Source organism: Jaculus jaculus, chromosome 2 (assembly GCF_020740685.1).
Source record: "Jaculus jaculus isolate mJacJac1 chromosome 2, mJacJac1.mat.Y.cur, whole genome shotgun sequence".
Taxonomy (NCBI): domain Eukaryota; kingdom Metazoa; phylum Chordata; class Mammalia; order Rodentia; family Dipodidae; genus Jaculus; species Jaculus jaculus.
This window is the reverse complement of record NC_059103.1, coordinates 8,760,837-8,830,724: the sequence shown is the minus strand read 5'-3', so window position 1 is coordinate 8,830,724 and position 69,888 is coordinate 8,760,837. Positions and strand designations below refer to the sequence as shown.

Sequence of the window (69,888 nt, the reverse complement as noted above, 5' to 3'; positions counted from 1 at the left end):
AAGACATCTCTTAGGCCAAGATCTCAGATTCTTCTACATTCCTCCTACAAATCAGTTCCAAAAGGCCAAAAGCCACACATTCAGGTTTCTAGCAGCAGTGACCATACTTCTCAGTACATAGTATTCAGAACACCTACGTTTATGGGGGACACCTGATTCAAACCACCACACCTGGGGAGATAGCTCAGTTAGTAAAACACCTGCCTCACAGTTGCCAGGGTGTGAGTTTGATCCTCAGAATCACATAAGATGTCAGGAGATGTAATATATGCCTGTAGGCCAGTGCTGGGAAGACAGAGGCAGGAGGAACCCTGCAGCTCACAGGCCAGCCAGTCAAGCCTGTGTGGTGAATTCCAAGCCAGCGAGAAATCCTATCTCAAAAAGAAGTGGATGGGGCTGGAGAGATGGGTTAATGGTTAAGGCCTTTGCCTGCAAAACCAAAAGGCCCAGGTTCAATTCCCCAGGACCCACGTTAGCCAGATGCACAAGGAGGTACATGTGTCTGAGTTTATTTGCAGTGGCTGGAGGCCCTGGCACACCCATTCACTCTCTCTCTTTCTCCCTCTCCCTCTTTCTCTGTAAAATAAATGAATAAATAAATAAAAATATTAAAAAAAGAAGTGGCCGGTGTGGTGGTGCATGCCTTTAATCCCAGCACTTGGGATGCAGAGGTAGGAGGATTGCCATGAGTTTGAGGCCACCCTGAGACTACAGAGCAATTTCCATGTCAGCCTGAACTAGAGTGTAACCCTTCCTTGAAAAACAAAAACAAAAAAAACAAAAATAAAAACAAACAAACAAAAGAAGTGGATGGCATCTCTGGGGAATGACAGCCAAGGCTTTCCTCTGGCTTTCACATGCATGTGCACTCATACCCATGCACATGTGTGTGTACACACACACACACACACACACCATACACATACACAGAGAACAAGATGAGATCAATGGGAATTTTCTACTTATTCACAGCATCTCCTCTGATTGTTCAAACAGATCAGGGACACAGAGGCCTTCTTAGCAACCCAGTTCCTGGGTTACAGAGTTTTGGAGTCTGGAAAATTACAGATAAGAGGAGGAGCAGGCTGGTATCTAGGAGCACCCAGGTTCCATGGAAAACTTTGGGCTGCACTCTATGACCACGATACTCCTGAAGCTCCCTTCTCTGAGTTTCCTTCAGGGTGTGTGTGCTGACATTACAGGTCTGTGTGTGGGGAGCTCCCCCGCCTTGTCCAGGGGTCAGTTGTGAGCATGCTTGAAGAGGAGGTGGAGCCAGGGTGGCAACCAGTTGAAGTGCCACCTGTGTGGCCCTTATAATGAAAAGAGGTCAAATGTACTCTTCAACTTGGCTTTGGTAAACAATCATGGATATTCTCACTTTTTAGCCCAGATTTTGTGCAAGGATACACCTGACATTTCGCTCTCTCATATTGCCATATTTCCCAAGTGATGTCCTTGGGTGAGACTGCTGTACTTGAGCTGGCAAGTTGCTAGGCTCACTGGCAGGTAGGGCTGTAGGAGAGCTGGTCCCACCGGTCTCTCCCTGGGGCTGAGCCGGATGGTGAGTGTCGACGACTCAGAACCTCTCCTAGTCACCGGAGAAAATCCGCACTGAGTCGGGAGACTTGTCGAAGCAGGATCTCACTTTATTGTTACAGGCAGTTGCCTATATGATGTTGAGAACGAAGGCAGGGATCTCAGGAAAAGATGAGGTGTAAGGGCCAATAGCATACTGCAACTTTTGAAATGATTGGTTCTAAGTGCACATGGGAACTCTAACTTTTTTTGCAGAAGTAGCAGGCCAGAGGCAATTTGGTGCCCTGCTGAGTCATAGCTGGCCAGAGACAGGTCGCCAAACTTTAGGTAGGGTCAGGAAGTTCCACTAGGCCTCGCATCTGGGCCTCTCAAGGCCCAACATCTCCCCCTTTTGTTTTTGTAAGCACGGAGGAAAACATGGCTCCTGTCTTAGGTTGTCCCCCTCTGGGGATCTTACCCATCACTGGGTACCATGTATCCAGCTGGTTGAGAATCCACTCCATGACCTGTCTTAGGTTGTCCCAGCCTGTCTGAGATCTTACCCATCATTGGTCAGATGGAGGGCAGAGGAGGGACACTCTTATGAGGACAGCCAGTCATATGAGGAGCTTGACTCCTGAGTAGCGAGCCTATGTTAATGTATTTCCACCTGGTGAAGTTTTATTGCCTCTAGCCATTTGTGAATAAATTGTGTAATCTTATTAATTACACAAGGCCTGACAGCGAGGAGAAGGAGAAGGAGGGGCCCAAGAAGAGGGAGAAGGTAGTGAGGAGCCGTGTAACCCTGTCCACAGCGGGTTGTCCTGGAGGTTTCGCCGCCTCCTCTCCAAATCTTCCTGGAGCCTCTTAATCTTGTCCTGGACGATTCCTGATTTATTGGCGTAAAAGCAGAATTTTTCCTGTAAGAACAAGCATATGCCTCCCTTTTCAGCCATTAGTAGGTCTAGTCCCCTCCTGTTTTGTAGGACTACCTCAGTCAGGCAATCTAGCTGTTGTTGGAGATCAAGGATAGTGTTGGACATGGATTTTATGTCACTGATCAACCTGAGAGAGAGCTTTCAGTGGAGATGGACTGCCATAACCATCCCAGATGTCCCAGTGGCCATGCCTGCGGTTATTCCCAACCCAATGAGTAAAGGTGTCATTTGTACAGCTCTCTTAGGTCTCCCTCTGATATAATCAAAAGAGGGCATAGGGAGGGCCTCATTCCAGGAATGATATCTACATCTGGGATTAAGGTGGCTGGGGCACAAAGGCCCGTCCAATTGGTGGGCAGAAAGTCATAGGCCATCCTGCCTCCACAAACACAAACCATTCCAGAAGGTGGGCAGCGTTGAGCACTGGGCTCAGTTGTGTTGAAAGTACAGAAGGAAAGATGAATGTATCCCACATCTATACTGGAATTATTAGGGGAAGGCGGGGCCCAAATGCAAGTTCCAGAAGGAGACATTGGGAAAAGCTGGATGGGGATGGGGAAGGGGAAGGTGGCTGAACAATTTTTTAGGGTTGTATGGGCAACTGTACTGCAAGCAGCCATGGAGGCCCAGATTGGAGGCAAAGCCAGAGCAGGGTGAAGACTATTTTAGGAACAGTCCTCCCTGGAGAAGTGATTGTCAGTGTCCCCTTGTTGGGACAAATATTTTAGGTCTCTCGCTGGTACCCAAATGGGTCTTTTTTCATCTTGAGGGAGACACATCCAAACCATCTCCCTGCTGTGAGGAGTAGGTCTGGTCCTCTCCAGGCCCAGGTTAATAGGTCCCTCCATCTTACCCAGATAGAACTGTAGGTAACGGATGAGGGGATGAGAACCAATGTTTTTAAAAAAAGGATAATTGTTTATCTTCTTTAGAAAAATTTAAATATTTAGGGTAAATAATGCCTTTTTTGGTTGGTCGTGTGGGGGTAAGGATTTCCCCTTTTGTTTTTGTAATTGAGACTTGAGAGTCTGATTATATCTTTCAATGATAGCCTGGCCCCAGGGGTTGTATGGGATGCCTGTGGAATGTGAGATTTTCCAGGTCTGGAGAAAATCTACAAAGGCCTTGCTTACAAGGCAGGGGCCATTATCTGTTTTAATTTGGTCAGGTAGTCCAAGGGTGGCAAAGCATTGAAGCATATGGCTAATAGCATGTATAGATTTTTCCCTGGCATGTGCCAATGCCCAGCAGGCGCGGGAAATGGTATCGACTGAAAGAAAAATACATTTAAGCTTTCCAAATGGAGAATAGTGTGTGACATCAATTTGCCAAAGATGATTAGGGCGGAGCCCTCGAGGATTGCTTCCTGTAGTTTGAAGGGGGGGGGGTACTTGGAGGAAAGGCTGACAGACTTACAAGTCCGGACAATTTTTTTAAGGTTCTTGACTGGTACCTGTGGAAAACTGTGCTTGAGACCTCTCCAGTTGACATGGGTCAATAAGTGGAAGCGTGTAGCTTCTGTAATAGTATTACATTGAGGCATAGAAGCCATTTTATCAGCTAAATTGTTTCCTCGAGAGAGAAATCCTGGTAAGTTTTGATGACCCCTGAGATGTTGAAGAAAAATGGGGTTAATTCTTTGTTTGAGTAGGGAACAAGTTTGAATCATCAGAGGAGATATAGGGTTGGAGTCCAGTCTAATATGGGCCTCAACCAGGTTGGGTAATAAATTAACAATATAAAGGTTGTCAGACAACAAGCTAAATGGCTCTTGAATAGTGTCCAAAGCTAGAATGACAGCAAATATTTCTTTGAATTGTGCTGACATCTCAACCTCATGGGAGACTGAATTTATGGGCATAGGCTCTTTTTCCTGTTTTAAGAGAGGGTAAAGGACTAGGGAAGCCTTCAGGGTCCTCCATCAGTAAACACTGTAAGAAAGTCAGGGTTAGGTTGAGACAGAAAAAGTCTGGGGGGCTTCCATTCTAACCTGGAGAAAGACCTCATCCATTTGTGGGGTTATAATGGCAATCAATTTTACCTAGAAACCCCTCAAGAGGTGTAGCAACTCTGTTATTATTTCTCTGAAGCCAAGTGAAATCTGTTATCTTAAAAGAAGTGACAATAAGGTGAAGTTCTGTGCCAAACAACCAGATAGAGGTGTCTCTGCCCTTGATAATGCATTCAGCAACCTGGTTGGCTATAGAATAAACTCTGGGGACCCCACCAATTGAGAGGTGAACCCGTTGGATGGGCTCACCTTCCTGGGCCAACAGTGTACTGCATAATGTTTCCCCAGAGAAAATGTAGAGGGAGATGGGCAAATCAGGATTGAACCTCTTTAGGGTCACAGTATTTATAGCCTGTTGTACCTTATGAAAAATTTGTTGATGACAAGAGGACAAAATTACCTGAGAGGAGAAGTTAAGATCCTTTAGGAGGTCAAACAAAGGGGACAGCTCTTCAGTAGTTATGGGTATCCAAGGCCTCATCCAATTAATTCTTCCCAATTCCTTTTGGAACTGGGGCAGAGTATAAGAATCCTGAATATGAAGTTGGGGTTTGACAGGAGAAACAGTATCAAGGGATAGTACAGAGCCCCAAATCTTAAAGGGCGGGACAGTATGAATCTTTTCAGGGGCTACCTTAAAGTCATTGGCCTGTAAAATGGCAAGGCATTTGGCAGTAAGGTCTTGGAGATCAGATGGGTTGGAGCAACCTATGATTATATCATCCATATAAATATAGAATAGAATATCAGAATGGCCAATCAAAGAAGAAAAGATATATAACATATAGTACTGACAGATGGGGGGCTATTGGCCATGCCTTGGGGCAGGACAGTCCATTCAAACCTCAAGTCTAGCCCACAAAAATTAGTTGAGGGTATGGAAAATGCAATGTTTTCAACATCGTCTGGATATAATGGGATAGAAAAGAAACAATCTTTAATATCAATAATAGTTAGATAGTAAGTGTTGAGGATGGCTGGAATCCAAGGGAGTCCTCTCTGGAGGGGTCCCAGAAGGTATCATCCTCTCATTCATTTTTCTTAATTCATGTAAAAGTCTCCAAGAGCCATTAGTGTTTTTTTTTTTTTTTTTTAATAACAAAAACGGGAATTCCAAGGAGTTACTGAAGGCCGTATATGTCCCAAAGCTAGCTGTTGCTTACCTGAAGATGTTGGAGTTTAGGGGTAGGTATAGGCCACTGCTTAACCTACACGGGGTCCCCAGGTACCCACTGAATTTTTGGCACTGGGGGGTGAGCAGTGGCCATTAGAATTGGGGGTGGACCCGAGAGTGTTTTTGTCTAATCTTTTCAAAATGAGGGTCATTTCTGTGGTTAGGGAAGCCGGCCCATCCTTGTTCAAACTGTTGTTCATATTCTTCCTGGTCTAGTATCCCCTCATAGAAGCTCTTGTGATCAGTGGCGATATAAGCCTCAGCTTCTCCAAGCATATCCTGACCTAGGAGGTTGGTCATTAGGCCAGACACCACCAGAGGGCGTGCCTCCCCACGGTTACTGTCAAGATCAGTCCAGGGCTGCCTGATGGCTGTTTCCCAGGATGTTGACTGTCCACCCACACCAAGTAAAGGTGGACCAGGGACTAACTGCCATGAAGGAGGGACTTCCTCCTTTCTAATTACAGTGTGGTCGGTCCCGCTGTCAATGAGGAACTTGAAAGGTTTTCCACCAACCGTCAGGGTCATTTTTGGCCTTAGTCCCAGAATCAGGGGTATGGTCCAGTGTATCCTAACCACCTTCTTCCCCTTGTTTAACGGGGTTTGGGATAGCCTCTGGGGGAGTTTAAAGGCTCACCCTGAAGGCTGAACTTGGATTTGCAATCCTTGGCCCAGTGGAACCCCTTCTTGCACCTGGGGCAAGGGGTACGAGGCATGTTAGGGGCCACAGGGACTATTGGGGTATTTTTTGCCCAATTGGGGCACTCCCTTTTAAAGTGACCCTCTTTGTCACACCCAAAACAAGACCTCCCCTTTCCTCCTGAGGCCTGTTGAAAGGCACACACTAATGCGGCCATGTCTTCATGGCAAGCAGCCTGCAAGGCTGACGCCATGGCCCTTGCCTGATGGGAGCTGGATCCCACGTCTTTGGTGGCTATAATCCATTTACTCATAGAGTGATCTTTTAGTCCAGCGCAGGCCAACTTATGGTCACTCGTCATACCTTCCCAGACCAGCATTTTAATGAACTGGTCATGTAGGAGACCAGGGGGGATCTTTCTCTTTATGCTCTTTTCAACCCTCTCTATGAAGGTGGCCAAGTCTTCACTAGCCTTTTGTGTGATTCCTGTGATGGGGGGCTCAGATGGGCCTTCCTCTAGTTTCTTCCATGTGGCCATTCCCAGAGCCTGCACCTGATCCAGGTATGGATCAGGGATGGCAGCTTGCTGGAGGCCCATGGAAAACGCATCAGCAGTGCCTGAGAGCATGCCGAAGGTGATTGGGACTGGGGGCTGAGCGGCCTGATTCTGCTCAGCCCGAGTACGGCACTCATCCTGAAAGAAGGCACACCACTTTATGTACAGGGGGCCAGAAAGAATTGCTTTAGCAAGGTTTTTCCAGTCTTGGGTAGTAACTGATGATGAGCCAAACCCTGGAGGATGGTCTCCATCCAGGGGGAATTAGGTCTATCCTCTGAGACAGCCTTTTTAAGGCCTAGGTCAACAGCAACACACAGACACAGGAGTACAACACAAACACAAAGGACCCCCAAAATAGCTAAATGTGCTGCAGAATTAAGTTCAGATTTAGATCCGTGTTGGACAGATGAGTCTGTGTCCTGAGGGGATGGCTCGATGATGCCAAACACGGTGCGGATGGGAGCAGATCTCCCCAGCAGGCTTTCTCCGTCTTCCAGGACAGAGTCCCCACTCAAATGAGACCTGGAGTCTCCTCCAGGTGTGCCCACATGGTGTGTCCACCAGCGACATATGACCTGTTCAGAAATACAGACGCTGCAGATGCAGCTTGCCAGCAAACCGAAAGTGAAAGGAAAGAGAAAAGGAACGAAGAGATGTTGGCAAGAAAGCACAGGTTACAGAAGCAAAAGTCGGCACCTTAGATATGAGGACTGCCTCATAATTTATGAGGGTACACTTACCCGCACACCGATTGTCTCACATGGGGCACCAGTCTGCCAGGTTCCTGTAGCCCCATGTTGGGTGCCAGTCTGCCGGGCTCACCAGCGGGTAGGGCTGTAGGAGACCTGGTCCCGCTGGTCTCTTTCTGTGGCTGAGTGGGGTGGTAAGTGTCAAGGACTCAGAACCTCTCCTAGTCACTGGAGAAAACCCACACTGAGTCGGGAGATGTAGGGAGCTAATGCAGACGCCATTACAAGATGGCGCTGGCTTCCTGCCAGTCTTGAGGTAAACAATTCCTTATTTAGGCAGCGCCTTGGCGCCAACCTCGCTTGAGGTTGCGCATGCGCTTGACGCACCTTGTCCCGAGCCTATCCCGTGGCTCCTGTGGGCGGGTGAGCCTATGGCAGCCAATCAGCAGGCGCCCCATAGTATTCTGCCCTATAAAAGCAGCTACACTCCTGCGCCCCTCGCCATCAGCTTTCCTGTTAACCAAGAGGCTCTCCAATAAAGTGTGATCAAGAAGGATCTTCGTCTGGTGGTCGTTCTTCTCCTGCAGGACAGGGGGCTCGCCCCAGGGAGACTTGTCGAAGCAGGATCTCACTTTATTGTTACAGGCAGTTGCCTATATAATGTTGAGAATGAAGGCGGGGATCTCAGGAAAGGATGAGGTGTAAAGGCCAATAGCATACTGCAAATTTTGAAATGATTGGTTCTAAGCGCGTGTGGGAACTCTAACTTTTTTTGCAGAAGTAGCAGGCCAGAGGCAATTTGGTGCCCTGCTGAGTCAAAGCTGGCCAGAGACAGGTCGCCAAACTTTAGCTAGGCTCAAGAAGTTCCACTAGGCCTCGCATCTAGGCCTCTCAAGGCCTAACAGCAAGTGACCTGTTTGCAGGATAAGGACACAGCATTTTTCTGTAATGAATTGCATTTTAGATTCATTTAAACAAGGCACAAGTTTATGTACTCAGAAAAAAGAAAGAGAAAAGAAATCGAGAGGAGGGGCTGGATAGATGGCTTAGCAGTTAAGCGGCTTGCCTGTGAAACCCAAAGGTCCAGGTCTGATTCTCCAGGTCCCAGATAAGCCAGATGTACATGGTGGTACATGTGTCTGGAGTTAGTTTACAATGGCTAGATGTCCTGGCGTGCCTGTTCTCTCCCATTCCTCCTTCTCTCCCCCTCTGTTTCTAATAAATAAACAACTTCTCTCACCTCATGATTTTTTGTTTGTTTCTTTCAAGGCAGGGTCTAACTCTTGGCCAGGCTGACCTGTAACTCACTCTGCAGTCCCAGTCTGATCTTGAACTCATGGTGGTACTTTTACCTCTGCCTCCAGAGTGCTGAGATTAAAGGCATGTGCCATCATGCCTGGCTGTCCTCATGATTTACTTCATACCTATCAAAGAAGGAGAAGCTTAAGGGACAAGAGTTGTATTGACTGTGTCAAATACTGCTACTGCTTGGAAAGCTGTGTGTGGTGGCTTACATCTGCAATCCCAACACTTGGGAAGCCCAGACAGGAGAAGGATTGTGTGTTTAAGGCCAGTCTGGGCTATGTAGTGATTTTTTTTTTTTAGACCAGCTTGAGCTATGTAGTGAGACTTGTGTCCCCCAAATAAAGAGGATACCATAGTAAAGGGCATTTTACTTAATATCCCTCCATTGTAATTCAATGTTCATCGCATGATTATTGTTTAGTATCTGATGCCTGTTAAAGGTTAAACTTGAAGATGAAAAACCTGACTGTTATTCTTGGTGTTTGGCGCATGCCCCAGATATAGCAAGGATACAGCCCACACAACATACAGTGGTTTACGAATGACCCTGGGCCTCATCCTCTGCACACCAGCCCCATCCATGAGGCACAGATGAGTTGGCCTCTCCTGGGCTCCAGTCCCAGTCATAAAGACTACCTAGTTTCACACACTTTCAGGTTAAACACAAGTATTGTTTTGTTCCATAGTCAAGAAGGTCAATTGGTAAGATGCACAGTAAGAAATCATTCCAGAAGAATTCTGCTTGCCCACACAGGGGCCTCTCACTTGGCCAGTGAAGCTTGGGGCCGACTTCCCATGAGAGCATCCATCGGGACTGTCTACCCCAAAGGATCAATCTGTGATTCTTGTAACACTGAATCCATGTATAAGTTGTCCACATAAACTGGTACTTGAGCCTTCTGCTTCTTTGAATGCTATTTGAAAATTAACTGCGATACATTTTAAGAAGTACCAGAAAGGAGATAGACCATTTACTTCTTAAGAACTATGTATTTCTGATAGCAGAATGAATAATTCTATCCAACTGTACTGCAATGCTCTGCTTATGTGGTTCTCTTTTACATAAGAACAGTAGTATCTGGATGTTAGTTTTTGGTGCACTCTAATCACTTAGATCTCTAAAGACACCAGTGACTGCTTCTATAAATGCAAGAGTAGACTGGGTGCCAGAGGTCTAGGGTGTCCTGTTGCATCATTGTGGATTCATGAAATTCATCTTTGAGAGTTCATATCCCTTCCTATTTAAACTTGTTGCCTTCTGTGGAGTTAAGAGTACAGCGTGCTTCCTTTCATAGAGAAAGACCTTTGTAATGCTTAGCATGGAGTCTACATTTTAAACCAGGAAGAACCAAAATCTATCAACATGAAGATAGCTGACTCCCTAGCATGAGATGAGCATTAGCTAGGGTCCAGGGAACACTGTGGAAGAGGGTATGGAAAGACAGCAAGAGCCACAGGGTGCGAGGGAGAATTCAGAGGCATTGCCCTCCCCCAGTAATTGCTGACTGTTACTCTCACAACTCATAATCCATAACCCCGTGGGGAATACCAGTAACCCCACTGAGGAGGGCTGTCAGTGGAAAGGGGACAGGGAAATGATGGTACCAACACATGATTTGCCCATACAAAGTTTCTGATGAATAAAAAAAGAACATAAAAAAATGACTTGATGGTTAGGGAGATGGCTCATTTGTAGCACACTTGCTGTGCAAACATGAGAACCCAAGTTCAGATCCCCAGCATCCACGTAAAGGCTCACGCCATCACTTCCCCCTGCCGTCATGGAGCTTCCCCTTGAGTATGTAAGCCAAAATAAATCTTTTTTCCTCCCACAGGCTGCTTTTGGCCAGGTGTTTTCTGCCAGCAATGTGGACCTGACTGCAACACTCCCTAAACCTCATGTTGGTTATACTGGTTCTGCTCATTTAAGATGAAACAGTGATTGAGAACATGGGCTCTGAGGCTGGAACTCCTGGGTTTTAAAATATTTTATTTATTTATGAGAGAGAGAGGGGGGGAGGGAGAGGAAGAGGGAGATAGAGAGAGAATGGGCACATGAGGGCCTCCAGCCACTGCAAACAAACTCCAGATGCATGTGCCACCTTGTGCATTTGGCTTATGTAGGTACTGGAGAATCAAACCCAGTCCTTAGGCTTCACAGGCAAGTGCCTTAATTGCTAAACCATCTCTCCAGCCCTCTGCTGGGTTTTAAAATCAGACCCAGCCTTCCTTGCTTTTAGAATCCATCAGCTGGTCCCTCATGTTTTAAGAAGACTGTTGGTTTGTGTGTAGGCTGCACAGTATCCAAGATACAATGAGAAGCTATGATTAGACAAGTTTATTACTTCAGGGTCAAAGACTGCCAGGGAAAAACACATGTTCAGTCAACACCATGAGGCCGACTGGCTGAGATCTTCCACAGAAAGTTCATTTGGGGTAATTATTGACAGGCTGACCTGCCCTGAGTTAATGGTGTAAACTTTATAGATATTTCTTATGGGTAAGAGTAGCCAACTCCATGATCTCCTGTCTGAAAATTTGAAAGTTCCTTAAAAGTGTGGCATTTTTGTCTTTCTACCTGTCTGTCTATTATCTCTTAATCTATCATCTATTATCTGTGTACCAATCAACCCATCAGCTATCATGTTGAAAAGCATTGGTTTCCCCTAACACATTCCATCCCAATCTTGCATCTCAGGTGCATTTCATCCTGAATCAGTCATTCTCCTCACCAACAGCTAAAAACCCGGCTTCCTTTGTCCTTGATAAACAGACTTACTTGATTCACCTCTCACTATGTAGTCATCTTCTCCTCATCCATTTACAGCCACACCTTTCCCTCATGCAAACGCTGATTATGGTATTCAAAGGAATAGGTCTCCACTGCGTTCTATGGATCCCCTAATGTTCATGAAAACATGAGACCATATTTTATTCGAGGGGTGTTTATTGACTTCCTCAATTTAGAATACTGCAAATAAGATGAGATGAATTTGGTAGAAATTTTATGATTAAAGCTACCACAGTAATTTTCATTTTTCATGAATAATTGCTTATGACACTTATGATCAGTATTTATTCTCTCATCAGGGATCAGAGGAGCTGACGTGACAGTGATGTGGGCTGAGATAGAGACCACAGCCACTGAGTCAGCTCAGTGGGTGTCCAGAATCCCCCGTGAGCACAAGATGAATCCCACGTTCAGTTCTGAATTTCCCTCACAAAATAAATTGGTTTCTGGTGCTCCGGGCCATAGCTTCGCAGCCAAAGTCTTCATCAAGCTGCACTTATCAGCCCATCTCTTGACACAATCTTTAGAACGATGGGTTTTTCGGCCTGGAGAAGTCCTTGCTTGCCTATTTTCAAAGGAATCTGTGACAGAAATACAATGAGAAGAAGTCAGTGAAATACCACCCACCTGAGACACAAAGCACAGACCACGAAGGACAGAAATGCTTCCTAAACACATGGGCAGTGCTCTCAGCCCAGTCATCTTGAATTCCTCATGCCCTTCTGCTAAGCTCTGTCAAGGCTGGCTTGTGAAAGTGGGTACTCGCCTTCTAATTTAAAAAAAAAAGAGAGAGACTAAGCATTTCATCTGGTATTGTGGCACATGCCTGAAAACCCAGCACTTGGAAGGCTGAGACAGGAGGATCATGAGTTCTAAGCTAGCATAGGCTACTCAGCAAGACCTTGTGTGAAAGAAAATCCACGAAAGCAAAACAAACAGATAAACCACCCAAACCACAAACACCTATTTCTGTTTTTTTTTTTTTAATTTTTTTGAGGTAGGGTCTCACTCTAGCCCAGGCTGATCTGGAATTAACTATGTAGTCTCAGGGTGGCCTCAAACTCACGGTGATCCTCCTACCTCTGCCTCCCGAGTGCTGGGATTAAAGGCGTGCGCCACCACGCCCGGCTTAACAAACACCTATTTCTAGTTCAGGCTTAAGAAAACAAATCATGTTAGTTGTTTGTTTAATTTTTCTAATTTTAGTAAAAAGGGGCAGGTTTTAAAAATTTAAATTGGGGGTTTGGGATATGGCTAAATGGTTAAAGGTGCTTGTTTGGAAAGCCTGCCAGCTCATGTTCAAGTTCTCAGCCACTCATGTAAAGCCTGGATGTTCACCTGTAATGACAAGAGATGTTGGCATACTTACGTACATGCATACATATGTAAACACACATGTGCAGATCACAGAATAATTAAAAATTAAATCAGATTCTTGAAAATTACGGCAATTTAAAAATTTTTTTATGAGAAAGAGAAAGCAAGAGTAAGGGCAAACAAGAGAGAGAGAGAGAGAGAGAGAGAGGGAGAGAGAATTGGCACTCCAGGGTCTCCAGCCACCAAAATCAAACTCTAGACACATGTGACACCTTGTGCCCATATGTGCTCTTGCACATGTGTGATTTTGTGTGTCTGGTTTATGTGGGATCTGGGGAGTTGAACATGGGTCCTTAGGCTTCACAGGCAAGCGCCTCAACCACTAAGCCATCTCTCCAGCCTAGCAACATTCTTTGTTGGAAACGATATAAAAGTTAACTTCGTGTTGCAACTTAACAATGGCCCTATGCAAGTATTATACATCTCAAATTCTGAAGGGACTAGTCCTCTCTCCCAACTCAATACTGATGAGCGCTTTAGAAAGAACTATGCTTTCCTTTGTTTCTGGGCATGTGCATGCGTGCATGGTATGTGTGCTTGTCTGTCTGTCTGTTTATATGTCCGTTGGTGCTTGGGTGTGTGCAGGTATGCTTGCATGTGCATGTATACATATGTGTGACAGTCAGAGATCAATACTGGGTGTCTTCCTCAGTTGCTATCCACCTTCTTTTTGAGACAGGGTGTCTCACAGAACTTGGGGTACACTGATTTCAGTAAAGCAGCTGGATGGCAAGCCCTAGGGTTCCTGTTGTCTCCACTTTCCCAAGCTGGAGTTCCAAGGCATGTGCCACTGCAGCCAGTTTGAGGTGGTGCTGGAGATCGGAACTCAGATCCTTCTGCTTGCACAGCAAACACTTTATCAACTGGGACTTCTCCCCTGTTCCCACCTTTTCTTGGCTGTTATAGCATCCCTGGGAGTCTAAGGATAGTAAAAAAGGTAACTTCTGAGCTCTACACAGTGTTTTTAAAATTTTTTAAAAATGATTTTTAATTCTTATTTATGTATTAGAGAGAGGGAGCAAAAGAAAGAGGCGGGGGGAGAGAGAATGGGTGCACCAGGACCTCTAGCCACTGCAAACAGACTCTAGGTATATGCACCACCATATGCATCTGGCTTATGTGGGACCTGGAGAACTGAATCCGGGTCCTTAGCTTTCACAGGCACGTTCCTTAACTACTAAGCCATCTCTCCAGCCCTCTACACAGTTTTGGCTGAATCTTTGCCCCATCTTCAAAGCTCTCCTTCAACACTGGGGAGGCCTGCAAGACCTTCTGATCTCATCAGAGAGAAAGGCAAGAAAAGAGGTTGAGAAGAGTCAGCCTGGAAAGGACCTGGAAGCTCACAGGGAGCATCCACCCCACCCCAGCTGTATACCCTGAAGCCACAACTGTGGGGTCCTGTCTCTATCTCCCTCTCGCCAGGGTAGGAAACCTACTGCCAGGGCTGGGATGTGGATTAAATGCAGGAATCCTGGAACAAACCACTAGCATGCAGGTGATTCTGTCAGCTCTGACCGGGAAGGCACGGCTGCCATGAAGCTGAATTTAACGTTTGCCCAAGTTCAGAGAGACGACATGTAGCCAGACCTTGCCGATCTGCATTGACTGTACACCATCTTTATGCTTTTGTTTTTAAAATCAAAAGGTGAGAATGGAATATGTGTCATTACATAGAGCACTTCCTAGTTCCTATGAGAATGTGAGGAGCTGGGTTCAGCTCTCCTGTGCCCACATAAGGATGGATGCTGTGATGTGAGTGTCTGAAGTCCTAGCGTGTCTTTAAGGCGGGGTGGGAGGTAGAGACTGGAGAATCCCAGGAAGCACTTGGGTTAGCCAGCCTGGCCACTGTGCCCCTAAACAATCAGAGACCCTGCGTCACACCAGGCGGAAGGCAAGGGACCAGGACCAACATCTGACGTTGTCCTCTGACCTCCACATGTGTGCCCTCCCTTACATCACACACACACACACACACACACACACACACCATACATAAAAACAGACAAAAAAATGATAGAACTCCCAAACTGAAGGACCCCTAACTGTAACAGATATCGCAGAAGGGATGACTTGGCTCATAGAACAAGTCAAAAAATGAGTAAGCAGACACTTTTCTCCATATAAATCCCTCAGTCCACAAGAAACGTGCATAAAATAACTTTTTTTTCTCCAGAAAGTGCACTGACCTGAGTTTCCTTGCAAGGTTGGAAGGAGAAGTTCTGTAGGATTTTGACAAGAGCGAGTTTCATGTTCATGAGCGCAAACCTCATGCCGATGCAGTTCCTGGGTCCATTTCCAAAGGGCATGTAGATGTAAGGATTGATGTTGTCCTTGTTCTTCTTGCTGAACCTGGTGTCACAATAGCAGAGAGAAAGAAGTCAGTGAAGCATGAAAATCACAAGCTAGTTGCTTTCCATGGCCACCAGGATATCCACAAGCGGCCGGACAGGGCTCTTTCCAGGGCTGGTTGCTAAAATCCTACTATGGTTTGGAGTTGTAAGTTACAGATCGATCTTTCTTCTTACCATAAGGGAATATTCAGCTTTAAGGAAGTGAGGTCAGTGCTCTTTAGAAGAAAATATCTCTACACACTAAAATTACATTCAAGGTGACGATATGTTCATACTCAGGAACATGAGAAATGAGACCAGCAGAAGGGAAGTGTGATCGTCTCTACACATCGCCTTTATGCACTGTAGGAGGAGGATAAACGTCCCTCCCGCTATGGAAATGGTTGTTTTCTCTTCCCTTCATCATTCTCTTTCCCCCTCTCTGTCTCCCTTCCTTCCTTTCTTCCTTTTTGTCTCTTTCTCCTCCTTCCTTTTTTCTGCTTCTATATTCCTGTCTCCAGTCCTCCCTTCTCCCCATAATGAATTCTCCCTTTCTTTCTTCTTCTCTCCCTCATCTTCCTAACTCATCCTCTCTTCTTCCCCTCTTTTCTCCTCTTCTTCTACTTCTCTTCCTTCTTCTGTTTTTCTTCCCCCTCCCTCTTTCCTCAAGTCTGACAATTTACAAAACATAAATGATTTTATTCTAATGTAGTATTCATAATTAATTTCTTTTTATGTTCCTTTAGGGTATAAAATCCTGGAAGGCTAGACACATTGTATTCAGATCTGATGCCATTTAAATGACAAGAGAAAAGCAGTTATTTACGAAAGTGATAGTGACAATGTGGTTATAGATTTTCGTTACAGGCGGCGTGTTTCACAAAGCATGAGACAGTGAGGGCTGTGGGTGAGTGGATGTTGGGTACATGGAGATGCATTGAGAGTATGGTGTACATTGACTTTTTTAGAACAGAATTGTGGATTTGTCAAACATTCCTTATAGTAGACATTTACTAACATTTATACTTGTTTTGGATACACAGTGCCCCTGATACACAGTCACCGAATTTTACCTGTGTCATGTGCTTGAATCAACCGGAACTACAGGAAGTGGTCTGAGTTTATAGTCATGGAGCGACAGGGGGTGACAGTGTTGAGATGGAGGCGAGCACAGAAAGAGAGAAACCCGCCAACTGCATTGAGCTTCTCCAGCAAGTACCACACGGAACCTCAACGGTGAGAGCAGGCACGCCACAGCCAGCAAGTCCAGGTAACTGGCGCCAGGAGGTGCGTCCTTACAGACCCACACGTGCAGATTCCAGACATCCTCTGCTAAAACATCCGTTCTGTGCTTTGCTTGCCAATGTAACAACAGAGAAAGTGCCGTTTTCAGACTCAAGCCTGACCTTGACTCTAACTTCCCAGAAGAGCCTGGTCAAGCCACCTCCAAGAAGAAATGGTTCAATGTGTAAGGAGCAGACGACTCGGCTTTGGAAGAGTCACCACCCACAGGGAGCATGGGGAGCTGGCTTCACACCGCAGCCAGAGACCCGACAGGGATGACCAGTGTCTCTTCTGTTCAGCCAGACTGTTCAACCATCAGGCAAAAGGACTTTCCAGCCCCTCCCCCATCCTGTACACATACAGCTGCAATAGAGGCTGCAGGAGGCAACTCCTAATAAATGGAAGATGAAAATTCTTCCTAAAGCTAATGGAAACAAGTGATGGGAACAGACAGAAAACTGGGAAGGAACAGAAAGCCCAAATATGTAAAGCTAGATAATCGTGAAGAAGATATGGCAGATGTTACAAAAGTTCTGAAAGTCTACACAGTTATATAGATAGATGACAGAGAGCTGGAGAGATGATAGGCAGATGGTCATTGCCACATGTTCCTCTCCTGTACTAAGGAGCAACCTGTCACGATTGAACCAAGTGGTCTCCTATGCCCATGGCCCCTGTACCTTTCAGGGCGGAACTCCTCTGGTTCTGGCCAGCACATTGGGTCTCGGTGAAGGGCATAGCTTGGTATCATCACCACAGTCCCTTTGGGAATGAACACTCCATTGATTTCAACATCCGCCTTAGAAACTCTCTCAAGTCTTCCAGCAATTGGGTATAATCTGAGAGTTTCATTCACCACCATGTCCAGGTACTCCATATGTACCAGGGCATCATAGGTGGCAGGTGTCTGGGAAGAAACAAAGTGGTTTTTATGAATAAAGACTTGGGATTGACTTTCATCTCTGCAGCGCTAGTTAGGTCTTAGGAGCACCACAGGACAATTCATGTTGACAGAGGATCTTATTAGTGGTCAAATGCTTCAGCCTGCTGAGTGGTCCAGTGAGAAGGAAATGTAGAATAATTATGAATATGGGAGGTCTTTGGGACAATCCCAAACCTGAGCCTAAAATTCTCAGCATTTCCATGCACTGCTTTTTCTTTCTTTTCTTTTCTGTGCTTTTTTTTCTTTTCCTTCCTCCTTCTCATTCCTTCCTTCCTTCCTCCCTCCCCTCTCTTTCTTTCTTTCTTTCTTTCTTTCTTTCTTTCTTTCTTCTCTTCCTTCTTTCATTTTTTGTTCATGTATGTATGCATGCATATGTATTCTTATGTATGCTTGGGGTGCATGCACACATGTGTGCATGTGGATGTCAGAGGACGACCTTGGGGGTCATCCTTTGGAATGCCATTTACCTCTCTTTTAACAAATATTTTATAGGCTGGAGAGATGGCTTAGCAGTTAGGGCACTTGCCTGCAAAGACTAAGAACTCATGTTTGAATCTCCAGGTCCCACATAAGCCAGATGCACAGTGACACAAGCTAGCAATGCTGCACATGTACACAAGGGAGTGCACACATCTGGAGTTCATTAGCAGTGGCTGCAGGCCCTGGAGTGCCCATTCTCTCTGCCTCTCTCTCATAGCTCACACCTCAACCCATGGGGATGACCTGCATCCCCAGTAAGGAGGGCCCCTTCGGAAAAGGGGCAGGGATGAGGGAAAGCATGGTACCAATATGTGTTGTTTATGTACTAAGTATGTCCATAGTAATAAAAATAAATTACAAAAAAGCCTGCATGGTCACTTTTGGTTATATGCACATATAATTTAGAAACAGTATGGCAAATAAAAATGCAAATATTTTGAGGAGAAAGATAGTCCCTTCTATCCCAGATATGACAAAAGACAGATCCAGGTATTTGATACTTTTGTACTTAATCTTTTTCTAGTAAGACTTTCATTGAGGAGAGGAATATACACACACACAGCCTTATGGCCAGATGCTGAACCAATTTTCAGGTTGTTTCTTCAGGATGTAATGAACAGCACCAAAGGGGATAATAAATCAGCTATGCCATCCCACAGGCTAGGTAAATTAGCACCACATAGTCTCCTAATTTGGGCAGAATTGTGAAGTGTAGGCTATGATGTCATAGACATTAGGAAGGCTGTAATATAGAAATCAAGAATGCGACTTGGGGCCTGGAGAAATGGCATAGCCGTTAAGGCGCTTGCCTACAAAGCCAAAGGACCAAGGTTAGATTCCCCAGGACTCACGTAAGATGCACAAGGTGGCGCATGCATATGCAGTTTGTTTGCAGCGCCTGGAGACCTTGACGTGCCCATTCTCTCTCTCGGTCTTTCCATCTCTCTACCTTTCTCTCTCTCTCTCAAATAAATAAATAAAAGTTTAAGAATGTGACTCAGGGGCCAGACATCATAGCTCACTCCTCAACCTCTTCACCTTAAGCTCTTTGACAGCCGTGTGAGGGTGTGGAGGGCAGGTCTGAGTTCGCCTGTCCAGTCCGACCTGAACCAGCTCCGCTCAGGGGACAGCCAGGCCAGCTCGCACGCAGGAACATCAGCACAGATTACTAACCAAGCCGGATGAGTGCGTATGCCTCCACGCCCCTGGGATTTTGTGCGTGTTTCTGATTGCTATTATCTTGGTGACAGAGAGTGGGTAAAGCTGCACCCGTGTTCTTCTATGAGGACCTCATCTTCATGCAAGCAGTATCCAGTATCTACGGTTTCCCATTCATTTATCTTCGGGTCCTTCCTCAGTACCACTGGTAATCGATGCTCACACTTGGGTGTGAAAGCTCTTACTGGTGTGGGGGGAGTCATTATGTTAATGCCTCACTTCTTCCCTTCCACTCTAGTCACCATCTCACCTTATTGGGCAGAGCAGCATCAATTTCATCCTGTAGCTTCTTCTGGACGTCGGGGTGAGTGGCTAATAAATACAAGACGAAGGACAGAGCGCTGCTTGTGGTCTCGTAGCCGGCAAAAATGAAGATCACGGATTGAGCTACAATCTCCAGGTCAGACAGAGCTAATGGGAAAGGAAAATAAATAGATTTTAGAGAAAGGAGGTCATAGTTTGAGGGGAGAGAGGCCCAGGTAAAGATCCTGGCTTCCTACAGAGAAATGAGAAAAAGCAATTCAGGGCACACTTGGAGTGGTTTTCATTGTCATCTGGCAAAGGGGTGAGCTGAGGGAATAATTCTCGTCCAGCCTCTTTAAGGTCTGTACTTCTCTTTTTAAAAAAATATTTTTATTTATTTATTTATTTGAGAGAGAGAGAGAGAGAGAGAGAATGGGGGCACCAGGGTCTCCAGCCACTGCAAACAAACTCCAGATGTGTGTGCCCCCTTGTGCATCTGGCTTATATGGGTCCTGGGGAATCAAACCTGGGTCCTTTGGCTTTTCAGGCAAACACCTTAACCACTAAGCAACCCCTCCAGCCCTATACTTCTCTTTTCTACCTGCTCCTTAATCTTCCATCCTCAGCACCATCATAATTTGGATAATCTCATGAGAAACAACTTGTAACATGCACATACATGTGGAGGTCAGAGAGCTTTGGGTGCCCTGATAACTAATCCTTGGATTTACTTAAGTCAACCTCTGTCCCTCAACCCAGATCTAATGTTGGTCAATGACCCCAGTGGTCCTCCAGTCTCTGCCCCCTGCGGACTGGGGCTATGGATGTATGTGGCCGTGCAGAGCTCTGTACATGGGCTCTGAGGTGTCTAGCTCAGCAGCCTCAGGACCAGGAGGCGCCCATGTTTGTGTGATAGGTGCTCTTACCACTGAGATTTCTCTCCAGCTCTTCTTTTTTTTTTATTTTTTTTTGTTGTTACTTTATTTATTTTAGAGCGACAGACAGAGAGAAAGAGGTAGAGATAGAGAGAATGGGCACGCCAGGGCCTCCAGCCACTGCAAACAAACTCCAGACGCATCTGGCTAACGTGGGTCCTAGGGAATCGAGCCTCGAACCAGGGTCCTTAGGCTTCACAGGCAAGCGCTTAACCGCTAAGCCATCTTTCCAGCCCCAGCTCTCCTCTTTTACATAAGCCAAGCACGGGCACAGGCCTCATCAGTTAGGGAATGGGTGAGGACTTTTACTTGGTAGCCATGCATAGCTGCCTTCTCTTTCTGTGAGTGCCTGTGCTCTGAACGCAGGTCCACAGATTTGCACGGCAAACACTTCACCCACCCAGTCATGTCTCCAGCCCTGAAACCAGTTCTTCCATGTCACTGGCAGCATGTCATACGTTCAGTAGGACACATGGCCAGGGTTACTGTACTGATGGCAAGCTTATAGACTGGTTCTTGAATCCCACAAACTTGCACAAGGGTAGACACTTGGCAGACACAAGACAGTTACAAGGAAGTACACATATAGATTTGCAGCACATTCCTCTTATCTGACATGTAAATCAAACAATCTAGAATGTTCTCAGATGACTGGCCAACACTTGCAGCTTGGCATTGAGCACAATAGAAGTTTTTATGCCATAGATATATGTGGAGGTAAGACCACTAGTCAGAAACTAGAAAATGAGTGTTGGAGAGATGGCTTAGCAATTAAGGCACTTGCCTGTGAAGGCTAAGGTCCCAGGTTTGATTCTCCAGGTCCCACATAAGCCAGATGCACATGGTGGCACATGCATGTTGTGCTTGCAGTGGCTAGTGGCCCTGGCGCACCCATTCTCTCTCTCTCTCTCTGTCCTTCTCTCTGCCTCTAATAAATAAATAAAAATAATATAATAATAAAAAAAGAAACTAGAAAATGGAAGGAATTCTCATTAGGGAATTTCTACAAGTTTGCTCCAGAAATCCTGAAGGGGGAAAAAAAGACCTCACCTCCAGCTAAGCTAGTATTGGTGAAGTGTGGTGTCCTGATATCCCAGGGCTGTCCTCGGCCCCTTGTGTGTGACATTAGCCTCTGACAAGGACTGAACTTTGGTCAATCAGGAAGGCCCTTGTTTACATGGCTGAGATTGTTTTACTGCAATCGACACACTCAGTGGCTTATTCCAAACCCTACACTGGCCAAATAAACTTTAACTAAACAAGTTCTTCTCCAGCGTGGCGACTCCCCCAGCTTTATGCTGCACGCTGTGAACTGCTTACTGCCCAGCATGCTGCCCCTTGCAGCGCACCAGATAAAGTGTCCTAGTCTGGTTTTCAAGGATGAATGCGCTCACTACATCTCTGTAAATCTCTTTCCTCCTGTAGGGAGGAAACAATGCAAGGAGAGGGGAGAGAGGGTACACAGAAGAGAGAAAGGAGAGGCTACGAGACTAAACTTGGCTACAGAAATCTTTCTCTTCCCTCTTCCACATGCTCATACTTCATTTGCAGACTTTATCCACTGGACGAACTCAAGGACCAACAATCCACAGGGCCATGGTTACATCTGAGTTTCAGAATTTTCATTCAAAATTCCCTTTTGTATTACAAACTGGGATCTTTGGACAAATTGCTGATACGAGAGCGGTTTGGAGAAATTGAGCAGAGGCCAGAAATGGTTGCATCAGAATGCAGGCAGATACTTAGGAAAGTGGATGGGAAAAAGAGACAGAATGCTCCACAAGGCCGATGCATGTCCATATACACTTATCACATCCCGCTGATTGCACAACACCAAGAATCCCATAAAGCTGTACGCTTTCACTGGTAATAATGTGTACGTGTGGGTTCAGTGTCTGCACCAAGCATACGACTCTACTGTTCAGCGAGAAGAGCAGGAGGCTATGTCTATGGGATGATGAGGAATACAGGAAAACCTCATTATATTCAGCTCAGGTTTGTGATGCAGCTACAGTTCCTTTACATAATACAACCTGCTTTTTAAAGTAGGCAATAAAAATGGAGATGAAAGAAAAATTTCAGGAGGCCACATGAAGGAACTTCTCCAGTGGACAAACATGAGAGAATCTGAGTGTTACGACAAGTAATGACAGGGCTGGAGAGATGGCTTAGTGGTTAAGCGCTTGCCTGTGAAGCCTAAGGACCCCGGTTTGAGGCTCAGTTCCCCAGGTCCCACGTTAGCCAGATGCACAAGGGGGCGCACGCATCTGGAGTTCGTTTGCAGTGGCTGGAGGCCCTGGAGCACCCATTCTCTCTCTCTCTCTCTCTCTCTCTCTCTATGCCTCTTTCTCTCTGTCTGTTGCTCTCAAATAAATAAATAAAAATAAACAAAAAAATTAAAAAAATAAGTAATGACAGTAAGAGATTTTAGTACATAAAAAGAAAGAAGGAAGGAAGAAAATGAAGAAGGGACGGAGGGAATAAGTAGAATAAAAATAGTGATTACTCCCTCTATCTCTCCTTCCTTCTCCATTTCCTTCCTTCCTCTCTCCTTTTTCTTTCATCTCCAGCATAATCTTATCTCTTAACTTCCTTATCGCCTGACAAGCAGCTTCCTTGGTTACCTTTATGAGACTCCGTGTCTGGGGATTTCTGCGAGTTTATCATCAGCTGAAGAAAATCCACTCGGGGCTGAAAGGAGAGAAATTTTACAGAGAAAAAAGAACGTTAAAAGAATTTAAAAGAGGAGTCCTGAGAGGCTGGAGAGATCTCTCAGTGGTTCAGGCGCTTGTCTTTAGAGCCTAAAGACTGGAGCTCGATTCCCCAGTACCCAGTTAAGCTAGATGCACAAAGTGGTGCATGTGTCTGGAGTCAGTTTGCAGTGGCTGGAGGCCCTTGAGTGCCCATTCTCCCTGTTTCTCTTTCATCTCTCTCTGCTTGTAAATAAATAAATAAATTTAAAAAATATTTAATTAGGGCTGGAGAGATGGCTTAGCGGTTAAGCGCTTGCCTGTGAAGCCTAAGGACCCCGGTTCGAGGCTCGGTTCCCGAGGTCCCACGTTAGCCAGATGCACAAGGGGGCGCACGCGTCTGGAGTTCGTTTGCAGAGGCTGGAAGCCCTGGTGCGCCCATTCTCTCTCTCTCCCTCTATCTGTCTTTCTCTCTGTGTCTGTCGCTCTCAAATAAATAAATAAAAAATTTAAAAAATATTTAATTAATTTATTTGTGAAATAGAGAGGGAGAAAGAGGGAGATAGAGAGAGAATGGGTGTGCCAGGGCCTCTAGCCATTGCAAACAAACTCCATATGCATGTGTCAACATGTGCATCTGGCTTACGTTGGTACTGGGGAATTGAACCTAAGTCCTTAGGCTTCATAGGCAAGCATCTTAACCACTAAGCCATGTCTCTACCCCAAATATATAATTGTTTTCAAAGATGAGTTCCGGGGGCAGAGCTGAGCCACCCTTATAAGAATATGGCTTATTTAACTTAAGTCTGGCTGAGGTTGCAAACGTCGCTGGCAAACAAAATTATCCATGTATTAACTTTGGAGAACCAAATGTTTCCTTGAGTTGGAATTGGCTACTCTGTCTGATGGCTTTGGACTCTGCTCTGCCCCACCCTGAGCGTCTCTGGCCTCTGAACACAGACTCCAGCCAGACAGTGGCCGGCTCTGTTGCTTTCCCCACTGCTTCCTCAGGAAGAAGCTGTGGGCTTCAGTCTTTTGTTGTCCTGGCGTGGTGACAAGCCTGTGTCTTCACAGACCAAACTCCTGCCATTTCCAGATCTCACCAGCAGAGTTTTGGGTAAGTGTCTTCAAACATCCTACCACCTCAGAATGCTATACAGTTCTGGCTGCCAGCAGGGGAACCGTTTTACCTCCCTGACCTGTGAGCTTTCCGGCCTGGCTGTTTGTGTCAAAGCCTTGATGCTCACGGCCCTGGTGCACACTCCAGGTCATGAGGATGCCAGTTTAAAGTGGACCAGCCAGCTGGGGTTGGCACACTCCTGTCATCCCAGGTCTTAGTGAGCTGTGACAGGTGGAATGAGAGTTTGAGGCTAGCATGGGCCACAGAGTGAGACTCTGTCTCAAAAAAAAAAATTAAAATGTGAAAGCTGAATAGGTGAGATAGCACCAGGTAGCCTGAAATATCATTCTTCTGGAAAATATCGCCAATGACAGGCTTATAAATGAAATGATTCCCATCAACTTAAAGTCTGGTGAAAACAAGCTAAGTACTTGGGAATACTTCTTAAACAGAATCCTTATTCATTTATTTACTTATTTGTTGTTTGCTTTCTGAGGTAGGATCTCACTCTAGCCTAGGCTGACCTGGGATTCACTATGGAGTCTCAGGGTGGCCTCAAACTCGCAGTAATCCTCCTACCTCTGCCTCCCAAGTGCTGGGATTAAAGGCATGATTAAACGCCTGGTGGACCAGAATCTTTATTATTATTTTTTAAGTGTAAAGGATGTGATAAGTTTTCCTCCATTATTTAAAAAAATTTATCCTTAGGTAAAGGGAATTAAAAATAAAAATGAAAAAAGGTATATATTAAAGTGATACAATATGGTTGTAACACATGTATATTTTGGATACCGCTTAAATCACTTTAATTATATTCATCTTCTATCAATTATTTGTTATTAAAATTTAAAAGTCCATCCATTTGTCCTTTATGATTTTTAAATAGTCATCCCATAAACATGGGAGTACAAGTACATATTATTCATATTTATTTTATCTTTTAAAAATATTTTACTTATTTATTTATGATAGAGAGATAGTGAGGCAGATAGAGAGAGAAAATGGGCATGCCAGAGCCTTTAGCCACTGCAAACAAACTCCAGATGCAAACACCACTTTGTGTATCCAGCTTTACATGGGTACTGGGAAATCGAACCTGGGTCCTTTGTCTTTGCAGTAAGTGCCCTAACTGCTCAGCCATCTCTCTAGCCCATATTTATTTTATTTTCTTAAAATATATAATAATCACGGGGATGGCTGCATCATATGGTTTTAAAATTGGGGCAGTTCTTTTTGCTCCAGTCTGAACTCAGATCACACAGAACTTTAATGATTGACCAAAGTAACTATTAACCATTGGGATGTTCTGATCTATAAAACTTTGTCATCAATGAGCAACTCCAGAATAGGATCATGCGATTATATTTATATTGCTTGGCTGTTCAAGGATAAAGTGCTGAATTACTGTGCATGAAGCCTTGAGTTTTATTGTCATTGGTGAAAAATTATGCGTTTTAATTTTTGAGGTCCATCCATACAGTTTTCCATAGTGTCTCTCACTCATTTACATCTCTACCCACAGTATGCAAGGATTCCTTTATCTGGCATGTGATAAAGTTTTTAATGTCACATATATTTATTATATGGCATACTAATTGTTATACATATTATTAATTTTTAAATGCTTTCTCTCCAACTCATTTTAACAATTTTATTTATTTACAAGGAGAGAGAGAGAGGGAGAGAGAGAGAAAGAGAGAGAAAATGAGTGCACCAGGGCCTCCAGTGATTGCAAACAAACTCCAGATGCACGTGCCACTTTACGTGGGCACTGGGGCATAGAACCCAGGTCATTAGACTTTGCAAGCAAGCTCCTTAACCACGGAGCCAGCTCTCCAGCCCCCCAACTCATTTTATATCTCTAGTCCTGACCATCACAGTATTCATTCTCAGAATACAAAAGTTCCCCTGCCCTCAAACTAGAGTGCTTCATTTAAATTTTAGAAGTTACAGAGGAGCACAGACACAGCCCACTAAATTATCATAGTGAAATCCCTAACCCGACTACATATTACCTTTTCTTTCTCTTCTAGGCGACTTTCTTTCATCATTTTTATGGAGGTTTTAAAAAAGTTTGTAACATCTCTTGGAAACATGGAGATATTTAAGGCCTCAAAAACTGGCGTCAGGAATGGGAACAGTACTGCAGGGGAAGGAAAGGAAAGAGAGGACCGTGGTGAACACGTAAAATTGATCCGGGACAATTATGTTTATTCTACCACTCAGAATGGTCATAGTCTCAGGATCTCCACCAAGAGCCACTCCCTCCGTGACATGGCTCAGGCTCCAGGCCAGTGTGTGGACAAGGACATGGGCACATGGAGCCACCAACATAATGCGGACATCAGTGGTCTCTCCTTCATGGCTGCAGCAGCTGAAGGAAAAGGGTGAAGCTCTCTGACCTCTTGCCCTTTTTCACATTGGGCTAAAGTCTCTTTTGATAAATCAGGCTTTAGTCCAGCACCACTGTTAATTATAACTTCAAGAAGGAGTTTTCAGGATTGACATCACATAGCTTATGCTTCTCAACCACCAAAGAATGAAACCAGAAATTTATAGTAGAGGGAAAGTGGGAAAAACTGATTAATATGCAAGTCAATTAATATGTTCTTAAATAAAATAACTTTATTATTATTTTTTTTGGTTTCTCAAGGTAGGGTTTCACTCTGGCCCAGGCTGACCTGGAATTTACTCTGTAGTCTCAGGGTGGCCTCAAACTCACAGTGATCCGCCTACCTCTGCCTCCCAAGTGCTGGGATTAATAGTGTGTGCCACCACAGCCAGCTTAATCAAAGAAGAATTATAAAGGGTACTTTAAAATTGCAGGCAAATGAAAAAAAAAAAAGAACTTACAATATAAGCAACTTGTAAGATGGAGACACAATGACATTCAAGCAGTGAGGGGTGGCATGTATCTTTAACCCCAGCACTCAAGAGGCTGAGGTAGGAGGATCATCATGAGTTTGAAGCCAGCCTGGGGGCTACAGAGTGAGGTCCAGGTCAGCCTGGACTAGAGTTTAGCACTTCCTTAATAATTTAACCATACTATATTAAACATTGCTATGCAAACCAACCCTTCCACTTTTCAATGTATGTCCAGAACTGAAAAAAAAAGAATTGCTCAATATTTGCTTCACAAGCATGAACACCTGAGTTCAATTCCCAGCATCCAAGTAAAAAGATGGGTATGGCATACAAGTCTGTAACCCTTTGCTGAGGGATAGAGAGGTAGAAGAATTGCTGGGGTTCACTGGTTGACCAGACTAGTTAAAAGAAATACAATGAGCTCCAAGTAAAGTGAGAGACCTTGTCTCTAGGAAGTAAGGTGGAAGAGCAATGGACAAGCACATCTGATGCCTCCTCCTCTGGCTTCTGCACATGTCCACACGGGGTGTGCGCATCTGCACACATATGCACATATTACATGCATACACACATACCACATATACTACTAAACACATACACCAAAAACACAGGCTTCCAAACACAAATTTGCTCAGTAATATTCATAACAATACTGTCCACAACAGCTAAAACATGGAAACAAATCGAGTGATCTTCCTCTGATGAATGGACGAGCAAAATGTGGTAAGTCCGTACAATAGAGTATTATTCAGCCATAAAAAGAATGGAGGTCCTGAGACGTGCTTCAAAAATGAATGAACTTTTGAAAGCAGAAGCTAGACATAAAGGGCAATATTTAAAAATTCATTCACGGGAAGTATAGACTAGGGAAATCATTGAGTTAGAAAGTAGTCTACACTCCTGAGGCCTGAGCAAGATAGGGGAGTTGATAGTTAAAAGTACAGGGGTTCTGAGTGCACAAGAATGTTCTATAGCTTACTAGATGATAGCTGGACTACTTACAAGGCTAAGTGAATGATAACTCATTAAGCTATTACCTAAAAGGAGAAAGAGAACAAAATAGTGGTCCACATACTTATTGTGAAGAACATTGGATCAAAGAAGTCAAATTTTAAGAGCTTCTTGACTTTTTCCACGAAGGGGTCCTGTGGGTTGTTGAGGGAGTCGACATTCACTCCAAATGATGTCCCAGTGATCACATCCATGCTGTAGGCCCCCAAAATGCTGAGGGGAGAGAGATAAATTTAACCTCTGCCTCTTTTCCAACTTAACTTCTTCCTTTTCTTTCCGTTCTTTCTTCTACTTATGGTGTTTGAAGGCAGGAGTAATTTCATATGCCCAGAAAACACAGGCAGAGAGGCCCAGTCTCTCAGAACTCCCCGGTGGATCACGTGTGAGTCTAGACTCCCATCACACCCACTCCCAAGGAGTTCATCAGGTGCCAGTGTTGCAGCTGCCCTGGTGCCCAGGGAGTACCAGGGACACTACGACATTTCGTCACAGAGAGGCAGAGACACATAACCAGACACACTGCAGCAGTGTGAGTGCGGTGTGGGTGACAATAACCACGGAAGCACTGTGCTTTAGTAGGACAATGTGGGGCAAGCTACTTCTCCTAGGGGCCTCAGGGGAGGAGGAGGAGGACATGCAGTGAGGTCTTCCCTCACCACCAGCCTCTGTGCTCAGACCTGGGTTTTCTTTAGTACATTACACCACAGTAACTGTTCTCAGTTGTCTGGACCCAGGCTGACCTCCAACCCCTGATAGACCCGCTCTTCCACAATGTTGCTAAGGGCAGAATCATCGCTGTTAGTTGTAAAAATCAATGATATTCCTATGGAAACATTAAAACTTTTCTCAGAATAGACAAGAGGGAGATCTTATACTTAAGTGCCCAGAGAGTTCCTTATTACGATTGAAGTTTACATCCGTGTTTCTTGCATAATTCAAAATGTCCCAGTTTATATAATAGGTGATAGGATTGTCTTCCAGGGACTTCCCTCTTAGAGACCGGGAAAAGGAGATACTGGGGATACTTAGTATTTAATATCTCATCGTTATCCGCAGTAAACCTCTAGATGTTTAAGTTGTTCAAAGTTCCACATTGAAACTTCCTTGGTGCACACACAACCTCTTAGTAACCAGTGCCTTCTCCACCTCTATTTCCGACCCTCTCTCTACATGAACAAATTTGCCCAGATTATCTTTCTTATTTCTAAACTGTTTGGTTTCCAGAATGTACAAAATGACAAATGAGCACATAAACCACTGTGGCTCTGGTACGCAGAGATGAGAGCCCTGGGCCACCCTGAAGATGCGTGTCTTGAATTGCCTATTGCCCTTGTTATACCGCGCTTGGCTTTTGTCTGGACCCTGGAGTGACTTCACACTGGGAACCTCAGCCCCCAGCAGGCAGCTCTAGACCACTTCACCCCGACTCTGTCCTTCTGCTTACGTTTTCGTGGTCACGTTCCTTCCTTTCTCTGCTTCCTGTCTGAGGTTTTTCACCAGCACGTCTGTGTACTGGTTGATGATGGGAAACATCTACACACAAAAGAAAGGACATTCATAATGAAACCAAGGGACTCAAGTGTGAGAGGGCATGGCTTCCCAATGATCCAGCAGAAAACCAGTCACATCAACAGTGAACCTTGTATAAGGTAATTTTTAGGAAGTATCAAAGGAGACGACTTCTCCTTAGAAAAAGATTATGACTTTACCTTAGGTCTGTCCCAAGATTTGCTCTTATTTTTTGTTTGTGTGTGTGTGGTGTGCATAGGGGTTCCTACATGTGTGCACACACATGTATGGGGACATATACACATATGTGCATGTATGTGCAGGCCAGAGGTTGAGGTTGAGTGTGTTCCTCAATCACTTTTTTTTACCCCCTGAGGTAGGGTCTCACTCTAGCTCAGGCTGACTTGGAATTCACTATGTGGTCTTAGGGTGGCCTTGAACTCACAGTGATCCTCCTACCTCTGCCTCTTGAGTGCTGGGATTAAAGGCGTGTGCCACCACGGCCGGCATCAATGACTTTTTCATCTAATCCTTTGAGACCAGCTCTCTCAGTGAGCCTAAAGCTCACTGATTCTAGTAGATAAGCTAGCTGACAAGCCATAGGGTTTCGCTTGTCTCTTTCTCCCCACTCTAGATGTGTTCTTTCCATTTCCGGTCAAAAGCCTCCTATTTTATTACCTCCTTGAGTTTCCCACTAGTGAAGGTTGGAGACAGCAGTGTCCTCATTCTCTTCCACTCTTCATCTTCAGATATGGAAATGGCTTTTTTCATAAATCCCACTGGACCGAAATTCTAGAGTCCAAAGCAAAAGAGATATTGGCCTATATAAGTTTGAAGAAGTTCACAGTTGTAAAATATGCTACCCAGGCATCACCCATTTAAAGTCAGTAAATGCAACACATTCAACAACTATCCTTGTCAAATGCTTCACCTTTGACAAAGGTGGATGTGGCACCAGTGTCCTCATCTACCTCATGTGGATTAGGACTTTATATTCCAGCTTCCTTTTAGATAGAAAACTTGTGCATAGTTGAGAGACCATTTTTCTAAGGGAATAGGTATGAATAAAACTTGGTTCAATCTCCCAGGTTGGGCAAGAAGGAAGGAATTGGGAGCAGATCACAAGTAGTCTGTCTGTGTTCACACGTATTTGCAGGATGAGGACAGTTCTTTATGAAATGTCTCGAGGGTTTAAGGCACTTGCCTGTGAAGCCGAAGGACCCATGTTCAACTCTCCAGGTCCCCCCTAAGTCACACGCAAAGTGACACAAGTGCCCAAGATCGCACATGGGCACTAAGAGTTCAGTTGCAGTAGCCAGAGGCCCTGGCTCACCAGTTCTCTTTCTCTCTCTCTCACTTGCTCCCACTCTTGCCCTCTTGCATTAGAAAAGGCCAGTCTGGCTGGGCATGGTGGCACACACCTTTAATCCCAGCACTCAGGAGGCAAAGGTAGGAGGATTGCCAAGAACTCAAGGCTACCCTGAGACTACATAGTGAATTCCAGGTCAGCCTGGGCTAGAGTGAGACTCTACCTTGCAAAACAAAAACAAAACAAATCAAAACAAAAAAAGGTCAGTTTGTTGGGCTTGCCTCAAAAAATAAAAAAGAAATACCTTGGTGTGGTGACTGGTGAAATCAGAGTCATACTCAGTACCTCAGAGATAAGGAATCTAAATTATTCACTGGCAGAAATAATGCAGTTCTATGTAAATTCTTTTTTTCTTAATTGTTTCCTTTAGGGACAAATAGAAAAAGAGACAATTCTATTTTTCACTTTGGGAGAGGCTGTTCCTTGAATCTTTCTTGAATGTCATGTCCATCACCTAAAAGTATATATTTTTTAATAAAAAAATATAGAATGTGTTTTCTATAAAAATGGATTCTTCTACTATCCCTTCATGATAAACATTCAGGTGACTATGGAGAGAAGGAAACTTTACCAACTTGATAAATTCCTATGTAAAATGATAAATTTCTATGTGAAATGATAACAATCTATGTAAAACAATAAATTTGTATGCATTTCTATGCGAAACAAAATTTCAACTAACACCACGTTTACTGATGAAATATTGAATGCTTTTAATCTAAATCAGGAGAAGTTCAGCCTTGTCTGCTCAGCCAGTCATAGAGGGACAAATGACAGCAAATACTTGAAGGTTGAATAGCCACATCCATGCTGGGAAGCAGGGGAAAAGAGACTGGGCAAAGGTAGACTTGAGTTGACCAGCATGCAATGTATGTCTGCATCCACATTAAAATAAATAAATAAATAAAAGCTGGGCCACCCACACCAGTACCTCAGCCTTGTGGGGAACAGAGATATGCATCTGCACACATACACGTGCATATACCACAGATACCACACGTGTGCAAGGGAGAATTTCCAAAAGAAAGATGCTATCAGTAAAACTGAAAAGCTATGGAGAAAAAGAAGAAATGATAAAGCCAGGCATGGTGGCACATGCCTTTAATACCAGCACCCAGGAGGCAGAGGTAGGAGGATCACCATGAGTTTGAGGCAACTCTGAGAGTACAAAGTTAATTCGAGGTCAGCCTGGGCTAGAGTGAGACCCCACCTCAAACAAACAAATAAACAAAACAAGAAACAAACAAACAACACCCCCACAAATCCAGGTCTATAGATTGAATTTTCAGACATTCTACTAAAGGCATAATATGCAAAAGGAAAAATAAGTCATTGGTCTCTAAATAAGAATGCTTTTATTTTCCCTATTAATGTTTTTATATGCATTTATTAAAGACATAAAGAAGGAGGGAAAGAGGAGAGAGAGAGAGAGAGAGAGAGAGAGAGAGAGAGAGAGAGAGAGAGACAGAGAGACAGAGAGAGAGAGAGAGGGAGAGAATGGGTGCTCCAGGGCCTCTAAGCCACTGCAAATAAACTCCAGATGCATGAGCCACCATGTACATCTGGCTTACATGGGTTCTAGGGAGTTGAGCCTGGATCCTTAGGCTTCACAGGCAAGTGCCTTAACAATGAAGTCGTCTCTCCAGCCCTTTAAAAAATGTTTTATTTTTTATTTATTTATGAGAGAGAATGTTTTTCTTCACAAAAGGATTCTTGTTAGTAACACATGCTCATGAGGATGTGTGAGGGAAGATTTAGTAGGAATGTCAATTAGCATAACCACAAAGGAAATCATCAGTGGGGTGGTTCCTCAAAAGCGTACAAATCCAGTACCATGGACCCAGGTGGACCACTGTCAGATATTTATCCGTTGGAACCTAATTCAGCATAGAACAGAGATACCTGCACACCCATGCTTATTGTGGTTCTATTTATGATAAACAAGGTATGAAGTCAGCCTAGGTGTCCATCAATGATGAATGGGTAAAGAAAATGCGCTATGTACACACAATGGGGCTTGATTCATCCATAAACAACAAAATTATGTCATTTTCAGGAAATGAATGGAACTGGAGATCATCATTAAGGAAAACAAGTCAGATTCAGAAAGACAAGAATCACTTTTTTTTTGTTTGTTTGCTTTGGTTTTTTGAGGTAGGGTCTTACTCTAGTCCAAGCTGACCTGGAATTCACTATGTAGCATCAGGGTGGCCTTGAATTCATAATGATCCTCCTATATCTGTCTCCTAAGTGCTGGGATTAAAGGCATGAGCCACCACACCTGGCAAGAATCACATTTTTTTTTCTCATATTCAGAAACAAGATTTTTTTTTTTTTTTTCCTGAGGCAAGCCCAACAGACTGGCCTTTTTTAATGCAACAGAGTGAAGTGAGAGAGCAAGTGAGAGTGAGAGAGAGAATTGGTGCACAGGGCCTCCAGACACTGCAGTCGAAGTCCAGATGTGTGTGCCCCCTTGTGCGTATGTGCGACCTTGCTTGCTTGCATCATTTCGTGCATCTGTCTTATGTGGGACCTAGAAAGTTGAACGTGAGTCCTGAGGCTTCTCAGGCAAGCACCTTAACCACTAAGCCACCTCTCCAGCTCGGAATCTAGATTTTTAAAAATGACACGAGGCTAGGAAGATGGCTCAGTGGATAAAGTGTGTGCCACACAAATGTGAGTAACTCAGTTCAAATCCCCAGAATCCATGTAAAGCCAGACACTGTAGTGCGCATCTATCAACCAGGTGCACCTATGGGTGCTGGGGAGACAGAATCCCTGGAGGGCAGCGGGGCAGCCATCCTGGCTTATAGCAAGAGACGCTGCGTCAAATAAGGTAGACAGTGAGAACCAACGCCAGTGGCCGTCCCCTGTCCTCTACATGTGCATTGTGGCATGCATGTGCCCAAGCACACACACGTCATACACACACAGACACACACACCAGTTTAAAACAATGATATGAAGCAGAAGGGGGTGTATTTGGGAAGATGAAGGAAACCAGAGGGAGGAGGGGAGACAAGAGAAGATCATGTGGGATTATAAATTATATTATTGCATAGAGGTAAGAAAATGTCATACTCAAGCCTGTTATTTTGAATAATGAATATATATGCTAATGAATTAGAAAGTAAAGAGAAAATCAAATTCCTGTGAGGAATAAAAGACAAGCTACATACGGCGACTCTTGCCTTAGGGTGAAGAGAACAGCTCTGTGTCCTGACTGCTGGCTAGATTACAGGGGCACACATGATAAAGTACAGGGAGTGTCACACACACACACACACACACACACCAAACACCACACATGAGGTAAGAGCACGTAGACCTGACAAATAATAAGACCTATGGGTGACATCAATTTCTTGTCACAGTTATTAAGACATTGGATGAAAAGAGCCTGGAATCTCTGTACAAATTTGGGTAATGTCCTGTGAAACTGTGATTACTTTGAGGCTAAAAATGAACACACATTGACATATAAACAGTGGCTGCCTACCCGCCGGTTTGTGAAGACAGAGTAACATTCCTTCACCAGTACTGTTTTGATCATGTCTGGGTCTGTGATCGCCAACACGGGCTGTCGACCATCATAAAACCTGGATTGGGAAAGAGGAATGTTATACCCAACAAGCCAAATTCTGCTGGTGTAGCCCCCAGCAAGGTCTCAGACTTTGTTTCTGAAGGTGCATTACCTACAGCCCTAGCTGTACAACAGACTCATGAGTTCCTGGCTCCAGGTAGGGTTTCTGACCACAGAAGCCTACAGAGTATTCAAGAAATGAAAGGTAATGCAGCTCAAGCAGGGACAAGACCAATAAAATAGCTCTACAGAGATGGTAACTCTGTGCACTGGGACATTCGTTAAGTCTGGGGGGTGCGTAGAAGAGCATCGCCTGTACCATTCTCCAAAACCTTTGGCGATTCAAAACACTGGATTATCACAAAGGGTATTCGATCCATGGAAAACTGAAAATCATCTAAATGCTCACAAGTATAAAACCACTGTGAGAAGCAGCTGGGAAAGAGCCAGAGAACCAGGGTAGGGGCCAAGTCACCCCGGCAGAGCGTGTGTCCAGCCCTGTGGTTTCTGAGAGGACAGAGGAGATGCAGGCAGGAGGAGGCAGAGGCTTGTCGCCCTTGCTTGTGGCTCACAGCGCAATGACGAACCTCCTCCAAGGCTGTCACCAGCGCCCAGCCGCTCCGAAAGGACCAGCTGGGGCAGTGAACTGAGGCCTCCTCCAAAATTACAAACTCCATCATTTGAGAAGCACAGCAGTGTGTCTATATCTTGTACCTACTGTTGAAATTCAGTGTAACGAGCAGGACCTGGTGGTGCCTGCTGTTAATCTCAGCATTGGCAGTGGGGGAGGGGTATGGAGACAAGGAGACCAAGAGTTCAAAGCCAGTCTGAGTTATATCAGATCTCGTCTCAAAAGAACAAGAGTAACAATAACAACAGAGAGTAGAATGAAGTAGAGAATGAAGGACTTGTATATATTTCTTGTCTTTTCTTTCTTTTTGGTTTTTATGTTGGTTCTATGGATGCAAAGCTTTGTTGAAGCTTTATAATATGTAGCTTCAACTAAAGAGACAGTGGGCTGAGATTCCATTCCATATGGTGGGTGTGTAATCACTTTAAGTCTACCCAGTGGAAATTTCCTATATACTTACCCCCACATTTTCCCATATTTTCTATGACAATCTAGGTCAAAGTGCCAAATTCCCTGGGAAAAGAAAAAAAAATGTAAAAGACCATTACTATTTTATTTTTGAGGCAAGCCCAATAGACTGGCCTTTTTTTAAATGCTGGAGAGCAAGAGAGAGAAAGAGAGAGAATTGGCACACCAGAACCTCTATCCACTGCAGTCGAACTCCAGCTGTGTGTGCCTCCGTGTGCACACATGTGACCGTGCATGCTTGTGTCACTTTGTGAGTCTGCCTTACATGGGACCTGGAGAGTCCAACATAAGTCCATCCTTAGGTTTCATAGGCAAGTGCTTTAACTGCTAAGGCAGCTCTCCAGTCAGACCAGTACTATTTTAAATGCACTGCCCCCATCTGTACCTGGGGCACAAATGATGCACCTTATAAAATCAGGATTGCTATTCCTCACAGGCTGTGGCAGGGAAGGTAACTTATTCATGTCTGAGTAGAAAGGAGGTATTTGAAATGCGTATCTTAAAGTCATTCTTGAATCTTCTCCCAACATTGTGCGTATATGACTGCTTACCCTTGACTATGAGTGAAAACTAAGTCCTTGTGTTTCTTAAGGATTTTTGCTTCTCGGTTTGTTGTTGCTGGAAACCCTTGAAGTTAGGCTAGGGAGATGGCTCACCAGTAAGGCACTTGCTGCATAAGCATGAGGACTTGAGATCAATTATTTTTATTTTTATTTTTAAAAATTTTTTTTGTTCATTTTTATTTATTTATTTGAGAGTGACAGAGAGAGAAAGAGGCAGATAGAGAGAGAGAGAGAGTGAGTGAGAATGGGCGCGCCAGGGCTTCCAGCCACTGCAAATGAACTCCAGATGCGTGAGCCCCCTTGTGCATCTGGCTAACGTGGGTCCTGGAGAATCAAGCCTCGAACCCGGGTCCTTAGGCTTCATAGGCAAGCGCTTAACCGCTAAGCCATCTCTCCAGCCTTTGAGATCAGTTTTCATCACTCATGTTAAGAAAAGCAGCCCAGGCATGGCCATGCACGCACATAATCATGGCCATGAGAGGGGTGGAGACAGGAAGACAGGCCTGGGCTCACCAGTCAGCCATTCTAATGGAAATTTGGGGCGCTCCAGGTTCAGAGAGAGACTGTCAGGGAAATAAGATGGAAGAGCAACAGAATAAGACAACCAATGCTTTCCTCTCGCCTCCACACACATGCGCACAGGGCACATGCATCTGCACATACGCGTGTGTACGCTGCACACATGTATGCATGTGCACATAAAATCCTTGAACCTTCGGAATTATTTCCTCCATGGGCATGAGAGGAAACCCAAGCTAAGGGACAGTGAGCGAGATGGTTGGGACATGCATAACCTTTTGCCTCCATACCCAGCATCCCCTGTCGTTTATCTCATGAGCTTTCTCTAGACCAGGAGCAGGATTAGGAAATTCTATGTCCTCTTGTCGTTGAGACACACTAGGTGAGTGTGAGGCATGTCGCTGTGTGAGAGAGGAAGTGAGTGCAGAAAGGTGAACAGAACTTGCTTTCCAGCGCGCCCGCTTGGCACGGAGATGGGGAGACTCTATACATGCACCTTTCAAATTAACTACTTGCGATGAAACTTGAAAAGAAAACTTCCTGGTGCTGAGTTCCAGCTGTGACGTGTTAACTATGCAAATGGCACGTCCGGAGGTGTGACTGTACCTTACCTTACTCGAATGTACCCTGAGAACACGAAAAATCCTCTTTGAGCTCACCCAATGGGAACATTATGCCCTAGATATGAGGGCTGACATGCTGGAGACCTGCGCTGATCACCCAAGGCAAACCCGGGGCTCCGAAGAATCATGTCAAAGCTGTAGGGAGACGTGGTCTTGCCCTAGTTGGGCCTAGAAATGATTCCTTAACTCCTGACACTTCCAAACATTTGCCCAAGATCTAGAATTTGCGCCAATGGGGCTAAGTGCCTGGCCTTCATTAGAAGCGAAATAGGGAGCCCAGTGACTCACCTTGCGGCAACCAAGAATAGTCCCCAAGAAAGGCAGAGGTTTTGGTCCAGGAATTCCCAGCTTCTTAAATGTTCCATGTGAGTAGGTCCCATATCTATAAAGTGAAGGAGAAAGCCTGTTCTTGGGGTTTGCCATGGTACGTGATGGACGCTTGCTAGTCGTGGACTTGGGGACAGAGGAAGGAACATGCAGGTGATGACAAAATCCCAATGGCAGATGTTACTCTCGCTCCCGTCTCCTCTCCCACCTTCTCCGAGAGGTGCTCAAAAGTCACGAAGCTTAGGTAAAGGCAGGTGAAATCTTTAGGCTGTAAATCCTGAAATAAATTGGTAAACGTCCCCCAACTTGAGTTTGCGTGCTTGGACAAGACTCAGGCTGGGCCTTGTCCATCAGCTGCTGTGATGTGACACGTCTGCCCTTCTCATTGACCTTCAGTGGGGGCAGCATCTGCATCTCAGAGTTCCTACTGAGGAGGAAAGGAGTGCTGCCTTACTTTCTTCTAACTCACACCTACACGCATCTCCTTATGTCACTGGCCCACCCTCTTCCCCATGCACCTGTACTGTGAGACTCACATTACTTGCTGGACAGGTATGTACAAACCTGCTGACTTAAAAAAAAAACCTGCTAAGCAGGTATAAAGATAATAGGTAATGCATATCAGGTACTTGTTTATGTGTTAGGCCCACATCCCTGATACCTTATTTTAAAAAATGAGGTTGTTAATAAAATTGACTGAAAACAAAGGCTGATTCAGAAGAGAGAAATGATGACATGGACTTCTGTATTTCAGGGGAAAGACTTAGCAGAGGAGGGTTATGTAGATGGTGTTAGGGTTTAGCAGATGGACTAGAGGGGCCCGTGGCTAGAACTCATGGAACTGTCAGGCTAAGAGAGCTAAAACAGTTAGTAACTCCTGACAACTGACTCCGGACTACACGTCATTCAGGCATCAGTCTAGAGAACTGAAGATCATAGACATCACAAAGTTTTAAAAAATATATATTATTTGTTTATTTATTTGAGAGAGAGAAAGAGAGAGAGAGAATGGGTGCACCAGGGCCTCCGGCCACTGCAAATGAACACCAGATGCATGCACCCCCTTGTGAATCTGGCTTATGTGGGTCCTGGAGAATAGAACCAGGGATCCTCTGGCTTTGCAGACAAACGCCTTAATTGCTAAGCCATCTCTCCAGCCCCACAACAAAAGTTTTGTATAATGGATCAACCATTGTAAATACATTTAAATATTTGTTCACTAAAAGATGTTTCCTGATTAGTATGTAATCTAGGAAGATACTTTATAATGAAGAATTTAGCAGTGTTGCTTTAACCAATAGACAGTAAGTTCTCAACGGTTTCATTCATAAAAAGATTGCAAAAAAAATCATGAAGACCTTAACGTTGTAAACAGAAAATCAGGATTGAACTTCGACCTCAGGAATTTCAACAATCTTTAATTACAATTTCTTTAGTTATAGCTATATTATTCTTTTTAAGTTCTTATATCTTATAAGAAGGGGCCTGATCAACTCCAAGAGTATAAATGGGCTGGTCAGATGGTTGCCTGGTAGACTTTTGAAACCACAGAGAGCAACATGTTACGTAACTCGCTATGTGACCGTGGTGTGGTGGTGTTGTGTAACTGAGCTCAGCCATTGGATAACTTAGCCAGGATTCCTCCAAGATGGGCCCTCACACAGCATGAGATGGTGGAGTCTAGAATAAAAATGTGTCTATCCTCCCTGCTGCTCCCAGAGCTGTTTCTTATCTCATCATTCCTAACCTTGCTGATGAGCTTGGATCTGACAATTCTCATAACCTTTTTAGACCATGAGTAACATCTAATCCCAAATATATCAGATATATGGTCATTATTATAGTGTCTGGTAAGATCCAACCACATAGCCCTCGCTCCTAGATGTTACTGTTTATTGGTGTTGTACCTCCTGTAATTTCCTTCATGAAAAGGACTGAGCATAGAGAAATCTGACAACCATTTCAACCTTAACAAATTTGATCATCAGTCATTTGTATATTAGGGACATTCCTGGAAAAGAAATATGACAATAAATACAGCAAAAGGGGGTTGTAATGTGCATTATAGACATATTACTAGCATAGTATTTTACATTGTCTTATTGTCTTTGAATATATAATTATTTGTACACTTAGAAATTGATTGTAGCCATTTAAATTACATTAAAATATTTCCATACACACACACACACACACACACACACACACACACATACATATATACTTGTGTATAGGACTCCATGTATGTCTTAAGATCAGGTATAGAATACTTAATAACTTTGAAGTATGTATAAATAAAGTGTCCATAAGTGTCAGCACTTAGATTTCTCTGTGAGCATAAAGTGATATCTAAGACAAATCTCATAAAACATGAAACACGTGCAATGCTAGCCACCACAGGGCAGAAAGCATAATTACATGAGAACAGTTATGAACATTGTAAAAGAAACAAATCACATGATATTATTACTTTTAAAATCAAGAACAGGGCTGGAGAAATGGCTTAGCGGTTAAGCGCTTGCCTGTGAAGCCTAAGGACCCTGGTTCGAAGCTCGATTCCCCAGGACCCACGTTAGCCAGATGCACAAGGGGGCGCACGCGTCTGGAGTTAGTTTGCAGAGGCTGGAAGCCCTGGCGTGCCCATTCTCTCTCTCTCTCTGCCTCTTTCTCTCTCTGTCTGTCGCTCTCAAATAAATAAATAAAACAAAAAAAATTTAAAAAAAGAAATTGTAAAATCAAGAACATTGCCCTCTCATTAATTAATCAGGAGCCTGAGTGTTTGGTCTATGGAGGACAGAGGAGCGGTTGAAATGTGGATGTTTATTTGAAGTTAGAAAAAGTCTCAAGGAAGGTGGGGTGTTACCTGAGCTGTGAGGCTCTTCCAAGCTTGCAAGCAGGGAGGTTGAATTCACCACTCCTGAGAAATTGAACCCTTTAGATTCAGAAAGGCCTTAGAACGAACCTGTTTTGTTTTGTTTTCCATTTGTGGATGTCAGCCAGAGGCCCTGGCTCCAGATAAAATGACATTTTGAGCCAGAGTTTAGGTGACAGAAAGTTCGAGTCAGATTTTTTAGTTCTATCTCTGGGAGAAAATTGTCCAGTATGGGAGGTTGGTGGGACAAGGAGCAGGTGATAGCCTCTAGAATGGTCTGTAGCCTCAGTTAGAAATCACACTGCTGTTGTCTGGAGTGTTTTCCTAAGAGGGAAAGTGTGCTTGAGGCTTGGGAGTCCTGCCTGCTACATTGACAGGGGTTAGGGACAAGGGAGAGGGCCTAAGAAACAAAGAAGGAAAGTCTGGTAAGTAAGGCAGGTTTGGAAAAGGAAGGGAGGGAGAGTAGACAAACTTAGTCTACCCTTACAAGGCAGGGGCTGTGACTGAAAACCCTAGTGACCTGGAGAGGCAGTGGCAGTGGCAATTAGCTGTAGGCGAGGCTGGTAACCTCTGGACGGCTAGACACTGTGGAGAGCCAACACTGGTGTATCCGTATCCCCCTGCCCTGGAACTTAGAGGTAAGGAAAAAAAAAAATTTAAATCCAAAGCAGTTTTGGGTTCCTGTCATCTGCAGCTGTAAGTACATTCCATATCACGTCGGGGATCTGTGTACTGATGCTGAGACCGGAGGGAGAAGGTGAAAGAAAAATGAGTCAGATCTTCCTGGCTCTGAAAATTCATCACTTAGAGGTAAGTCGTCCTGCATGTGACAGTGTTGAGGAATCGGGTTTGGGCGGGTGAAGAGTTCCAGGTCAGGCTAGCAGAGCAAAGGGGGATCTGGGGCACTGGAACACCCAGGGTGCACCAGGGGCACTGGGTAAGCAGGGCTAGGGGCGGGCAGGAGGGAGCAGCAAGCCCCATGTGCACAGGGGACAATCCTCCCTCACACCCCTCACAGCAGACACAGATCAAAGCCCCAAAGATAACGACACAAAACCCCTCTGTCACTGCCCGTCCCCCACATGCCCCAGAGCCCTGAGACTTTGCCAACGCTGTCTCCCATTACACAGGTGTTGATATTCGGCTTCTGCTGAATTCTAGTTGACTGATCTAAGTTAAAACCAAGACTCAATCAGAGCATCACCCCCGGGGACCAAATGACATTATTACGCCCACCTAACCACAGAAAATGAGAGTTGAATAGGGGAAGAATGCTGACTCACTCCGAGGGGCTGAGATTTAGATAAGATCAACCCCTTAGGTTTGGCAGCATCCCACTGACTCTTCACTAACGCCCCCTTCATGACCCATTTTGATTTGCCAAGCAGGCAAGGGAAAATGGTCTGATTCATAGCCCTGGGTCACTGAGAAGATGGTGCCTGGACTGTGAAGTTACTCACAGGTAGAGGAGTACCAGGATGGTAGCCAGGAGCACCCACGTTTCCACAGAAAAGTTTGCAAGCAGGTTCATCGCTGTTTCCTGTAAGCAAGCCTCTCCTTAGAGCTCGTTACGCCTCTAGCTGCGTGTTGCACCTTGCACCCCGGAGCTCCTGAGCGCCTCAGTGGAGCTCAGCTGTGACCCAGTGAAGAGAGGCTGACCTGTGATATTTATGTGCTGGGAAGGTGGCAGGGCAAGATGCCCAGCCAATAAAAACTCCGCCTTGCTTCATCTACTGTGCCAGGAGTCAGGTCTCCGCCTTAGCAGTTGTTGAAATATCAGTAAACATGCAACCGGTGTTATCATTGGGTCCAAAGATTTTGCTTCACAGCAGGAACTCAAGTGAAGTCACTGATTTTAAAAGTCCTCTGACCTGTCCTTATATCCAGGGTTCCTTTTATCTCGAAATACTTGTTATCCACCCAAATAAATAGCACCTATGACTGTTGTTGCCTTTTTTTTTAGAATGTTGTACGTCCCCCAGAAGATTCTCACACATCCTTTGAAACCCAGCCCAATCAAAATAAACCCACTCCACTTCATAGAGTTTTTCCTTACCAACATCATCAAACAAATAAGAGCCACTTTGTCTTTTGGACAAGTTTCTGATGTCTAGGACAAAAGTGTATTATTCTCTGTGTGTCTCAGGAACATTGTGAGTTTCATGCACATTGTATTACCAGATCATGAGGGTCTACAGGAACAATCTGTCTTTTTCCCTCCCTAGCACAGTGCTTTTAAAAAGGTGGGATCTTGCCGGGCGTGTTGGCGCACGCCTTTAATCCCATCACTCGGGAGTCAGAGGTAGGAGGATTGCCATGAGTTCGAGGCCACCCTGAGAATACACAGAGTGATTTCCAGGTCAGCCTGAACTAGAGTGAGACCCTGCCTCGAAAAACAAAACAAACAAAAATAAAATAAAATAAAGGAGGTGGGATCTAGAAAGTTTGCTTGAATGTAGGTTGAGTATGTCTGCTGGTCTTCTTCATCTCTTTCTCCTGTGAACCTTTGACCAATGTCATGTTCCTGGGTTATTAAGACAGCAAGCATGTTTAGACCTCCATCACCTTTCTGGCATGTTCAGGCTGATCTGCCAGGATTCTGCTGAGAAGACGGTCCCTAAAGGAGTGATAGGACATGGACGAGTGGAGCTGGTGGCTGTACCAGCCAGTGCCCATTGATATTGCTTCCTGTGAAGCCCATAAAAGAGTCCCACAGAATACAGTGTTAGCCAAATTCTTTGTGTGTGTGTGTGGGGGGGGCTAAGTGTGAGCACACGTGTGCACACGTATGTGTAGCCCACAGGACAACCTCCAGTGTTGTCTCTCACTAACACTGTCTACCTTCTCTTGAGACGGGATCTCTCATTAGCCTGGGAATTGCCAGTTTGGCTAGACCGGCTGGCCAGTGAACCCCAGGCATCTGCCTGGCTTCACCTCCCTGGCACTGTGAGGAAATGTGCTCTTCATGATGCCCAACATTTTTATATGGGTCCTGGGGGGTCAAATTCAGATCTGCATGCTTACAAGGTACACAGTTCATTGACTAAGCTATTTCCCCAGCCCTGGTGACCCAAATTCTTAACCAAACCACATCCCGCTGTCTCTGGAAAGACTTCATGTCCAAGATCAAGGAGAGGGTGTGAAAGGGCAGGAGAAGAGAACAGCAACCTGCTGGGACAAGTGGACCCACTGATGCCTGGGCCACCAATGTCAGCACAGATGTCACTCCGGACAACACACACAGCATGCAGGACGAGAATCCTCCAGGCATAACCTTGGGCGAAAGGGTGCAAGAGAAGATGGCTTCTTACTTTCTGATGGATGGGTGGTTATTTCACGAGTACAGAGCAGATTTCTGAGTTGGTTTAGCAGGAAGATAGTAAGAACAACAGTTGTTACCCATGAACCTTTTCCCAGGTTGCCGATGGGAAGAGTTAGCACACATGTCTGAGTAATCTCATCAGCTCATTGCCTTAGTGCGCTGTCTCTCTTCCCTTCCCCTCTCTCCATGTATATGTATATGTATATGTATATGTATATGTATATGTATATGTATATGTATATGTATATGTATATGTATGTGTGTATATGTGTATGTATATGTACACACACACACACACACACCCTGACAGGATTAGGTGACAAAAATAAAACATAAGCTTTCAACATGGAAGAAATAGGAGATGTTTAAGTTTTGCTGTGTATTCCCTTCTTTATTCTTTCTCATTTGTATATCATTTGCCAAAAAACTCAAAACTTTTCCAACTCTTCCCATAACTCTAGCCTACAAATAGTTATCCAGAGATTCCCAACTATTATGAGATATATATATACATATAGATATAGGGGTGTGTGTGTGTGTGTGTGTGTGTGTGTGTGTGTGTGTGTGTGTAGATAGCTAGATAGATATTATCCTGCCTCTGACAGTTAATTTCTGTTGTCAACTTGGTCAGGTCAGGAATCAAGCAGGAAACAAGCTTCTTGAGTAGGTCTGTGAAAAATTTCCCTCTCCCCAAGTCAGGATCTCACTCTAACCCAGGCTGGGCTCAAACTCACAGGGATCCTCCTACCTCAGCCTCCCAAGTGCTGGGCTCTGGCTGTGAGGGCATTTTGAGGAAGGACCTGAGGGAAGACCTTCTCTCAGGGTGGTGGTCCTTCCCAAGGCAGTCTGCATATAGGGAGATCCACGAAAGGGCAGTGTGTGCCCTTCACCTGGCTGCCCTTGCTCGCTGGTGACTGCGTCTGTCCTGTGGCTCCCATCCCTCACTGGCATCAGATGCCAGCCTCTTCCTCACTGGCATCAGATTCCAGCCTCTTCGGCCCTCCAGCATGGACTGAAGATGACGGTTCTCCTCAGACCTGCGGTGCTGACTTGGGATTGCTGAGGCACCTGCCTTCAATGATCTGGAAACAAATCAAAACAACTGGACTGGATATGCATCAAAATGCTTTGAAAGCAAAAACAGCAAAATGCGTACCTTAAGCCCAATCAGTTTGAAAGCAAACCAAAAAGGGTATCCAACAATAGGCTCCTAAAACCAGTTTATGATAAACAAATGGGCTATACACCAAATCAAGGGAGCTCTGAGCCCCAGAAAGAAGTCACCCACACGCACGTAAGGAGACAACACCAAGTGGCTGGACAGTAGGAGCCTATCATGCTGCTACCTGGATCTGATCACGGCGATCCCTCCAGTGAAAATAACTTGTCCTTAGAGCCCCTCTTGGGCACCATAAACTGTGGTCACAAAACACACAATTCTTAACTCAAAGGGGGGAAAGAGATAGTTCATTCTGGAGGACCTATAGCTGGGAAACAGATTTTATGTTCCACTGTGAGAACATCTAGAACCAATCTGGTTTTTCTCCAAAACATGTATATTTTTTAAAAAGATTTTATTTATTTATTAGAGAGAAAGAGGGACAGAGACAGAGAGAGAATGGCATGCTAGAGTCTGTAGCCACTGCAAACGAACTCCAGATGCATGTGCCACTATGCGTATCAGGCTTACATGGGGCCTGGAGAACCAAACCTGGGTCCTTATGCTTCATAGGCATGTGCCTTAACCCGCTAAGCCATCTCTACAGCCCCCAAACACATTTTTTGCTCAGAGGATAACTAGGGCTAATGTGACATTTATCTGTCCTGCCCACCTATGGGCTTGGTACAACTAGATGGGGTACACTAGTCAGGCCTTGAAATGAAAACCTAGATCAGCATGGGCCAGCAGTGCAAATGGTATTGCTCTATAAGGTGGCAGTATGAAGAGCTATGGTTTCTTTTATGAGCTTAGTTCTATGTAAGGTGAAGACTCCAAGCATGAAGAGACTTGTTTACTAAGAGTTGTGCCGTACATGTGCAAGAACATACTGTGTGGCTGGAGAGATGGCTTAGGGGTTAAGCGCTTGCCTGTGAAGCCCAAGGACCCCAGTTCTAGGCTCGATTCCCCAGGACCCACATTAGCCAGATGCACAAGGGGGCGCATGCATCTGGAGTTCGTTTGCAGTGGCTGGAGGCCCTGGCGCGCCCATTCTCTCTCTCTCTCTCCCTCTTTCTCTCTCTGTCTGTCACTCTCAAACATATAAACAAAAATTAAAAAAAAGAACATATTGTGTGCTGAAAGGATGCGCTGATGACCTCTGTATCCTCATTGCTCACATATTTATTGAAGCTCTCACTGCGTGCCTTTTATGGCCTGCTCTAAGTCTTTAGAACACACTGGTGACTTATAGCCAGATATTATTCCAGGTATCGATACAGACAAGGTGATGATTACATGTAAGTAAAATTAATCATACAGGTTTAAGAGATTATACAACACTTATCGATACTGAATTGCTTATCTTTATTAGTTTCCTTAACAATAGATCAAAGTTCAGTCTTAGAGAAAATTAAGGGAAACACTTGCTGAGAAATTAATGTGATTGTACCCTTGATCTGTTTCCAGAGTTTTGGGGCAAAATCCTGGATTATATGGAAATCTCAACTGTGTGTGGTCACTGGTCCCAATATACTAAGATGACATAAACAGTGAGGCTGAGGCAGGTAATGGCTCTGTGGGGATTGTGCTTGTCAAGCATGGGCACCCATGGAAAAGGATTCGAGGAGAAGCAGACCCCGAGGACCTGTTGCAGGTGGAAGCGGTAGGTCACTGGGCATGTGCTCTTGAAAGGCGTCTTTTCTCCCTAGTCCTTGCCTGGCTGTCTTTAGTTCCTAACTGCCACAAGCAAGAGCGAGCGCTCTATTCCTCCACACCCTCCTGCCTTATCACAGACCTGGAAACCCATGAAAACATGAGCCAAATGCTTCTGTTTTTAAAGCTAATTTTCTCAAATATGTTATCAGCTGTAGAATAGCAGATAACATGGGAAAGTTGGTGCTGTAAAGAGAGGTGTGGTTCAGCAGTTTTGTGATTGGTCTTGTGGTACGATTAAAAAAAAATATTTTATTCATTTTTATTTATTTGAGTGACAGAGAGAGAGAGAGAGAGAGAGAGAGAGAGAGAGAGAGAGGGAGAGAGAGGGAGAGAGAGGGAGAGAGAGGTAGAGAGAGGGAGAGAGAGGAAGAATATGGGTGCTCCAGGGCCTCCAGCCACTGCAAATGAACTCCAGACACGTGCGCCCCCTTGTGTATCTGACTAACGTGGGTCTTGGGGGATAGAGCCTCAAACCAGGGTCCTTAGGCTTCATAGGCAAGTGTTTAACGGCTAAGCCATCTCTTCAGCTCTGTGGTAGGATTTTAGATAAGTTAGGAGAAGCAAACAAGTGGATGATGACAATTTTGGAAGCAAAATTTAAAGGGTGATTCTGGTGGGGTCTCAGAAGACCAGAATAGTCCTAGAAATGTGAACAGGAATGTCATGGAAATAAAGTTTTGTTTTAAAGATTTATTCATTTACTACTTTATTTACTAATGAGAAAGAAAGAGAGAGAGAGCGCACCAGGGCTTCCATGCACTGCCAATGAACTCCATACACATGTGCCACCTTTGTGCATCTGGTTTACATGGGTCCTGGGGAATTGAATCCAGGTCCTTTGGCTTTGCAGGTAAGTGCCTTAACTGCTAAGCCATCCCTGTAGCCTAAGAACAAAATTTTAAATCAAAGTGAGGTTTTGTTTGAAATTGGACTAGAGATCCCCCAGTGCTAGATTCTGACAGAGAACTGTTTGTCCAAGCCTGAGACTGTGAGACTCAGTTTTTAGGCAATGGCCTAATGAACCTGCAGGAAGAAATTTCAAGGCAACATGGTGGTTAGGTTGGGGTTGCGGTGTTGCCTGTTGCCTTAAGAAATATTTGCATAAGAGTAGTGAGAAAAATGAAGACCAAACAGAAAGAGTCTAGAAACTTGCAGTTTGCATGGAAAAGGAGCATATGGAACATTCTGGTGAAGAATAGCCTTGTTACCAGTTTTGAGAGCACCTGAGCCTCTCAAGTCAATGGCAAAGAACTGTCAGGTGCAGACACGGTAGATACGACTTTCCCCTCACTGAGTGGGCTCATTTCCGATCTATCAGCCACTGGTTGCTTACCATGGCTGTGTGCCACTATTGAACAAGTGTGTCCACTCATCATTCTTTTTTTGTTTTAGATGAAAATGTAGCCTCTTCCGTGCTAAGCATTGCAAAAAAGTTTTTCTCAGAGGAAGCATGCTGTGTTTTTAACTCCACAGAAGATAACAAGTTCAAGCAGGAAGGGATTTGAACTCACAGAGGTGAACTTCACAAACACGGTGATGCAACAGGTCACCTTAGACCTTTGGCATCCAGTCTATTTGTGCATTTATAGGACAGTTATCTGTATCTTTAGAGCTTTAGATGATTAGAGTGCACCATAAACTAACATCCTGATACTATTCTTATCCAAAAGAGAACCATGTAGGGATAGCATTACTGAGCAGTCAGGTAGAATTATCCACTCTGGTATCAGAAACACATAGTCCTTATCAAGTGAATGATTTATCTCCTTTCTGGTTCTCCTCCTCCTCCTCCTCCTTCTTCTTTCTCTCTCTCTTTTCGGTTTTTTGAGGTAAGGTCTCACTCTAGCTCACGCTGACCTGGAATTCACTATGTAGTCTCAAGGAGGTCTTGAACTCATGTCAGTCCTCCTACCTCTGCCTCCCAAGTGCTGGGATTAAAGGGGTGCTACACCATGTCAGACTCCTTTCTGGTATTTTTTAAAGTGTATCACAGTTCATTTTCAAATAACAGTCAAAGAAGCAGGAGTCTCAGTTATTGGTTTGAGTGGAAAATTTGTACATAGGCTCAGTGGTATAAGCATCACCGCTGGTCTCATAGCTCTGTCCTTTTGTATGGACAGTCCAGGTGCATGCTGTCATGGCAAGCCTGCCCTGCACCTTACTGGCTGAGTAAACGGCCCTTGTGCAGGAAACAGAATTCTTCTGGGATGATTTCAGTACTAGAAGCAAATTACCCAACTCATAATCTTGACCATGCAACAAAGCAATGCATGTGTTTAACTTTCTCTCTTGTGTCACCTTCTGAGCAGTGTTAACCTGACCTGAGCGAGGTTGTTTTTATGACTAGGGCTGGAGGCCAGGAGAGCTTGTCTCATCTGTGCCTCACGCGTGGGCTGGTGTGCAGAGGATCAGGTCTAGTGTCATTCCTCATATTACTGTATGTTGCTGGGCTATATCGCTCCTATGCTCAGGGCATGACCCAAACACTGAGAATAATGGTGTCTGCCATGTTCAATCCTTAACAGTGGAAAATAAGCCAAGCAAATAAGCATACAACAAATATCAAATTACATTTGCTAATAAATGCAATTACATAAGAATCATTTACTGAAATTCCCATTGGTATTTCTTTTCTTTTTTAAAAAATTAATCAATTAATTAATTTGAGAGAGAGAGAGAGAGAGAGAAAAAAAAGAGAGAGACAGAGAGAGAGAGAGGGAGAAGAATGGGCATGCTAGAGCCTCCAGCTACTTCAAACAGACTTCAGACACATGCACCACTTTGTGCATCTGGCTTACATGGGTCCTGGAGAATAGAACCTAGGTCTTTTGGCTTCGTAGGCAAGTGCCTTAACCGCTAAGCCATCCCTCCAGCCCTCTTTTTGTTTTTGAGTTAGGGTCTTGCTCTAACCCAGGCTGACCTAGAATTCACTATGCAGTCTCACTCAGGCTGGCCTTGAACTCACAGTGATCCTCCTACCTCTGCCTCCTGAGTGCTGGAATTAAAGGTGTGCGCCACCATGCCAGCTTTTCTTTTCTTTTTTTTTTTTTAAGACATGTTTCATTATATAGCCCAAGCTGGCCTAGACATCACTAGGTAGCACAGGGTGGCCTTGAGCATCCAGAACTTCTCCTGACTCAGCTTCTCAAGTGTTGAAATGACAGATGTGAGCCCGCACTCAGCTTCCCCAGCCGTATTTGGCAAATCAATACACTTGTCCCTTACCTCTGAGCACAACACAACCAACAAGACTTGATGAGAGGGGACTCTGTGACCTGCGCATGTCTAAGTCTCTTTCTGTACTTTGTCATTTAAAAATTGACCCAGGAGGTCTAAAATCTTCTTTCTTCCAGTCATACGACCTTATTAGGACCGCCTGGCTCTCCTCACCTCTGGGTCCTTGTGGAAGTCTCAAAGATATCTACTATGTCTTCATCCTTCTCTTTATTGTGCCCTTGCTCTTCCAGCCCAGACAGAATTCAAGAGTTCCTGAGGGCAGAGACAAGTTCAAAGGTGGAGCAGGTTGGCCTGGAAGAAGAAACCTGCCAGGGAGGCCTCGAGCCCTGTGTTCCAGAGTAGCCTCTCACCCGGAGCTGTAGAGAAAGGGACAGATCACCAACACACACACGCACACACACACACACACACACACACGCACACACCCTCAAACCTTGTGTCAAAACCGGGAAAATTAATCATTCTGAGACATTTCCCTTTAACTAACTGACACAACCCACCTGTCAACCCCATAAGCTAGATGTAGTTAGGAACTACATTGGATCGACGAGCAAACTAAGCTCCAAATATACTAGCTGATTCATTCTTCATTAAATAGCTAGTAGAACTGCCACTCAAATTTAGATCTCTTAGCTCTGGTGCCCAAAGTGTCCACTTTTAACACAGTCTCAGTCTTATGATAGTGGTGGCACTGGCCCCTCAGTCCAGGACTTCTCAATGGGTGGTATCCAGACCTCTGTCCACTGGCAGGCCCACTGATGATGGCTGGAGTGAGGTCTAATGTCGTCCTTTCTGACCCTTTCTCCTGGATGATAAGCACTTTCTAAATTTATTTATTTATTTGAAAGAGAGAGAGGGAGAGAGAGAGATCGGCATGCAGAGCCTCAGCCATTGCAATAAAACTCCAGATGCTTGCACCACGTAGTGGGCATGTGCGATCTTGCGCTTGCCTCACCTTTGTGCGTCTGGCTAAGCATTTTTTTTTTTTTGAAGGTAGGGTCTCACTCTGGCCTAGGCTGACCTGAAATTAACAATGTAGTCTCAGGGTGGCCTCGAACTCGGCGATCCTCCTACCTCTGCCTCCTGAGTGCTGGGATTAAAGGCGTGCGCCACCATGCCTGGCATGGATGCACTTTTTATGACATGAAGGATGTGACTAGATGCCATCGACTTGTCCTTTGGTGAGTGCCAAGCCGAGAAGCACAGCCAGGAGATCAAGAGCAAAGAGAGATCCATCAGTTGCAATACCTAAGTAGGACACTGGGAATGATTCCCAATGCTGTGTTGCGTTTTTCCAAAGACAAGGAAAGCAAGTGCTTGTTGCTTTATTTTGTTTCTAATCAGGGCTGCTCTTGTACATTCATATTAGAAATGCTCAATGTCATACGTAGAGGTTGGCACATTCCTGAGCATGCTCAGTTGAAAAATCGTCATTCTTCCTGCACCACATATTCAAAAATGGTGGATAGGAATGTCTTCTTGGAAAGGGTCTCAGCATTAGAATTAGATTATAATGAGCAATGTTTACTCTGTCACCTAGATGACAGACTTGTGTAAACCAGTTCCTTGTGATTTTATCTGGAGGAATTCACCAGAAAAAGTAAAGAAAGGAAACATCCTAAAACAAAACAAAACCAAAAACAACACAAACAAACCATAACAAACCCCTTTAGAGGAACATGAGCACTCAATGGAAGGGGCAGTAGTTCCCCCTTGCTCCCTATAAGCCTTGATGATTGCCCCTAAAACTACCTGCCTAACATAGATCGGTGGAGCAGAATAGAAGATCAGGTCTGAGTCTGAGTTATGACAGATACCTGATCTTCAACAAAGGAACCAGAAACGCTCGCTGGAGAGACAGTGCTGGGGAAACTGGACAGCCACACATAGAAAAGTGACTTTGGTTCCTCCCCTCCTTTCTTGCACAAAAGTCAACTCCAGATGGATCAAGGACCTCAATATGAGGCTGTAAACTCTAAAACGACTAGGATAATAAGTAGGGAGGATACCCCAAGATACAGATGGAGGCCAAACTGTCTGAATAAGACTTCAGTCATCCGGGGAATTGGGCAAACCTCGTGAGAGTAAAAAGCTATTGTACAGATAGGCAAACCATCAACAGAGTCAGTAGACAACCTACTGAATGGGAGAAAATCTTCACCAGCTATGCCTTTGACAGAGGTTTATATAGAGTCCACAAAGAATTTAAAAATATAAACAATAAATAATCAAATAAACCACTCAAAAATGGGGCAGAGAATTGAACAGAGCTCTCAAAGGAAGAAATACAAATGGCCAATAAATACCTAAAGAGATGTTAAACATCTCTACTTATCAAGGAAATGCAAATTAACTGAACTATGAGATTCCATCTCACTCCAAACAGAATGGCAATCATCAAAACAAACAAACAAAAAAAAAAAAATCAAATGACAGCAAGTCCTGGTGGGGGTGTAAGGAAAGAGGAACCCTCATCTGCTGCTTGTGGGAGTGCAAACTCAAATAGCCACTGTGGAAATCAATATGCAGACTCCTCAAAAATGCCAAAACTAGGACTGCGTTAGGTCTAGCTGTACTTCTTTTGGGCATATACCCTAGTGACTCTACTATTGACCAGAGAGACATGTGATAAACCATATTCACCATTGCTCTTTTCACAACAGTTAGGAATGGGAGGCAGCTTAGATGCCACCAACGAAAGAAGGGTTAGCGAAGATGTGGCACAGGTACACTTGCGATCTTCTCAGCAGTGAAGAGAAATGAAATCATGACATTTGCCAGAAAATGAATAGACCTGGAAAGAAACCTAGTTGAGGTCACACAGGCTCAGAAAGGTAAACGCTGCATGTTCTCTGACACAGGTAGTTTCTCACCTGAATTATCTCCAGCTTCTTGTACTCAGTAGCAGGCATCAGAGCATGGACGTCAAACCAGAATGCAGCTAGGCAAAGGGGGAGATAGGGAGGGAGGGAACGACGTGACAACAAGTTGAGGGTCATCTAAAACAAGAAGAAAAAAGAAAAAAGATGGGAAGCAAGAATGCAGAGGCTGGAAAGGTCACTGGAGGCAGAGGGAACGGAGGTTAGAGGGAGTGATTTCATAAAATTATTTTCAACATGAATCAATTCCATAGAAGCCTTCCTCCTGGATAGCATTCTATACGATATAACCCTCAACAAGGGGATAGGGGACCCAAGATGAATAAATCCATAAAAAGTGGAGAAAGCTGAACCCTAAAACCATGGGCCTTTACTGATTAAACCCCAGGGTCAGAATTGGGTTGCCCTCCATAGTGAACTGTTGGTCAGGGAGACACATGAGGTCCTCAAAAATAATGCTCGGTTACTTGAACAATACTTGGTTACTTGCAGAGCTAAAAGGTAAGACCCTATTGCTGAAGACCCCACAGCCTGTGTTCACAGGGCATCGATAGACCACACTAGAACTGACAGGGAAACCAGTTCTTCCCTGGAGAGCCCTCATAGCCCTGGAAAGTGCTTAGGGAGCTACTGGAGATCCTGACAGATACAAAATAAACCAGCCAGCAATGAGCACACACTTGTGCAACAGTTTCACACAGCCTGTTTAGGTAACCAACTGCTTAGAGCTTGGACATGAGACCTGCTCAGTAGGGAAGCCATATCTACTTCTGGGAACCAAGCGAGATCCCCAGGGATAGAAAACCAATAGACTCCAGAGAGATCCTTCCCTGCTCTTTGGCTAAGAAGCGCGGACACAGACATATACGTGAACCCATTCCTAGATCTATTCGATTTCATTGATCTGAGCTGGGCAGGTAATTTTAGAGGCAATCACCGATGCTTATCGGGAGTGAGGGGAACAGTAGTTCCCCCTTCATTGACTGTTAATGTTCCTTTAAATTTGCTGTTGATCCATGTTGTTTTTGTTTTGTAAGGTTTTCTTTCTTTTCTATGGTAAATTCCTCCAGAAAAAAAAATCACAAGAAACTGATTTAAACCAGTCAACTTTCCCTAGTCTGTCTTCCAGGTGGAGTAACTATTGTTCATTATAACCTAATTTTAATGCTGAGTTCTCTTCCCAGAAGACCTTGCTATCCACCATTTTTGAATACGTGGTACATGAGGAATTATGATTTTTCAACTGAGCATGCTCAGGAATGTGCCAACCTCTACCTATGACATTGAGCATTTCCAATAAGAATATATATGAGCTGGGCGTGGTGGCGCATGCCTTTCATCCCAGCACTTGGGAGGCAGAGGTAGGAGGATCACTGGGAGTTCGAGGCCACCCTGAGACTACATAGTGAATTCCAGGTCAGCCTGGGCTAGAGTGAGACTCTACCTCAAAAAACCAAAAAAAAAAAAAAAAAAATACACACACACACACACACACACACACACACACACATATACACACATGCATCCCTGGTTAGAAACAAAATAAAACAAACAAACACACCCTTGCTTTCCTGGTCATGGAAGAGACACCAAACTGCATTGGGGATCATTCCTACATTCCTAGTGCTCTACGAACTTATTGCAATTAATGAATCTTTCTTTGTATCTTGTGACTGTGCTTATCAGCTTGGATGCATCAAAGGACTAGTCCATTGCATCCAGTAGTATTCTTTGCACCATAAAAATTGCTTATCCTACAGGGAAAAGGGTCAGAAAGAACAACATTCTGGCTGGAGAGATGGCTTAGCACTTAAGGCACTTGCCTGCAAAGCCAAAGGACCCAGGTTCAATTCCCATTGTAAGCCAGATGCACAAGGTGGCACATGTGTCTGGAGTTTGTTGCAGTGGCTGAAGACCCTGGCATGCCCATTCTCTCTTTCTTTCTACCTGTCTCTCAAATTAATTAATTAAAAAGAAGAAAGGACAACATTTTGCCCATTCCAGCCTTCTTCATTGGGCTTGCCAGTGGACCTCATCTTGTCCCTGTGTAGGAAGGAAGCAGAAGTCTGGACACTACCCATTGAGAAGTCCCAGACTGAGATGCCAATGCTGCCACTGTCTTAAGTGGCTATGGACAGTACTGAGACAGTTAAAGATGAAAACCTTGGGCTCCAGAGCCAAGAGATTGAAATTTGAGTGGCGGTTGTGGAAGTAATTAGCTATGCTGTAAAGACTAGATCAGCTGGCATTTTTGGAGCTTAGTTTGTTCAATAAAATTCGGTTTGTAACTAGACCCAGCTCCTGGGTTTCATGGTTGTGTTGTGTCAGACAGTGAAGGCAGAATGTTAAATCTTCACAGTTTTGGCTGAAGGCGTGATGGTGTGTGTGTGTGTGTGTGTGCATGTGCGTGCACATTGTTCTTGTGTTCTGACCCTAAATTTGTCTGCAGCTCCAATTGAGAGGCTACTCTGGAACACAGGGCTCAGGGCCTCCCTGGCCGGTTTCTTCTTTCAGGCCGACCTGCTCCATCTTTGAACTTGATTCTGCCCTCAGGAACTCTTGCACCCCGCCTGGGCTGACCAGGGGCGCAGTAAGTGACAGGCAAGAGAGAGAGATCATGAGAACCCGGTGCACGGCTTCGAGACTTCAGCAGGGGTACAGAGGTGAGGAGAGTAAGTCAGTCCTAAAAGGATCCTATGATTGGAAAAAAGAAAGAAAAAAAAAAGGTTTGGAGCCTTCTGGGTCAACTGAAATCTAGTTTCTTTTCATGAATAATTGTAGAGAGAGACTTGTTGATTGTGCTGTATTCATCTCTATCAAAACAAGTGTGCTCATTGTGTCAAACACTGTTGGGGAAGTGGAGTGAGGGCTCATATCTGTGACTCCAACACTCGAGGGGCCGAGTTGGAAGAAGCTCTGTGTGCTCAAGGCCAGCCTGGGCTACCTAATGACTTCTGGTCTAGCTTGAGCTACGTAATGAGACTTGTCTTTAAAAAAAGAAAGGAAAAAAGAATGTCAATGGGAACTTCAGGAAATGATTCTTACACAATTGTATTTATTATTATTTTTACTTCAATATTTGTTGCATGCTCATTTGCTTGAGTATTTTTTTTTTCTGCTGTTAAGGATTAAACATACAGGCTGACTCTTCCATTCTCCGTGCTGAATATAGTCAGGTTACAGCCCATCCAACCTGTGATGGCATGAGAACTGGTGGACCTGATCCTCTGCACAGCAGCCCCACATGTGAAGCACAGATGAGACAGCCTCTCCTGGGCTTCAGCCCCAGTATTTACAAAGTTCCTAGGGGTTAGAGAGATGGTGTAGTGATTAAGGCGTTTGCCTGAAAAGCCTAAAGAACCAGGTTTGATTCCTCAGTACCCATGTAAGCCAGATGCACGAGGTGGCGCATGTGTCTGAAGTTTGATTGCAGTGGCTGGGGGCCCTAGTGTGCCCATTTTTTCTGCCACTCTCAAATAAGTAAATAAGTAAGAAAATAAATAAATAAAAAGTTTTAAAAAACTACTTAGTTCCACATCCTTTTAAGGTCAGATTTGGCACTGCTCAAAAGAATGACACTGGAGAGAAAGGTAAACACAGGTATTGCCTTCTTGCATAGTCAAGACTGTGAAGAATTCTCCTTCCCCAAACAAGGGCCGTTCACTCAGCCCGTGAAGCTTGGGGCAGATTTCCCATGACAGCATGCACCTGAACTGTCCATACACAAGGACACATCTATGAGACTGGCGATTCTTACACCACTGAGTCTACGTATAAATTTTCTACTCAAACTGATATTTGAGCCTCTAGCTTCCTTGAATGTTATTTGAAAATTAACTGTGATACATTTTTTATTTTTTAAAATTTATTTGCAAGCAGAAAGAGAGAGATAGAGACAGAGAAGAGAGACAGAAAGAGAATGGACACACCAGGGCCTCTAGCCACTGCAAACAAACTACAGACTCATGTGCCCCTTGTGCATCTGGCTTATGTGGGAACTGGGGAATTGAACCTGGGTCCTTTGGTGTTGCAGGCAAATGCCTTGACTGTTAAGCCATTTCTCCAGCCCCCTGTGATACATTTTAAGAAGTACCAGAAGGAAATAAACCATTCACTTGATAAAGAGTGTGCATTTTTTAAAATCCAGAGTGAATAATTCTACCTGACTGCACTGTAATGCTCTTAGATGGTTCTTTTTTCAACAACGATAGTGTTTGAATGTTAGTTTATGGTGCACTCTAATCATTTACTGCTCTAAAGGTACACTACCTGTTCTATAAATGTCCAAGTAGATTGGATGCCAAAGGTCCAGGGTATCTTGTTGCATCATTTGTAAAGTTCACCTCTGAGAGTTCAGGTCCCTTCCTGCTTGAACTCGTTACCTTCTGTGGAGTTAAAGGTACAGCATAGTTGCTTTTATAAAGAAGGACCCTTTGCCATGCTCAGCACCGAGGAGGTTACATGTTAGTCTCAAAAAGAAATGCCTTGAAATGACACACGTGTGCAATAGTGGCACATAGCCTTAGTGAGCAACCAATGGCTGATAAATCGGACATGAGTCCCCCTCAGTGGTGGTGGTTGGGGGGACTCATATCTACTTCTGGAAATCAAGCCAGATTTCCTTGGACAGGAAATGAATATGCTCAAGGGAGAACCTTCACTGTCCTTTAAGAAAGGCGGACAAACACCTCAATCAGTCTCTCCAATAAATATGCTCATCCTCTTTATTTCAAACTGCTGCCTCTTTTGGTTAGAGAACCTGTTCTATCTTACGGATGGTGGAAAACACTGGGGTGTACCAGGACACATCAACACATCAAAAATCGAGAGTGACTGTCTACCATGAGATGTGTCACCTTTCCCACATCTGCTCGGGCCGAGGAGTCTTTGAAGAGAAGTAGTGACAAGAGTTTTCTGATGATTGCCATCCTGACTGGAGAGAGATGGAATCTCACAGTCATTTTAATTCACATTTCCTTGGTGAGTACAGAAGGTGACTATTCTTTAGGTGTTTATTGGCCATTTGTGTCTCTTCCTTGGAAAACTCTGTTCAATTCCCTGTATCGTTTACTTTATTAGATATGGAAACACTTTGTATGTAAACTGCACATGCTGTACCATCCCTTCCCTCCTCCCTGCCTCTTTTCTGAAGAGGTCTTTCTCACTGGGGATGCAAGTCAACCCCATGGGGATTGTGGGTCATGCATTGTGGGGGCAGCAGTCAGTTATGGGGGAGAGGCAATGTCTCTGTGCAAATGTCCCAATTTGTGGCTCTACTAATCTTCCCAACCCTTCTTCAGCAAAGCTCCCTAAGCCATGCTGGCAGCATTTTAAGTTTACTTCAGTGGTGGGCACTTAGGAGCCTCTGGATCTCTGGTTTGGTAGGTGTTGGGTGTCCTCAGTGTCTGTCTCCTTTACCCTTGCCTGCACCGTCTTTTTAAGTGGGTTGCTTAATTTTTTACTGTTTAGGTATTTAGTTCTTTGTAGAGTCTATATATTAAACCTCTGTCAGAGGTGTTGCTGGTGACAAGTGTCTCCCATTCAGTAGGTTGTGTCTTGACACTGTAGATCGTCCTCTTATCTGTATAACAGCATTTTAGTTTCACAAGCTTCCAGTTGTTGAGCATTTGCTTAGTTCCCTGGGCTACTGGAGTCTTATTCAGACTATATCTTAGAGTGTTTTCACTATTTAAAAATTTTTTTGTTTACTTTTATTTATTTATATAAGAGTGACAGAGAGAGAAAGAGGCAGATAGAGAGAGGGAGAGAGAATGGGCTCTCCAGGGCCTCCAGCTGCTGCAAAAAAACTCCAGACTCTTGCGCCCCCTTGTGCATCTGGCTAACGTGGGTCCTGGGAAATCGAGCCTTGAACCAGGGTCCTTAAGCTTCACAGGCAAGTGCTTAACCACTAAGCCATCTCTCCGGCCCTTCACTATTTACTCTAGTAGTCATTTTAGAGCTTACGGACTTATATTGACATCCATGATCCATTTGGAGTTGATTTTTTGCACAGAGTGAGAGGAGAGGGTCCAAGTTCATTCTACCAAATGTGGCTATCCAGTTTCCCCAGCACCATTCACTGAAGATGCTGTCCTTTGTCAAAGATCAGGTAGCTGTAGTTACTCAATCAAACTCATACCTGGATCTTCTATTATATTCCATTGATCTATGTGGGGCAGGTAATGTTAGAGGCAATCACTGATGCTTATGGGTGGGCGAGTAGGGGAAGAGAGGAGAGAGAACTAATGCCCCTTTCATTGATTGTTAATGTCCTTTAAAGTTTTCTTTTGTTGTTTTATGCTGTCTTGGTTTTGTTTTGTTCTGAGTGGTTTTCCTTTTTTACTTTTTGTGGTAAATCCTTCCAGAGAAAAATCATAAGGAAAGGGTCTAAACTAGCCAGGTTTTTCCAGACTGTCTCCCATGTGACAGAGTAAATATTGTTCTCTAGACTCTAATTTTAACGGTGACTTGTTTTCCCACAAGACGTTCCTATGCACCAGTTCCGAAATTGTGATGCATGAAGAATGATGATTTTTCAACTGAGCATGCTCAGGAATGCACCACCCTCTACCTAGGACATTGAGCATTTCTAATGTGAATGTACATGAGTATCTCTGATTAGAAACAAAACAAAATGAACCAAATCTTGCTTTCCTTATTCTGGGCGAGACACAACACTGCATTTGGAATCATTCCCAATCCTCTCCATACTTACTGAACTGAATGAACCTTTCTTTGCTCTCACATCTCCTTGCTATGCTTATCAGCTTTGAACTCACCAATGGACAAGTCCATTGTATCTGGTCACATTCTTGGTGCCATAACAATTGCTTATCACTGGGCTGGAGAGTTAGCTTCGTGCCTGTGAAGCCTAAGGCCCCCCGGTTCGAGGCTCGATTCCCCAGGACCACGTTAGCCAGATGCACAAGGGGGTGCACACATCTGGAGTTCATTTTCAGTGGCTGGAGGCCCTGGCACACCCATTCTCTCTCTCTCTCCCTCTTTCTCTCTCTGTCTGTCACTCTCAAATAAATAAAAATAAACTTAAAAAAATCAATTAAAAAATTGCTCATTGCTGAGCGTGCTGGTGCGCACCTTAACTCCCAGCACTGGGGAGGCAGAGGTAGGAGGATCGCCAAGAGTTTGAGGCCACCCTGAGACTACACAGTGTATTCCAAGTCAGCCTGGACTAGAGTGAGACCCTACCTTGAAAAACAAAACAAAACAACAACAAAAAAGATAAGTGATTATCACCCAGGAAAAGGGGTCAGAAAAGACAACACTCTGTCTCACTCCACCTCTCCTCAGTGGGTTTGCCATGGGCCTCATTCTGTCCCTGTGTAGGGAGCAGAAGTTTGGATACTACACTGAGAAGTCCTGAGCTGATGTGATGATGTGATAGTCTCTCCCCATCTTGCCTTGAGCAAGACTGAGGCTGTGTTAAGGATGAACGCTTTTGGGTCTAGAGTAAGAGATCTAAATTTGAGTGGCAGTTGCATTAGTAATTAGTGATGCAATGAAGAATGGATCAGCTAACACTGTGGGGGCTTAATTTGTTCATCAATAAAATCCAGCTCATAAGTACACCCAGCTCATGGGGTTCACAGGTGGGTTGTGTTAGATAGGGAAAACAAATTTCTTAGAATGATAAATCTTCCTGGTTTTGGCTGAGGACTTGATGGTGTGTGTGTGTGTGTGTGTGTCTGTCTGTCTGTCTGTCTGTGTGTGTTCTGTCCCTTTGTCTGCAGTTCTAATTGAGATGCCACTCTGGAATGTAGAGCTCAGGGCCTCCCTGGAAGGTTTCTTCTTTCAGGTCTAACCTATTTCACCTTTGAACTCGATTCTACCCTCAGGAGCCCTTGGCTCCTGTCTGTGCTGGGGAAACAAGGGCACAGTAAGTGATGTGCAAGATAAAGAGATCAACAAGGACTTAGTGGATGTCTTTGAGACTGCAGTAGGGACACAGGGGCAAGGAGAGCTAGCTAGACAGTCCTAAAAGGGTCCTGTGATTGAAAGAAATAAGATTTTGGTGCTGGGTGTAGTGGCCCACGCCTTTAATTCCAGTGGAGGCTTCCTGACAGACAGTAGCTCTAGATTGCGGGACAGAGTCCATCTCAAGGGAAGAACTATGCGGTGGACAGTAAGAGGACACCCTCTGCACACATGCCCATAGGCCCTGTGCATCTACCACACAAGTGTGCCCACGCCTCCCATTGCTTACAGGCCCCTCCCCCATCCTACTCACCCGTGTAATCTCCCCATCCTATTCTTGATATTGGAGTTTTTTAAAATAAGTTTAATATGCAAAGAAGAAGAAAACAAGTTTATTAAGGAAATGAGTAGGAATGGTTAGAACTCCTAGGGATGGAGAGGGGTCCCCAAGAAGATGAGGGGTCTGTAAGGCCTTTTGGTAAGAAAAGAAAGTTGATGTCAGAAATGACTGGACTACAATCTCCATGGGGAGAACTAGCGCTCAAACGAGGAGGATCCCTTCAGAGGGGGGAGGACAGGGAGGAGGCTAAGGATAGTGCCAACATGTGCTGTTTACACACTGAGTATGTACGTATCTAATAAAGAAAAAAAAACAACAAATGACTGCACTGAGATTCGGAGAAGTGTTCCTCTTGTCTGATCACCAGCCCCGACCCCCCATCAATAAAGTCACTGTGTGCCTCTCCATCTCTGTGACTGGCCTGGGTTCCGGGGCACAGCTCCAAACACCAGCGGAGCAGCTGGACAGGAGGTGTGTGGTCACCAAGTTTCCGTGCAGGCAAACCCAGAATCCAGGAGGAGAAGGCTGGCATGCTGGTTTCTAGGAAGCCAAGGACACATGGCAGAACCGCGACCTAAGGTTGCTGTCTACGTCGTCTAAACTCAAAAGCTTGATTTTTGCCAGTTGCAAGTCCCGGGGAGACACTGTTGCTGCTTGGACTGTGTTTAAAGGCTGTTCTTTCTATCCACTTCTTTTTCCTCACAAAAGTCTGGGAGCCACGGAATGTTACATTCCAGTCAAAGCTGGCAATGACCTTCAAGAAGACCGTGTCAGGACCTCCTAAGACAGGAAAGACAAGAATGAAGACATAGAGAGCCAGATGTCTTTGAAACTTAACCCTGCCATTGCAGCTCGTCGCTGCCCTGCGTGCCCAGGAAGCTTCCTTCTCCTGCTTATGTAAGACCCCCAAAACGAGGACCCCACGCTCTGCCCGGATATGGCGACACCCCAAACCACTCATGAGAAGCGGTCTTGATGCAAACTGCAAGAGGATTTTATTCCAAGCCCGCTGGGGCCCACAGTCGTACACCGCACAGGGGTAGAGGACTGCAGAGCCCTGAATGCAGGAACGGGACAGTTTTTATAGGGTTTCTAACAAAGCCTGTGCATTAGACCAATCATTTTTTTAACATCAGGAGCCCGCGGGGTGCGAGCCAGTCAGTTTGTGCCACTCCATAGTTTCTAAGCCAATTAGTTTAATTTGTTCAAGCCCCTCGTGGACCAATCAGTCTCTTATGACCTTGGAGATCAGCATTTGCGCAGGTCCTTGGGTGGGGGTAGCAGAGTGTGGTATCAGTCTCCTATGACCTTGGTGGTCTGAGGCAGGCTGCTACAGCTTATGGTGCAAGCTACTAAGGCTTACAGTGTGGGCTATTAAGGCTTATGGTGCAGGCTATTTACAGAAACCAAATAAGTGGTTCACTTCATTACTCATTTCCCATCTTTGAGGGCTATCTCATGCCCTTTTTACCTAGTTTTATATTAGGGGCGGGCTCTGATATAATGAGAAGAGAGATTCTTTACTTGCTTCCAACAGAGAGTAAAGCCTGGAGCGTGAGGTATGCAGGGGCCTGCTTAAGCTCCCTTTGGAGCGTGATAGTATTTCTGGGCTTCTGAATTCTTGGGCCTTTCACTTACATCAGAAAGAAGGGAGGGCTGCGGCATTGGATGGCTCCTCCGTAGCCAGGGCTCAGCGCAGACTCCCATTTTGTAGCTTTTAACTTTGAAGCCCTGTGCACATTTGGTTATACTTATGCCAGCATATTTTCCTTACTTCACAGTATTTGTAAATGGTGCTACATTCACATTTTTCACAGCACTCGAACTCCAGACACGTGCGCCACCTGGTGCGCATGTGCGACCTTGTGCGCTTGCGTCACCTTGAGCCTGGCTTACGTGGGATTTGGAGAGTCAAACATGGGTCCTTAAGCTTCGCAAGCAGGCGTCTTAAGTGCTGAGTCATCTCCCCAGCCCCCTCCACTTTCTTTTTATCTGATGAATGTGTCTTTTGCTCCTTCCCTCACCCCTTTTCCTGCTCATCTGTTTCATTATTTATTGATTTATTGACATGCAGAGAGAGAGAGAAAGAAGAGAGACAGATGAATGGGTGCATGAGGGACTCTAGACACTGCAAATGAACTCCAGATGCATGAGCCACTTTGTGCATGTGGCTTTATGTGAGGACTGGGGAATCGAACCCAGGTCGTCAGGCTTTGCAGACAAGCACTTAAACCACCGAGCAATCTCTCCAGCCCCTGCTCATCCCTTTATACTGGCTCTTGGTTATCATTGCCTTTCCAGATGTTACCCACATTTTCCGCCCTATTTACACGTACTTAGAGGATATTGCAAGCTAGGAGCCATAGGATCACTCAGTTCTCTGAAGTTTCCCAACATTCTCTTACTTTCTTTCATTTGACTTACTGATTTCCTTTCCTTTTCATTTCTGCCCGAGTTACACCCAGGTGATTGTGGCGGTGAAAAGTCAAGACTTCCTGCGACACCACTGCATCTATGAATATGAGGCATTCAGAGGCTAAGCAATGTTGTAATGGGATAAAGTCTGTGCAGGCCATGTCGGTGGTGAAATTACCACTGCCAATTTTATGGCTATTGTGGCTGTCTTCTAGGAGGTACACCAGGAAATACATGTCCCCTGTGGAGACCAAGCCACCTGGCAGGTGACTCATGAAGCTGTTCTTTGTCCGAGCAAGCGTGCCTGCAGCATGATCGGAACCACAAGATCTGGCCCTGTGCCCTTGTCTGGTGGTTTAATTGCTTTATAAGTCTCTTCCGTATCTGTCTGACTTCATATCTCTAAAGTGAAAAATGAAAGAGGGTCTCTAAGCTAGGGAGTCATCTTAAGTTGATTCATTCCTCTCAATAATTCTTCTTGGGCCGGGTGTGGTGGTGCACACCTTTAATCCCAGCCCTCGGGAGGCAGAGGTGGGAGGATTGCCGTGAGTTCAAGGCCACCCTGAGACTACCTAGTGAATTCCAGGTCAGCCTGGGCTAGAGGGAGACCCCTACCTCGAAAAACCAAAAATAATAATAATAATAATAATAATAATAATAATAATAATTCTTGGATTTTATGGTACAAGCTGATCAGGCCTAGACGTATTTCTGTCCATCACACAAATCTCCTACTTTGATCTCCCTGACTCCATGACTTTGATTTAAACATGTCCCATATGTGGCTGCTTTTTTTTTCTTTTTTGAATTATAACCTTGAACTGAACATGTACAAGAATGCAGTTCTTCTTTTAACTATTTTATTTATTTATTTGAGAGAAAGGGAGGCAGACAGGACCTCTAGCTACTGCAAACAAACTCCAGATACAAGCTCCACATTGCATGTCTGGCTTCACGTGGGTACTAGGGAATCAAATCTGGGTCCTTTGGCTTAGTAGGCAGGCGCCTTAACCACTAAGCCATCTCGCCAGTCCCAGAACATACTTTTTTTTTTTTTTCGAGGTAGGGTCTCACTCTAGCCCAGGCTGACCTGGAATTCACTCTGTTGTCTAAGGGTGTGGCCTTGAACTCACAGCGATCCTCCTACCTCTGACTACCGAGTGCTGGGATTAAAGGCGTGTGGCACCACACTCGACTGGAGTCATTTCTAAACTGATGCTCTTCTGGAACAAAGGGAGACTGGAGACTCCAGAGCTCTCCTCACCTGCTGCAAATAACAAATCTTTCTCTAGGCTCTTATGTCTTGACTGTGCTTATTTTGGCTTTGCACTCACCAAGAGGAGAACCTGCCATGTTCAGTTATACCAGCACGACGTAGATCATGGAGTCCCCATGAGAACCCACTCAGAGAGATAAGTAAGAAACATGCTAACCCTACAAGTCAAGTGGAGATGTTAGCAGGTACTTCCATAGAGCAAAAGGTGAGCAACCTGGAGGGAAATCTCTCCCTACAATTGGTTGCTAGGCAGGTACTGAAAAAAAAAAAATTATTGGGCTAGAGAGATGGCTTAGCAGATAAGGCACTTTCCTGCAAAGCCTAAGGACCTATGTTCAACTCCCCAGATCCCATGTAAGCCAAATGTACAAGATGACGCACGTGCAAGGTTGTGCATGTTTACAAGGTGGCACATGCATCTAGAGTTTGGTTGCAGGGGCTGGGGGGCCTGGCATGCCAGTTCTCTCCCCTACCCTTCTCTCTTGAAAGTGCACATTCCATTCTCTCATAAAAAAATTGTTGATATTTAAATTAAAAGGTTGCACTCTTATGTTCCCTCTCCCCCACCCCTAGTCTACCGAGACTCCTCCTCAGTGGAGTTATTGGTATTCACTGTGGGATCCTAAAGGCCTCAGCCAGTCTCTGTGAGGAGGGGACGATGCCTCGAGCTATTCCCACAGACCCTGAGGCTCTTACAATCTTTATGTCCCCTCTTTTGCAATGTTCCCTGAGCTTTAGAGGACAAGATAGCGATCGGAGTTATTGTTGAGTTCTCTGTAGCATCTGGATTTCTGTTTTGGTAAGGCTTGAGTGACCACAGTGAATGTCTCCATCTCCTTGGAACTGGTTTTCAGGCTAGCCAGCGGTACTTGTGTGAGCACTTCCTCTGTAATGACTGCTGGGTCTGAGGTGGAGGTCACTCATCTCATGGCAGATAGCCAGCTCTCTATTTTTGATGTGTTGATGGATCCTGATATCCTGTATCCTGGTTCTCCTCAGTAATGTCCACCATCTGTAAGGTGAAGCATATTCTTCAAAAAAAAAACTGAGAGCAGTTGGAATTAAAGGAGATAAGCATAGTTATTAAAAAGATTTATTGATGCGTACACCCATTCTTGATAATTAAAGACCAGTGGAGGTTCTCTCTGAAGCCTACTACTGGGCTCCTACCCTAATGAACCTGGCTTGGTTTCTAGAACTAGATATGAATGTCCCCCCACTGAGCAGGTTTTATACCCAGTCCATGAGCAGTTGATTACCCACTACAGCAGTGTGCCACTATTGCACAAGTGTGTACTTTCAAGTCAATTTTTGAGACTACAGTGTGGCCTCCTTGGTGCTAAGCATTGTAAAAGATCTTTCTCTATAAGAGCAAGTGTATTGTACCTTTTAATGCCACTGAAGGTAACAAGTTCAAGCAGTAGGAACTTGAACTCTCAGAGGTGAATTTCACAAACATGCAATGATGCAACAGGTCACCAGAGACATTTGGCAACAAAAACCTACTCTCTCATTTAGAGAACTGTTACCTGTATCTGTAGTGCTTTAAGTGATTAGAGTGTACCAAAAACTAACCTCGAGACACTTTTTTTATTGAAAAAAGAACCATGTTTCTTCATGTATTCTGCCACATAACATAGAAAACTGGTCCTGAGAAGTGAGGTGGTTACTGAGGTGACATCCAGAGACATGGTTCCCAAGCTTTGTGATTGGTTTTGTGGTAGGAGTTTGGAGACACAGACAAGACAACACTGAGAACAATGCAAACAAAACTTCATGGGTGATTCTGGTGGGATCTCAGAAGACCAGAATGCTCGTAGAAATGTGAACAGGAATCCAGGAAAACAGCTTAAATCAAAACGAGGTCTTTTGGGGAACTGGGCCAGAGAGCACCTCTGTTAGGTTCTGACAAAGAACATATCTACAACTTTCCCATGCCCTGAAACTGAGTTTGTAGGTAGGTGATGGACTAATGAATCTTGAGGGAGAAATTTCAAGGCAGCACAGCATTCAGGTTGTGGCTTGTGTATTACTGTCTGCTTTCAGCAAGATTTGCATAAGTGAAATGAGCAAAATGCATATCAAACAGAAAGAGTCTAAGAACTTGCAGCCCAGACTGAAAATAGCACATGACCAAAAATAGCATTGTTACCGGTTTTGAGAGCAATGGAGCTTCTCAAACCAGTGGCAAAGAGCTGTCAAGTGCAGACATGGTGGAAGGATAGGCTAAACAAAGGGTTATTGGGAAAGTGAGGCAGAAAGTGAAAGTAAAGCAGGAGAGCTCCAGAGCTGGGAAGGATCCCCAGTGTGTAGCCAGCATGGTGACTTGCATCTGATCTTCTAGCCTTGGTGATGTAAAATTAGGTGTTGAGTTGGAACAAACTTTGCTGGTTAAGTTTAAATATATATGGAGGATCTTTGCTTCCTTGGTGGGTCAGGGAGAAGAACACAGATTCAGAATGAGCCCATCTGCATGAGGATGGTGGGCTGGGGTGGGATAAAAGGACCTGGGGGAAATTCCTAAGAGGAAGAAGAACCAGGAAGTGAAACAGAGGGTGGCCCCTGGTCACCACCCTGATGATTCAGGTTTAGGTTCACACTGGAATTCTAGTCCTGTCAGGACTATGTTCTGTGGGGCCTGTGTGCCTAACTAAATATTTTCAGAAGAAAGGTACCTTGTTCCTAATCTTTACCAGTGTGAACGTTGACCATACCAGTGATATTCAAAAGAAACTAAGCACATCTCATCAAAGTGGTAGGAAGATGCCACAGGGGCATCACAGGGACCATCAAACCAAACCTATTGCCAAAGACTAGCTCTTCTTCATTTCTTCATTCCATAGATTGCAATATATATACATATATATATGTATATATATATGTATATGTATAATATTATATAATATATAATATATAATATATTATATATTTATATATTATTGCAATATATATTATATATGTATATGTATAATATTATATAATGTATAATATATATTATATATATTAATATATATTATTGCCATATATATATATATATATATATATATATATATATATATATATATGGCAATCTATGGTGAGCTAAGCCTCTAGAAAACACAGAAGAAATTTCTAGGAAAAGCCAGGCCCCATCGATAGACCCATCTCTCAACAATACCTTTAGAATAATGGGATTTATGGTTCAACATATTTTTTGCATAATTATGTTTGCATGATTTCGCAGGAAAGTATGACAACAGTTGAACAAATATTTTGAGATGTAATCAGTGAAGGACCAACAATCCCAGATACAAAGCAAAAATAAAAAATACAATGAAGATAATAATACCTTAATATCACATATGTTACATTCCATATACTTCATCTACTGAGCACCTATCTTATCCCAAGCCCAAGACAAAATTATGTTATCATACAGCTAAGCTCATGATGTTTACTTGTGTTACCATTTCCTGAGTAAGGGTAGCAAACGAGTACTTAAGGTACCTTTCAAACCTCTTGTTTCATCTTGACATTGCCATATATATGTCATTTCACCCTGTACATCCCTCTCCACATGTTGCCCCTTCCTCTGCTCAAATAAACCCCATTTTGTTTTCCTGATGTGCATGTGCACACACACACACACACACACACACACAAAATTTGGAGAATACTGGCAAGAAATGGGATACATCAATACGTCTAAAATAGAGAGTTTACTGTCTGCTATGAGATCAGTCACCTCCACCTCAGACACACACGTGCACACTAAATGTGAGATAAATGTGGAATATGCATATAAGAGAAATCACACAACAGTTGTCTTCCTTTTCTCCACATTAACCCATCATAGTTATCCTACACTCGCCCCGTAAAGCCACCTCCCCCGCTGTCCCTCTTCTGATTTCAAATATAAGAAAAAGCATGCGTTATGGACTATATTTTAAGTTAAAGGGATAGGCTTTAATATTTCAAACCAGATTTAATCATCACGGCAAAACTTCTGTGTATGCGCTGCGGGGGATCAAACCCAGACTTTTCCCACATGCTAAAAACATACTCCACCGCTAAGCTGTGCCCAAGCCCTGGAGAACCACTTCTATTGACGGGGCCTGTGCTGCCTGTCACTGGGGTGAAATCGTAGGAATAAAGAATCTTTAAGCTAGGAATCTGACGGTGGAGTAACATATTAAAGATCCATCTTATCTGCTCTTTTCTCACTAGCATTTTTGTGGGAAATCGCAACAAAAGCAACAATGTTCAGTTTTAACTTTCTGGTCAGTCAGCTTGGAGATGCTTCAAGGTCCACGGCATTGGTGGTTTGTCCTCAGCATAGTCTATCTGATTTTTCCACATTATAGTCTCTCTGTGTAGCCAGGAGGGACTCGTGTCCAAGGCCACTGGCATTCCCTTCTGAGCTTCTGTAGTATAACATATAAGCTCAGAACCATAAACCATTTGCAAAGTGTACTTGCTGACTTGAAGAGGCCCAGAATACCCTCAAAGAGGAAAGAGTCCACTGTCAACTGGTACCCATTAACTCACCAAAATTCAAATATCATTTGTATTTGGACATAACATTTCTGTGAAAATGATATGATCTTATCTACAACCAAAACATATATTTGGCTAAGATGATGTTAACAGAGATAATATGACCTGTTACCTCTCCTACCCATCTCCAGGGCTGGGACAAGACCATGGAACTTATAGCAATGGAATTAGACTAGTCATTGATTTCAATGCTGTGTGTGTGTGGTGTGCATATGTGTGTGGATATACGAAGACACAGTTGATGTTGAGTATCTTCCTCCAATGCTCTCCCTTTTATTTATCGAGACAGTCTCTCATGTGAACACAGAGGTCACTGATTCTGTTTGTCCAGCTAGCCAGCTTGCCCTGAGGACCCACTGTCCCTCCCTCCTGAGTGCTGGCATTACAGGTAGAGTCACCTGGCTTGCCCGCCATCTACGTGGATGCTGGGGATCTGAACTTAGGCTCTCATGCTTGCCCAGCAAGTGCTCTGCCAACTGAGCCATCTCCCTATC

General features: G+C 44.4%; 1 protein-coding gene across 3 annotated transcripts; it reads right to left on the bottom strand.

Moving 5' to 3' along the window:
- Window positions 1-12,024: 12,024 nt before the first annotated feature.
- LOC101614431 (cytochrome P450 3A9-like) lies at window positions 12,025-42,130 on the bottom strand. 3 transcript variants are annotated; one of them, XM_045142671.1, is made up of 14 exons: window positions 42,043-42,130; window positions 37,683-37,765; window positions 37,377-37,387; window positions 35,671-35,723; window positions 34,496-34,595; window positions 30,306-30,419; window positions 29,563-29,651; window positions 28,183-28,331; window positions 26,258-26,385; window positions 23,057-23,123; window positions 19,505-19,665; window positions 17,294-17,520; window positions 15,186-15,348; window positions 12,025-12,203 (listed from the first exon to the last, which is right to left on the bottom strand). In XM_045142671.1, the coding sequence occupies exons 1-14, from the start codon at window positions 42,111-42,113 to the stop codon at window positions 12,108-12,110; spliced, it is 1,512 nt and encodes a 503-aa protein (XP_044998606.1). In that variant the 5' UTR covers window positions 42,114-42,130; the 3' UTR covers window positions 12,025-12,107. The 3 variants fall into 3 exon arrangements, with proteins under 3 accessions (XP_044998606.1, XP_044998605.1, XP_012806051.2); XM_045142670.1 differs by lacking the exon at window positions 37,377-37,387 and having other exon boundaries at window positions 35,671-35,713; window positions 37,659-37,765; XM_012950597.2 differs by lacking the exon at window positions 37,377-37,387 and having other exon boundaries at window positions 37,672-37,765.
- Window positions 42,131-69,888: the final 27,758 nt, after the last annotated feature.

Coding starts and splice junctions, on each gene's coding strand:
- LOC101614431 (XM_045142670.1), bottom strand. CDS start 42,113: ATGAACCTGCTTGCAAACTTTTCTGTGGAAACGTGGGTGCTCCTGGCT. Junction 28,332..29,562: donor AGGAACGTGACCACGAAAAC/GTAAGCAGAAGG, acceptor CTCTCCCCTCAG/CATTTTGGGGGCCTACAGCA. Junction 19,666..23,056: donor AGACACGGAGTCTCATAAAG/GTAACCAAGGAA, acceptor CTTTCCCATTAG/CTCTGTCTGACCTGGAGATT.